At 32.9% G+C, this 72,089-nt stretch overlaps 3 protein-coding genes and 1 long non-coding RNA gene across 6 annotated transcripts; 3 read left to right on the forward strand and 1 right to left on the reverse strand.

Annotated features, from left to right (window-relative positions):
* Positions 1-9,767: 9,767 nt before the first annotated feature.
* Positions 9,768-10,999, forward strand: LOC128216872 (uncharacterized). Its single transcript, XM_052923574.1, has one exon. The coding sequence runs from the start codon at positions 9,864-9,866 to the stop codon at positions 10,707-10,709; it is 846 nt and encodes a 281-aa protein (XP_052779534.1). The 5' UTR covers positions 9,768-9,863; the 3' UTR covers positions 10,710-10,999.
* A 3,494-nt stretch (positions 11,000-14,493) lies between these two features.
* LOC128216871 (carbohydrate sulfotransferase 3-like) lies at positions 14,494-21,934 on the forward strand. Of its 2 annotated transcripts, XM_052923572.1 has the most exons (6): positions 14,494-14,662; positions 14,967-15,082; positions 18,143-18,223; positions 19,426-19,618; positions 19,710-19,819; positions 20,819-21,934. In XM_052923572.1, exons 2-6 carry the CDS (start codon positions 15,016-15,018, stop codon positions 21,454-21,456), a joined length of 1,089 nt encoding a protein of 362 aa, XP_052779532.1. In that variant the 5' UTR covers positions 14,494-14,662; positions 14,967-15,015; the 3' UTR covers positions 21,457-21,934. The 2 variants fall into 2 exon arrangements, with proteins under 2 accessions (XP_052779532.1, XP_052779533.1); XM_052923573.1 differs by lacking the exon at positions 14,494-14,662 and having other exon boundaries at positions 14,840-15,082.
* Positions 21,935-52,425: 30,491 nt separating this feature from the next.
* LOC128216192 (putative nuclease HARBI1) lies at positions 52,426-54,200 on the forward strand. Its single transcript, XM_052922765.1, has 5 exons — positions 52,426-52,864; positions 53,113-53,225; positions 53,390-53,501; positions 53,666-53,774; positions 53,918-54,200. The coding sequence occupies exons 1-5, from the start codon at positions 52,426-52,428 to the stop codon at positions 54,198-54,200; spliced, it is 1,056 nt and encodes a 351-aa protein (XP_052778725.1).
* A 130-nt stretch (positions 54,201-54,330) lies between these two features.
* Positions 54,331-61,075, reverse strand: LOC128218145 (uncharacterized). Of its 2 annotated transcripts, XR_008258331.1 has the most exons (7): positions 59,307-61,075; positions 58,503-58,567; positions 57,784-57,945; positions 56,914-56,973; positions 56,650-56,715; positions 56,154-56,195; positions 54,331-55,993 (listed from the first exon to the last, which is right to left on the reverse strand). It is a non-coding gene; the product is annotated as an uncharacterized LOC128218145 (long non-coding RNA). The 2 variants fall into 2 exon arrangements; XR_008258330.1 differs by lacking the exon at positions 59,307-61,075 and having other exon boundaries at positions 58,503-58,896.
* Positions 61,076-72,089: the final 11,014 nt, after the last annotated feature.

A 72,089-nucleotide genomic window follows, 5' to 3' on the forward strand; every position in this document is an offset into this window, starting at 1 on the left:
CCATCGTAAGAATTGTATTGTGGTTGTTTCCCTTTTTGTACGACAATGCCTCTGATGTGTTACAAAGTACTTATGTACGACAAAGGCTCTGAAGGCTACAAAGGCTTTTTGTACTTGTGATTTTGATCATCTCTAAATGTTCCATTCGGGCTCTTATGTCCGACAGAGGATCGGGTCAGTTAATGTCATATAGTGGCTCCATTGGTAGAATATTGTATCATTGTTTTGCCATACAGTGGCTCTAGTGACCCCAAGTTCCACCATATGTGCTACGAAGGATTTGATGCGCGATAGAGGCTCCAGTCATTTGCGCTATAAAGGCTTCCGTGTACACTAGTTGCTCGAGCGTTTCTGCCTTTTGTCGAACAGAGGCTCTATGCAACTGATTTATACGCCAAACAGTGGCTATGGTTAACACTTACGTATGGCTGCCACTTAACAGTTTGTAGCCAGTTAACAGTTGGCAGCCACTTAACAGCCTGTAGCCAGTTTAAAGTTGGCAGCCAGTTGACAATTGGCAGCCAGTTTATAGTTGGCTGCCACTTTATATTCAGCCATACATGATCTAGCTCGCCTTTCCGCAGCCACCTCATGTATGGCTGTCACTTAACAGTTTGTAGCCAGTTAACAGTTGGCAGCCACTTAATAGCCTGCAGCCAGCTGACAATTGGCAGCCAATTTACAGTTGGCAGCCACTTTATATTTAATTTAATGATGTGAGATTAAAAACACCCACCTAGGTTTAGGTTTTTTTTCGTCATGTTTTAAAATGACATTCCAAAATCATGCAAAAATCACGAATCACTAATAAAAAAGTTTATACTTTAGTATATATATATATATATTTCCTCCAATTATGAAGAGCAAAACGTATTTACAATTGATAAACATATACAATGATATACAATGATATTACTTAATATATGTGTTAAGTACATGTTTGAGCTGTTCAATATTTATATATGCAATTAAATGTAGTTGATAATCATGCAATTCATCCCAACTTATAATCGAAAATACAGTAATGCGTAATTAATATCTGATATGATACATATTACTAACCCTATGTATACGAGAAGTACATTCAAATAAGGCGCTATAGTTTAAGAATAACACCTAGCACATGCAACCATTACATCATAATTAGTTTAATCAATCGTAACTACTTGCCGAAGCAACACTTCCAAACACTATACAAAGATACAGGCCATAACAAAGAAGCTCTCTTTTCTCACCTACAAGATATTGCATCCAGCATTCCCGAGCTTGATGGTAATGCTGATATATCTTTGTTGATAGGTAGAAATTTATTGGAAGTACATCGTGTTCTTGACCAAATATTTGGACCTGGACACTGTCCTAATGCCAAGCCTTTGAGTTTTGATTGGGTCATTATTGGAGAAACCTGTCTTGGAAAGGTATATTTGATTATGCAGTTTCTGTAAGCAAAACAGTTGTGCTGTCTAGTAGTATAACATTTATTTTATGTTAACATTGTAGAAGTTGTTTGCCTTTAGTTGAAAAGATTACTGTAGATGACATTAGCGCTGTTGTATTTGAAAGGAGCTAAGATGATGGTCTTTCAAGTGGAATCCAATGAAACTAGATCACTTTGTTACCTTTATGAAATGTGTTATTGACAGTGGTCATGCTGAGACAGCTCCACCTTTGACAACCTGTGAACATTGGTTCATACCTACGGCGTGTTTCATCCACAGAAACCAAATTAGATTCGTGGGGATTTTGATAGGCAAAATCCCATGGTTTGTCTTTGAATGACGTTCTTATGAAAGGACTCGATTTCACAAATAGTTTGTTAGGTATCCTTTTGCATTTCAGGAAAGAAGCTGTCACATGTGACATCAAGAGTATGTTTTATTGCTTCATGGTTGATGAGAGAGACTATTGAAGTTCTTTTTGTATTAGGTTAACAATCCTGTAAATGTGATGATTGGATACAGGATGTGGGTTCATGTGTTTGGCAATAAGCCATCTCAATCTGTAGCCACTTACGGTCTTAGAAAGACAGTCCAGAATGGTTATCATGATGTTTAGCGTTTTGTCTCTGACAATTTACGAAGATGACGGACTGACGTCATTACTTACTTCAATGACGCCACGAAATCTTTTGTGAACTCTCTAGTCACGACTACTGTAATGTGCTGCTGAATGGCATACCTAAGACCGTGATGAACAAAATGCAAAATGTTCAGAACACAGCAGCCCGTATTATAACGAGGACTTCCTGTTACAACCACATCACTCCCGTGCTCAAAGAACTTCATTGGCTACCTGTGCACTACAAAGTTCAGTAAACAACTCTCTATTACATACATAGCCCTGCATGGCCAATCACTGCAATATATCAAAAACATGTTTGAGCTATATAGACCCCTACGAGAACTAAGATCAAGCAATAACTCTTAAACACTACAAATACCTAGACGTTGGACTGCTATGTATGGTGATAGAAGTTACGTGCCTGCTGCCTCAAAGCTGAGGAATAAGGGATTGTGACACGTATCCTTCTTTTAAAAGAGACCTGAAAACACACTTTTTTAATTTATGGGAACTAATTGTCATTAACACGGTTATTCTTAACTTGTCATTTTTCACGTTTGTTTGTTTTTATATTTTTTATCATTCCGTAGTTATTCTAGTACCATTGATCCGTATGTCCATTTACTGGTTGTGTCAATGTGGCGTTAAGTTTTATTGCACTGGTTTCGTAAGTTGTACACGATCTATCCGATCTATCAGATCAAAACTATTTCTACTTCTTAGATATTTTTAAGATCAGTTGATGATGTTTGTACACTTTATTTAACTCGGCCCTTGTCTTCTAAGTACCGTTTTAGTATCGCTTCACATGTTTTATACTTTTTAATACCTTTTTAAATAGTGGTTGTATGTAGCCGTAGTGTTTACTTTTATCATATTACTTCCTACGGATTCTTTATATATATATTATTTGTATATATACGTATATTTGTTTGTTTAGCACTTTCGAACGTATGTTTTTTTACGACAAAATTGCTATATAATTGGGGTATAATAATAATTATAATAATACTTTAGATGATGCCATTGACCTTTTGTTCAGAACTAGAGATGACCTCTTGAAAAATGGCAATTTCCGCCTTCACAAAATAGCCTATTACAACGCAGATGTCATGAGTTGTTTCCTAGTTGATGACGTAGCAATGAAGCTAAAGGCAGGGTGACATTCTTGTAGATCAATCCAAGCAATTTCTGAGTATTTCTGCCCAACAAGCTGCTGCATTAGCAATCAGCGATTTAGGACTACTATTGGACTTTGACATACTATTATAGTGACCATTTACCTTTACATGAATGTTTTCCTTAATTTATGATATCTGAAACCCTGTTATAGAACTTCTTCCGTCATAAATTTATTGCGAGAGCTGAAATTGATAACATCTGCACATATTCTAGCATATCTTTTCAACTGTGCAATAAAAACACCATATAATGATATACTAGGAACATCTCTATCTAAAGAAGGGTAATTCATTATTTTGAAATTAAATCATCACGTTTATTATAAAGAATGGTGTTTAATTTATCTTCCCTTACTTCGAGTTGCAGATATAAATAGGATGCTTTTAAATTGGATGTATTAGATTTATTAAGTAGCAATTGTGAAGGGTATTTTGATATAATATTAATTGTAAAATCAAGATTATCCAAACTTAGAATATCGTCAATATATCTCAACGTGTTTTTGAATTTTTTAACAAGGGCAAGATCTCCAAACTTAAATATTTTCAACATGTATTAACTTTCATAGCAGTATAAAGGAGGTCTGCAAGTAAAGGTGCTTAGTTAGCACCCATTGAAACGCCTATTTCATATTTACCGAAATTTTGAAAATAATTATTCAGTTCAAAAGTTAATACTTGAATGACATTTGCGCATGTCCAATATATATATTTATCTGAGCAATGAATTGTAAAAAAAGCTTTTTATGTCATTAACTGCCATATAAGTAGTTTCCCCCTAGCAAAAACATTTTCGATAAGAGGAGTCAATTTGTTTGTAACTTAATACTGATGAATAGATGTTGAGACATTATATCGTCTACTTTCAAAATCATTAACTACATTGCTACACTATCTTTTTTCATGCATCTTAATCACAGTTAAGCAGGATGTAAGCAAAATCGAAACCTGTTTAACAGTAGAACAATTCAACACAACTTGAAATTTAACATTAGAATCAATATGATTTTTAATAACACTTTATTCATCGATTTGGCTAGAAACGTGAGGTCTAGAAGATTGTAACTCTTCAATGATAATATTTACATAACATTAACGTCAAACTATGATTACATTATAAGCTGCTTTGTCAGCTGGAACGAATACCAAATCTTTATGTAGGGATTTGATATACATGATCAGCTTTGGAGATATCGCAATATACTTTGGGGGTAGAGCTCATGGCTTATTTGGTTAAAAAATTTAGTTTCTTATCTATTAGGACGATATTTTATTAACCGACGGCATTAAGGTATGTTGAACCCCTTCCCTTTTACACAAGCTTTTACAATATTTAGATAAGGTTTTGGTCAATTCAAATTTATATGTATAGAACTTAGATGAAATCCGGTATTTCGGACCTTTATTTAGAAGTTTCCTAAGGAGATTGTTTTTATAAACATGCAATCTCCAGTAACAATATATCCAATATGGCCGTAAGGCCACACTGAGTAAATACAATCTCATGAAAAAAGGTGTATTTGCAGAAACGTCGGCTTCTGCTACTATTTTATTATAGTTAAATATAAAATTGCGAATAGGCTTTTTTTATATAAAGCATTTTACCGGCATTTTTTTATTCCTAAAGTATTGCGGAATACATTTTTTCTACATTAGTATTCTTGAATGAACCATTTAAATTGAGAAGGTTTATACCCTTGTTGCTAAATCTGTTGAATACGATATCATTTTCGTGTATCAACGATAACTCTTACCATGTGATCTTGTCTTAGGCTTTCTATCTTTAGTTAATAAAATAATATCGATATTTATTCAATTTGATATATTACCTACATTAAATATGTTATCATTGAGTCAAAGCGAATATGGCGTTTGCAAGCGTTTAATGCAGTCTGTTCTGCGATGCATCATGCTTTGAATTTGTAGGAATACTTTATTTATATGTAAATAATATATGCTCTACTTGATGAATGGTTTTATTTTCCAAACTATGTCTGGTCTTATAAAAATGTTGATATAAAGTATTCAAGAGGTTATTATTTTTTTTTTATTTTAAAACAATTTCAATGATCTCCCTGTGTATGCAATTTAAGTCGAACTATGTAAAAAGGGCTATTTTTCATGTCTAGGTCAAGACCAAAATTTAAAACGTGAGCTTTAAGTTTAATTTCATAGTTCATTTACTTTCACAATACGAGTATATATCTACGTAGGTTTTAATCGAAGAGGAAACAAATCGATAAACATTTAAAATGAGTCGAAACATGTCACAAAATATAAATTGGCGATCAAATTTATTAAAGCTACTTCATTCCGATTATAAATTATTGGCTCGGAATTTTTGGTAGTGCCTCTTATGATAAAGAATAAGGTTTTGTGCAAGGATATCATAACTTCAGCGGGTATAGAAATCCACAAATGGGCAGGAAAACCACTGAATATGTCATAGGACATTATACTTTTGACAGATATGAATAAAATTGAGAGTAAACTGACATTAAATAGGGGGAAATATGGGGCGCAGTGTGGCGAGTTTGACCTTCCAGCAGAAATCGAAATATATATGCTTTGGTTTAGACATTTTCTATTTCGATCTAATATTTACAATTAATTAAGTTCAACAAATTTTGAGAATAATCATAATTATTAAAGAACAAATATTTTATGCAAAAAAACATGTAGATTATCCAAAAAACAACAATATTAGTGTAGACAGAATTGAGAAGAAGGCTTTTAAGCTTATGTTTTGCATTTATTCTTGAATGTGTTCAAAGATATGCTTGTTTGTCAGATATGAGACTTCCATCGATCCAAAGTTTAATAGTTGAAGGGACAAATGACCAACGGAGGATAACTGATCAACTAAATAATTTCGTCGCACGTTATATTTTGGACAGGTGACGAAATAGTGGCAGGTATCCTTAATTTCACCGCATTGACAATAATGACTGTTTATTGTTTTAGAATAGCTGTGTAATGAGATTACTACACTGCATATGCAACCTACCATGATTGAAACAATATCTGCGGTCACCTTCCTAGTAGAAATCAAGAACATGTTTTATGTTCTTATTTAGTTTGTATCTGAAAGAAGGCACAGGTGGCGATGCACAAATTTATTCCGGTATGGCTTTCCATACGGATGAAGTTGATGGTAGAAATAAACTCGTTTACAACTGTTATTTATATAAAATGTTAAGGTTAGCTCCATTTCAAAGAGTGTACGAAGAAGTATCGGCAACTCTTGATGGAATCAGTGAAGTTAGATATACTGGTGCTAGTGAGTGGAACATCTTGTAAAATACTTTATATAGTAATAGGTTTATGTTAATGTCGCCTTTCCTTAAAAAAATCGATTCCAGGTTCAACATAAAGATTAGTCAAAGATACTAGTCGCTTTACACTGGCTATAATTCTCGCCGCCTCATGTTGAACTATTTCTAAATCGTCCTACTCTGCTTGCGTCAGACTATCCCAGACTATATCGCTGCCCAGCCGTCCGTTTCACGGATTATATATAATGAACCATGAACAGGTGCTGAATATTAGACGCCGAAAAGTTTGAGTGTAACTTCAGAAATTTGAGTATTATTCATGAATTTTAAGAAGTGCAAATGCCTATTAGAGTTTCTGCGTAGGTCTTTATCGAAGAGGAAACAAATCGATAAACATTTAAAATGAGTCGAAATATGTCACAAAACTTAAATTGGCGATCAAATTTAATAAAGCTGCTTTATTCCGATTATAGATTAGTGATAAATGATATAAGCTATGCAGTAAGGTCACTTGCCACACATAGTGTGTAAAACCGCATTATGTATGCAATACAAAATTTATGAAGTATTTACAAGAATGTCAGTTGACTGACTCAAGTTTCCCCGTGTGTATTTGGCATACCATAGTGAATGTGAAAACACATTATCGAAATTGAATAAAGAATACAATATAGTGAGAAATACGTTGAAACTTTACAAAATGCTAAAAGATATATGAGAGGAAGTCCAAGCGTGAATTATCATTTATTAAATTTTTCAGCACAACTAATCCCACAACTAACAAATACTTAGTTCAAAAGTAAATTAATTGAAAATTGGACACAAATGATACAAATTAATAAAGACACACTGGTGTAAAATAATAAAACTCGTTAAAGGAACAACTTTTATTGAAAATGTTGAACAATGTGTAAAACTCAAAATATATTTTTATGGCAAAATGTAAGGTCTTTTAAAAAATCACAAACTTAGATCTTTTAAAATATCTTAAATCAATTTATGTCAGACAATAACATATTTTTCGAATCTAAGTAAATACCTTACGAGTGGAAATAACACGCTTTGCTTAACAAACAAAAAATATTTGGTGACAAAAAAAGGGTTTTAGTACAGCAATGAAAAAATGAAAACAATCAGACAGTATATATCTGTCCGGATAATAATATTGCAGACATTTAAGTACAAAGTGTAGCAATATTTAAGTGTAATTATCAATTTTAAGTACTCTTTAAGCAGTCGCATACGTTTTCTGTAATTAAATAAATTGAGCCCTAGCAATAGATATAATTTATCAAAAATACCCTCATTTGTTTCATCGGTGACTCTTCTGTAATTTGAAACTATTTGGCGTACATTCAGTTTCAAAGAAAACGTTATTCCTATTGTTAAGGATCGTTTAAATGTGTTTCATCGGTGACCATTCTGTAACTTGAAACTATATGGCGTATATTCTATATCGAAGTAAGAGCTTGAATTACGTAAATTTTAAACCTTAAGAAAATGTTTATACGATATGATCTAACTTTATATATATTCATTAAAAAAAACAACTTTTGGAACATGTATATGACGATTACCATAAACTGCATATGTAAGAGGCTGTTAAGGTTCCTTGTAAAATGTTGTATAGATGTTCAAATTTTAACAGCACTTATACGAACACATCACCCCATAATAATACTTGACTAAATGGACCTTTCAGGAATTGTCCAAAGACAAAACACTAAGAGTTAACACGTGTGAAGTAAGTTTAATTTTACACACACATCATTCGATGACAAATGGCAAATGTCCTTTTGTTTTCGTTGTGTTTATGTCTAAGACAAGACCTATAGTTGACGCTGGTGTACTTAAATAATTCATCGTGTGTAGAAACCAATATCTCTAAGGGAAACAACAAGTCGAGTTGATTTAATTAGTGATATATCGTATGCAATCACACAATTGTCAATTAAATAAAAATAAGCATTTTTGCAGAATCTAATAATTCGCAAAGTGTTTCTACAAAAAGGTAAATATCAACGCATAATTTGAGAAAAAAAGGTATTGTAAAACATCAGGAACATATCGAATTATATCAACAATTCAAATGTCGTATGTATGTTGGTGACGAAACAGCAATGGTGTTTATTGCATCAACCAATACTGTGAAAAAATGGAACAAACCAAAGAAATTGTAACATTAAACTTTTTGCTACTGAGCATGTTTCTGTAGCTTTTTGCATATATATTGAAGACCTTTAAGTATAACGAGTTGCACTTAAAAGCGTTAAAATAAACTTAGTATTCAACGGCCAGTTAAATTCATCTTCTTCAAATGAATTAATTGTGGTTGCGCTAATCCTAAACACAACGATGAAATGTATATGCTCATTTTAACAATAAATGTTCTATTACGTTATGTCATGTTCCGTACCGTTCTCTTCTGTTCGGACAAGTATTAGCATTTGGAGTATGATTCAAATGTAAAAAATAAAAAGTAAAATGGTTGGAAGCGCGAAATTCCCGGGAGATAAAATGAACAAAGATCTCATTCGATTGGACAAGCACTGATCAAGGTCTATTAGAAAGAATGTTGATTTTATTTTTTCAACTGCAATAACGTTTTCTCTATTTAGTCTTAGATTGGTTGAACTTTGGTGTCTTTTTTCAAACATTTTGATCCAACAGTGTGGTAATTAATCTAGGCTATGTATTGCAATATATTTATCGTTGGTTGTACTTTCAGTCAGTCCCGATGGATTAAGGTTAGGGTTTATAAACAAACCTAGGTTATATACATATATATAGATATAATATGAATGCAATGTGCTGTTTGTTGAGTTTTGTGCTGTTTTTCCATGTATCTTGTTTGTGTTTTGTTTTTGTTTTTATGTTCTATTTCTTTTGGCGTTTACCTAGTGTCATTAAACCGGGGTTTATGTTTAAACTTTTCACTCTGAGCTTGTTTCTTTGTTGTTTTTTTGCATAAATATTGATGCCATAAAGACTTTTAATGTTTCATCATCGACATTAACTTTATACAAAGATATGCGATAGTAATCCTCCTATAACTAGCATGTTCATGCTACCCACGATTCTGGACGAAAACTAAAAATATGACCATTTTGCACTTAGTTACTGATTGTAAGTGCGAAGAGTTCAGAAGGTATAATCTGAACCCTTAGCTCTAACCCAAATATCAATGTTCCGTTAAGGATAACATTTTCGTGTCAAACGAGCCGATAACATACCGTGATATCATGTTTCCGTAAACATCAGGCTTTATACTATGCATAGGAACAACTTAGACCTAAAGAACGGGAAAGATTTCTGCATTTAATATGATTTGTGTTAAACATCAGGTATGAAATCTACTGGCAATACGGTTGTCGTCTTTTGTGTTCTCGGTTTACTTATAATTTTAATTCATTTCAAATATAATAACATTTATCATGGACGACTTGGAAAATCCATGTTAACTCAAAGAAGCAATGAAGTTAATGACAATGCAGTGCGCGAATGTCGGTATGTCTTTCTGGATTTGGGTTCAAACAAAGGTGTGCAAGTTCGGAAATTATTTGAACCTAATCTTTATCCAAATGCTTTAATAATCCCTGTATTCGACCGGGTTTTTGGAAATATCTTCGAAAGGCAAATATATGCCTGTGCATTTGGCTTTGAAGCGAACCCGAGACATATGAAGAGACTAAAATTTATTGAAGAGTCGTACAAAAACAAAGGCTTCCAAGTGGATTTTTACAACCTTGCTGTTTCAGATAGGGACAATGCCATAGTAACAATCTTTTCGGAAACAAACTTTAATCTGGATTGGGGAGCAGGAATTTTAGACCAAGCCATCAACAATAAGGCCAATATGACTAGGTATAAGGTACACACAGTGGATATAGTGAAATTCATCGTTGAAACAATAAATCCTTTGAAACCAAAAGCAGTTTTTATGAAGATGGACATTGAAGGCTCGGAGTTTTCGGTAGTGCCTCATATGATAAAGAATAAGGTTTTGTGCAAGGATATCATAACTTCAGCGGGTATCGAAATCCACAAATGGGCAGGAAAACCACTGAATATGTCATTAGACATGAGAGAATTAGAGCATAATTTGAAACAACAAGAATGTGTTCCAACAAGTGTTATTCCGCTTGACGATGAAACATATAACATGGACGTAGCAATTAATCCGGATAGCTGATCAATTAACCACCTATCTGTATTATATGCATACACAATTGAGGGACGGATCCAGCATTTGAAATTAAATAATGGCATTTGTAATTACTTGTAGCCCAACACATGTGATCATTTGTTTATTAATTGTGTATTATTTTTTATACTTTTGATAGAGATGAATAAAATTGAGAGTAAACTGACATTAAATAGGGGGGAATATGGGGCGCATTGTGGCGAGTTTGACCTTCCAGCAGAAATCAAAATATATATGCTTTGGTTTAGACAGTTTCTATTTCGATCTAACATTTGCAATTAATTCAGTTCAACATATTTTGAACATGATCATAATTATTAAAGAACAAATATGATTGACACAAGATTTGCGGTCACCTTCCTAGTTGAAATCAAGAACATGTTTTATGTTCTTATTTAGTTTGTATCTGAAAGAAGGCACAGGTGGCGATGCACAAATTTATTCCGGTATGGCTTTCCATACGGATGAAGTTGATGGTAGAAATAAACTCGTTTACAACTGTTATTTATATAAAATGTTACGGTTAGCTCCATTTCAATGAGTGTACGAAGAATCGGCAACTCTTGATGGAATCAGTGAAGTTAGATACGCTGGTGCTAGTGAGTGGAACATCTTGTAAATTACTTAATATAGTAATAGGTTTATGTTAATGTCGCCTTTCCTTAAGTAATTCGATTCCAGGTTCAACATAAAGATTAGTCAAAGATACTAGTCGCTTTCCACCGGCTATAATTTTCGCCGCCTCATGTTGAACTATTTCTAAATCGTCCTAATCTGCTTGCGTCAGACTATCCCAGACTATATCGGTATATTTCAACATAGCTTAAGAAATGTAAAATACATAACTTCATGCAACGTACAAAGAACGTATTGGAATGATCGCGTGTGGTAAATTCGCTGCCAAGCCGTCCGTTTCACGGATTATATATAATCTTGCCATTAACAGGTGCTGAAGATTAGACACCGAAAAGTTTGAGTGTATTTTCAGAAATTTGAGTATTATTCATGAATTTTAAGAAGTGCAAATGCCTATTAGAGTTTTTACAGAATTAGCCTTGAGGGTCTCCAGCTTGTATTGAACTTGTATAGAAAAGTTAAGATTATAAAATATTAGTTTAAAATCATGAATTGTTGCAATACAAACTATATATTATACACTGTATTTAGCGCTTTATTACTTAAATGCAACCAGGGCAAACGTAACTGGACCTCAGATGTAAAGAATATGTTACAATTGACAGGTTTTGGTGATGTGTGGACATTTAGAGACTCTGTAATCAATGTTCCTTCTTTCATTGAACAATTCAAACTGAGATTAAAGAATCTTTACTTTACACACTGGCGTGGGGGCTTTCAAACATTGTCTGCATTGTCACTGTTTTATGCGCTCAAGACTAACTTTGACATGTCACATAGACTATTTGTGGAACAAGGACGGTACTAAAACATTCCAAGAAGTGACCGCGAATGTACAATTTGTGGAAATAATGACATAGAAGATGAATTCCACTTTCTGTTAATTTGTCCTTCATATAGGGATTTACGGGAACACTATATACCAAAGTGTACTGGGGAAGACCAAGAATGTTTAAATTTGTAAAACTCTTAAATACGACAAAAAACAATTATTACATAAAATAGCTATTTATGTGATTATAGCAAATAAAGTGAGAAATTCTTTAATCAACATTCCTGTGTGATATATATATATATATATATATATATATATATATATATATATATATATATATATATATTGTATAGTTATGTATTTACGCACTCCCGCGTTTATTGCGGTTTACCATTTTGTATGCTATGATCGTATTATTGTTATACATTCCATTTACATGCATGTTTGTAATAATAAATTGTATGCGATAATTAGCTGTATATGCTTACATCGAAAATAAACCCCATGTTTGTATGTATGATCACCATTCTGACCAATATGATAAACTTTGAATGGCGGCATCCAATCAAAATCTAGTAACATTTCCATTTGTTTCCAATTTATTGCACCATCAGTGATTTACACCATCCGTGATTTATGGCTTATTAACTTGTAATGGTTTAGTAGCAAGTGCATATAACTTATGCTAAATCATGTATTAAGAGCTAAGAATTATAAAGTCTTAGCTATGTGAAAGAAAAATAATACCAAAATATTTTTGTAGTAACTCATTCTTTTGCATTTGATGAGGTCAGACATTTTAAGATATATAATATACAGCGAATATGTGTTGATCAAATACTTTATAACATGCCACAAATCAGAATATTTATTAGCTATTTTTTTTTACTTCAGACCCTTGGGCAAGTTCGGAAAGTCATACAGAATGTCTACAGGACTTGAGAAATCAGGGCCTATTTTAATAAGTGTTGGGAATCATTATCAATTACTTTATTTTTTATGGAGTTATTTTTACCGCCTGTGCTTTGCAAATTGGGAAAAAGTTGACATTGGGAAACACACAAAATCAGGCCAAACTATCTAATTTAATGGCAAAAATATATGCATGTTTTAATTTATTTATATGCCTTCATTATTTTGTCAAATAGTAAGTCTTGTTAAGATTTTTTATTCATTAACGTTATGAAATCTGCATTTATCAAATTGGAAAAACATTATAAAATTTAGGGGAAAATGGACCGTTTTTCTCAAGGGGAAACAGCCTTTAGAAGGCAGTAAATTTCACCCAAAACACTGTATATGTTGTTGTTGCTTTAGTCATATTGTAAATGATTATAACTGAACAAAATTGACAAAAAGAAAGAAGAAAAACTGATTTCAGGAACTAGCAATTATTTTTTCATTACAATCGATCATCAGAACATCACTAAAATGTATAGTCTAAACTTAATTAAACCTCAAAACAAAGCATAAGCATAAGTTTTCAGTTTTGGATAAAATTCACAAAATAAGAATTGCATACCTTCCTGTGCACATCTGTTTAATAAAATGAATTCATTTCCTTTAACATGAAGTAAAACAGTTCATTTTAGAAGTACACTTAAAGGATAACATTTTGAGCGGTACTAACTAATTGCATTACCATACTCAAATGTTGACACTTTTCGTGGGAACGACCCCTTTAAAAGAATAACCAATTATAATTTCCGGTGATCTTCAAATGTAAAAGATCTACACAATTCTTCAAAAATGGAAATATTTCATACTTGACTGAGTTCCTATTGAAAAATTGTCCTGAGGAAAAACGCTATTATTAAAACATGTGCTAACAATATTCCCAAATAATTTGGAATGGTATAACAAACAATTAAACTCACGAATAACTGTTTCTGTGTCTGTATTAAATCCATATTTTGAAAAAAAGGTAAAAAGGTGTTATTGTTTATCTTTCAAACTAAGTTCAATTTACACCGCCAAGGCTATTGCTGCCTTATGCACCAGTCAATTGTAACCACGACCTCCCCAGGTCCGGGGAATAGTGGGGACTTTGATTTTAGGTCCAGATAACCCCAGGAAAAACAGAAAATAAAAAAGGGTAGCCAAAATGGTCAATCTGTGAGAGAGCAGCTATTTTGTTTTTAAAAATCAATACTAAACGCTTACTATTTCTCTTTATGTACGTTTTATACTATGATAGTTACCATTTAGATCATAGTAAAATAGTCAGGAGTTGAATTTACAACGACCATATTCCATCCAATATTCGTTACTTCGATGAAAGAGTTAGAGAGCAAGTCTAAATTTTTATGTAATTCGATTCGTTAACCAAACTATTTTTACCAGGACACTCTGTGATTTGAGTCTTCGATGTGAAGATGTTGACTTTTTAAAAGATAAGTTTCGGTTCAACAAAACTATATACACGTTTGTCAATTTGCTTTTGAATGTGAAACATGTTTTGTTTAAACTTTACTCTTTATTGAAGTGGTAAACAAAAGAGCAGACGTTTAAGAAAGTTAACACCGTTAATGTAAGAAAATTCAGACATAAGAAATAATGATTTAATATGTAATTGATAAAGATCATTTGATGTGGCGCAGTCGCATAACGATTTATTTTGTGAAAGTAGATACTAACAATATATTAGTTTTTAATGTTCTACATTAATTGTGCAAATTAATTGTTAACGGTTGACAACTGATTTTCTGAAATAAATGTATTGGTAAACTTTGATTAGGGTTATTTGACTAAAGGTTAATTAAGATTAACTATATTTGTAGTAATTGAGTTATAAATGGCAATTTGAATTTAACAAGGATTTTTATCATACCTAGATCGACTAATTGCCTATTAGATTCGGCGAATGCTACTTCATGAACAGTAATGGGAAGAAAGAAAATCCGGCTGTGCTTTACAAGTATAATAGTAACAGCAGGTTTGGTTATCTTTGGTAAGTACAGTTGTGAATAATGCATTCAGGGAGAAAAAAACGTTATTTGGTTAGATACCAGCATTGAGTGAGAAAAATATTCGGTTGCAAACAGAATGGCGGATTTATAAGAAATAGTACAGCATCTTTTAAACCTTCGGCTGGTAAGTGGACTTTTTGTGTATATTTTGAAAAAAAAGTATACATGTACGTCCAGTATGTGGCGAAAGTCATATTCTTCAATCATTGAAGAATGTGCTTTCAGATTCAATTGGCTGCAAATAAACGTGTTGATTGTATCCACAATTTTACATAATTTCTTGGCCTTTATGGCATATATGTTGATTTTGAAGCTATGTGTGTTCTATTTTCCAAACCTGATGGCTATCACTCAACTGTACATGTTTTCTGGCAGATTTTCATTGGTCATTCGTGCCTACTCCACCCCTCTACGCTCCCACACCATTGTTAGTTGTGAGCATATCACGCACTTCTTTGTGAGACTGCAAACAAACGTGTCCAACCGTCCATGCATTACGGCTCAAATTAACTGTGTTCGACTGATTAACAAGGGTTTATGCGTTGATATACCATAGTAAAAAGATAATAAAGCTGACATCATTTTAGAATACTGTACATCACTTGCATTTGCAACATCTAAAAAAAAACTCCACTTACAAGACAAATGTTTTTAGTTTTCTTATAAATCCGCCATATTGTTTGCAATCGAACATTTTCCTCACTTTTATATCAAACCAAATCAATTTTTCGCTCTGATTAAGATCAATGCCACTTCTCACTTGTCTTCAGATTTAAAGATTAAATTCATTGATCATTGTTCGTGAAATTCATATATAATTATATGAACGTTAATAAAACTGAGTACACGTTAGGTTGTTGCTGTTTTTGACAACTTTTCCTCAGACAGAAGGGTATCTAGCGAGATTATCTACTTGTATATATAAAAGAAATAAGTATAACAATATTGTATACTCTACAAGTATTTCATTTGGTCATTTACATCGCTATCATTTAGGACTGTTTGCTATGAGTTTATAATTTGATAGATTATGCATAAAGACCATCGCCCATGAGCATACATCAATATAATTCATAATATATATAATTATACACATTTCTGCCAAACGATCGTTGGTCACAACATATATAAATACATGTATACTTATTAATGATAACAAGGTACTAACGAAACACAAAGTGTACATTGAAATGGTATATGAAGCTCATCAATCAATATCTAAATTTCATTATCTACGAACCTTTCGTTGAAATACAAGTTATCTTTATCAGGTTCATCAAAAACACAGAGTTTGGATCATTTATAGCTTAAAAATATAACATAAAGTCAGTATCTATTAGCTTTGATGAGGAAGATTTTGTTATACATTTCCTTTTACATTATCCAATATGTTATTGTCACTTACCGTTAACAGCCCATGTGTAGCATTGGCATCAGATTAAGTACAAACAAACACAGTTTTCTTTTTGAGAATTCCAAACATATATATAATGACCTTCTTTTAAATTGTCATCATACATAGTACATAACAATGCATGCCTTTGGCCGAATACCATCATTATAATATATACATAGATGGACACTCAAAATAAATGTCGGTGTAAATTAACCATTTACTGCAATGATGAAATGTTCGGGTCAGTTTATTTCTGAAAAAAAAACGCATTTCAAAGGTCTTTTGTGTTTATTTTAACATACAATAAAACAAAACTCCAATTCAAAATGATTTCAATTTAGATCACTTAAATAATACCCTTTTAATATACAATTTGTGTTCAGGCTCATGCCTCCACCAATGGGATCGCCAGACATATATGGATACTAAGTAAAGGTATTATATTCAAACGGCATAGTTCTATGTCCAATCGACTAAAGATATATAACCATGCCGATTGAACACATTCCAAGTACATTAGACATAATTACATGTCAATTGGAGTTCACGTATCAATCAGACATGCCATGACAGACATCATAGAATATCGATTAGATATAACATTTTTTAACCTTATAAGACGAAAATTGACAATATGTCGGTTGGACAGAATTAAACGTCACTTTGAAATAATGACATATCAGTTAGACATAATAACATGTTAGGTAGACATAATAGCATGTCGGTCCGACATAAAAGCATGTTAGGTATACATAATAACATGTCATTTAGACATAATCACATGTATGTTAAACATAAAAACATTTCGTTCAGAAATAATAACATGTTAGGATTGTTGGGATAAGAGTGAGGTTTGTGCACTTAAACTGGTTTAAAACCCCAGTAAAATTACACTTTACTGACAGTCCCAAGGCGGTACCTAACAATCCTTGATAAACATATCTAGTCTTTTTTATATATATAGTATGTATGCAATGTGCTGTTTGTGGAATTTTGTGCTATTCTTCCATGTTTCTTGTTTGTGATTTTTTGTGTTTATGTTCTATGTCTTTGGCGATAACACAGTGCCATTACACCGGGTTTATGTTTAAACCTTTTTCTACTGAGCTTGTTTCTGTTTTTATTTTGCATAAAATTGACATAAAAGCATATTAGTTAAACGTAATAGCATAATATGTCACAACATAAGTCAGTTGCGGCGGTTCATAGTATATTGTTTACTTATACATTTGCGTAAGACAGAGTGATGTTTAAAGGCAAATTATTTTTGAATTGGCTATGCTTAATATCATTTTTTCAGAAACTCCTGATTATATCAAACGTAATGTTCAGTTTTTAAATAAAAATAAATAAAGCCTATAAGTGTGATATTATTCAACGTCAATATATATATAAAAAAAAAACTGTTCGAACACTATAGTGGCTATTATCTATATGGCGAGTTCCGATTCTTCCTTGTATAAAGCAATACACCGTGATAATATTTATATTCAGTTTTATTTCGTTCAAGTGATGAATAGTTTTATGCAAATGAGAAAAGCATAAGAATAATAATTGGAAAACGCGGATACAACAAATAAACGAAAAAATAAGAACAAAGATATCGTAAATTGTAAACTCTTTACTGACACTGCTTCTTTTGCAGGTCAGCTGATTGGAAACTCCAGAACTACAGAGAAGAAGAATTTTAATTTGTCACTGCCGGATTACAAAGCTCAACTGAATGGTAAGTTTTATATAGTACTATTTATAAAGCAACACAATATGTCTGTTCTTGTACGTCAGATCCATCAGACATTTTAAGTAATCAAATAAACCCTCGAACGATAATACGGAGACAAATTGCACCCAAAAAGAACTCATTTCTATTTTAAAACTACATGTATATATAAATAAAAGGTATGAAGGGTCTTAAAGAATTTTTTTTACTGTACTTTTGTAAAATATATAGAGGGTACTTGTTGATTTTAAGATCGTATTTCAATTTACGAGTGTCTTAGTAAAAATGAAATTTCACAAAAATGAATTTTCTGTGATCACAAGTGAATTAAAATACGATCTTACACCGATATTAAATGTTCTGTTTCTTTTATGCTTAATATCGGAGTTATAATGTTATTGTAAGTCATTTTTCAAAATTTCCCTAAAATGAGTGATTCAACGCAAAACGTTGGAAACTTCCACACGCAGTGTTTTGACAGCTGTTAACATAACTGTCAAATCTATTACAGGACTCGTGTTTAGTGCAAACATTTTTAACACAGTCTTCAATGATTTTTGTTAATCTTTTTATCCTCCATACAAATTGCAAATAATGCAGGAAAGTAATTTTGAATTAAACAAGGCGTGAATACATGACCAAAATAATACTGCTCGTCATTTACTGTATGAAAATTCTGAAAGGTCGAACTTGTTAATTAAACAAAGGTGAATGAACATTGGATCCAAAACGGTTTACCAAGTTTGAGAGTTTGTTTAATAAAACAAGGATACTCAATTTCCACTCACTGCCAGATTTAAGTCTGATTCGCCAGTGAAGACCAGGCTAATTATAATTTGTTAATTGTTAAAAAAAAGGTTGTGTGAATTTTCCACTTAGTTCTTACTTCAAAGTTATACAGTTTAAAAAATATTCAATAGATGATATAACATCGAATATGTTCGAGCTGTTGTTTTCGTCTGTTATTTGTTTTGTATGAAAGCAAATGTTCAAGCATCCAAAAAGATCTTTATCCAAACATATGGAACCTTTTTTAATATATAACTAGATGTATTAACATTTAATGGCCTAAAAGTGATGCTTGTCGTTTTGATCAAGGGAAATTTACCACCCTCGATTAAAAAGTGTTCTTTAAGTTGGTATTTGCATTCCATAGTTTTCAATACAAAAATAAAAAATATATAATTCATAATCACATACCATTCCAGTGGAATCACAAACCGCGCCCAGACAGCGCGGAGCATCCAAGGTACTAATCCTTACATACATGCGGTCGGGCTCGAGTCTCACGGGTGAAATACTACAGCAAAGCATCGGGGCCTTCTATGTGTACGAACCCATCCATAGCATCAGGTGGCAAGACAGAACAGAGAACTGGACATACCCTGATGCTCCTACCAAGTACGTAAATGATAAAAAGCTTCATTTTGTTATAGTATAGAGTTAACATTGTATTGCTGAAACAGTGATTATTTTGTTTGTTTTATTTTAGACTCGTTACACCTGCAACTGTTCACAGGGAGCGAGTGGACGTGCTATACCGGCTGCTTACTTGCGATCTCAAGAACGTTCCAGACAGGGTCCTGCAGAGCGGTTTCCTAGGTAAGGAGTGAGCTTGTTCCTGTAGTTTTCATTGTATTTTTCCGAAGTATGCATTATGATGACCTAAATTAGAGATAATTAATGCTAATTCACTATAGTTAATTATTTGAGTACGGTATTTATTATAAAGTTATACTTTTACATGCATGCCAATGTAAATCAAACAAGAGAAAAATCAGAACTACTAAAATGATTTAAAATAGATCAATTTTGCTTCGAAATGAAAATATGATTCATATAGTCTGCTTCATATGCACAGCGATGTTTTATCCTCAAAAAAATAGGTCAACAAACTATACTAGTCCATTATAAATGAAGGGCCTTCCACACTGCAAAATTCGTTTAAAGAACCAAAACATAGAAGGTTTTAAACAAATCATATTTGTTTTTGGTTCTTAATTCTTAATTTAACAATCATAATACATGTATTCGTTGTGACATGTGTAGCTGTAATTAAGAGTTGAGCAATGTTTTCGAAGGAAGTTTCCTAAAAAATGCAATGCATTTTACGGAAATGTCATTATACAAAATGTGGTTGTATTGAAATAGTCAGAACTACCCCACCAACACTGTCTCAAGGCTTTGTGGTGATTGCAGCTATTATAATAAAACATATTTGCCTTTTTATAACCAGGGAATATATTTAAATCCATTATGTTTTCATTATTTTGTTGAATATCTTTCTCATTTGCAAATATAAAAGAACAACAACTCTCAAGACATTGTTAATAAGGTAGACTGTGGCATTTTTACATAAACAAACAGTTATATTGTTGACAGACTTTTCCGAAAGGATTCAAATACTTTTTGGTCCAAAATTTAAAAAAAAAATGTTATCTCCTTAGTACCCCAAAACATGTCACACAGGAGACATTTCCATAAAAATATTGTCCCTAATAAAACATGATTGTTTGAAACGCTTCAATTATTTGCCTTCACCACCGATGTTTGCACTGTGAAAGGCCATCAATTGTTATGTATATTCTATCAAATGTTTAGGTAGAGGTATGTTAACAAAGAAACTGAAACCTTGTGTGGAGGCTTCAAAAAACACACACAACAAGACGGAAGGTACTATGGCTTGCATACTGAACCTTCAAAAAGCATGTCAAGGCTCGCCTCTACGTGTGCTGAAAACTATTAGGTTTGATATGGAACAGGCGAGAAACCTGTCCGTGCTGATACCGGATCTGAAAATCATACACCTTGTTCGTGACCCGAGGGCAACGCTTAAATCACAAGACTATCTAGGGGAGTGTAAGGGGTTTACAAGACAGCAGTGTGTAGAGAGATTCTGTGCAATGGTTGAAGACAATATTGTTAGAGCTGATTCGATGTCAAAGTCCAACCGAAATAGAATATTTACTCTTAGATATGAAAATTTAGCAAAAAACCCTATGCTGGTATCTAAAGAACTTTATAAATTTGTCGATGGATCATTAACCAAGCAGATAGAGGACTATATATTTAATATAACGTCAGCAGGTCGCAAAGATGACTGCAATATTTGCACCACAAGGGGAAATTCTACAAAACATGTTGACAAGTGGAAGAAGACAATGAATAAAATTTTTGTCAAAGTAATTCAAAACAGATGTAACTACCTATTAAAAAGATTCGGTTATGACATCATGTAATTATGGGTTTATATCATTTTAAATGTGATGTTTGTGGAGTTTTGTGCTGCTCTTCTATGTTTCTTGTCTGTGATTTTGTGTTCTATGTCCTTGGCGTTTGGCCAGTACCACAAAACTGGGTTTATGTTTAAACTTTTTGCTACTGAGCTTGTTTCTGTAGCTTTTTGCATCAATATATTTATATCATTGTATGTATAATATTTCCTCCGTTTATATTAATCATCATCATCATCATCATCATCATCATCATCATCATCATCATCATCATCATCATCATCTCACTTGCAAACACTCAACACAAGTAAATTCCAAATAAGTCAACTTCTCCAACGATAAACACACTATATAATTACATCTACTTCGTTTGATTTAATGTGCCAACCCTTTTACACTTACATAATTACGGTGCTTAACCTTTACATTTGCCTATTTGGAACACACTTAAAAGCGGGTTTGTCTGCCTTTATATTTTCTGAATAAAAGAGCATAATTAGGTTTTTAATTCCATATTTAAAAAAAGTGATATCATGTAAGTTCCGAACTATGATGATAATCAAGAACATGATTCCTTTAAGGTAATTCACGATAACATGCCACAGTCTTGTTTAAGATTATTGAAATCTGGCAATATTGGTTCCGGGAAAACTTAAACGCTTCTTCGCCTGCCATTTAAACCACTGATTTATTATGATAATATTTATTTGGATGCAAAGATTTTGAAGCAGTCAAAATATAAACACTTAATTAATAAAACAGACAAGATTGCAGGAAATAACAAAATAGTGCTAGACTATATATTTCACACATCAAGCAATGAAATATTACCTATTACAGAAATGAATTGTGATCAGCAGAATGAAATTTAATATTTGATGATTTTGTTTGAAAAAATCGAAACGACACAATTGATTTCTTTATTTAGTGTAGGGATAAACAACTGTGGCGTTTGTTATCTTTCTCAATCACAAGACACGAAAAGACTAAGTCAAATTGTTCCCATTAAATATGTTTTCGAGTCCCCATCGCACCGAGAGATAAAATAGTATATGTTCTGAAAAAAATATTGATAAGTTTCTTTTCAATTCTGCATTTAAGGTACCTTTTGATTTTATTTATTTAGACGAACCACGGAAGTTAGTTATAAGAGACTTTCATAGAACAATATATTATAATGGGGTTTTAATTGGCATTTCTGGGGAATCACAAAGCAACCAGACACGTTCACAATATATTTTAGACACGACATTGTGCTATGTTACAAAGAAGCATTTAGATAGCTACCTTCACAAGAGAACAGGCCAGGTGAATAGTTTACAAAGTGATATTTACATGCATAATAATACAATCTTGGGGATCCTGAGGAACAGCATGATTGTGTAAACAAACGCTATGGCTATGTGTTTACGAAAATTCGCAAATCCTTAAACGATTGTGATATTTAGAAGTGACCAGGCATGATTGCGATTTTAACACAACGGACAAATGGTGATACTACACAACTTTAAACAAATATACAGTCTAACAAGATGATCATTCAGAAAACACATGCGAGTGTAAACAAACAAATAAATGGGCAGTTAAAGCACTCATCAATGCTGAAAAATCTGACAAAGCTTTTGAAAAGGAGTTATTTAAAGAAGTTTACAAAATTCACTGGGATTTTAGATTTAAGAAAATATTTTCAAAAACTGACGGACGACCTAATTGACCCAGATCAGTAACAAACATAATTAAACAAAATTTCAAGCCAACATCGTACTCAGAAAGATGCTTAATATGATGCCTTAGACATAAAAGCAAATGTTGATGATTCTAAAATACAGGATGTGAGAGACTTGATTAGTAATGAGGACGAACAATAACAAAAGCTTCGTAAAATTGTTAGGAAACAGACGAATGCTTAATGCTTTAGATTAATTTATTTTAGTTAAAGCCAATATATTATCAACTGCAAATGCTGCCGATGTTTTATTGTTGGAAAGGGAAATTATAAATATTATTGAACAGATAAATTTGAAAATTGATGACGGAGTACGCTTATCGATTAGGTCGGACAAGTAGAAACTAAATAACAGTCACTACAAACAATTAAGCAGGAAAATACTGAGTTAAAACAACAACTCAATGGTTTGACGTCCCTGCTTGGAAACCCATCTTTACTTATAAAGTATGAAATAGATGACAGAACAATTATAAAAATAGTGAAATTAGTTATTCATTGTGGTCAGCTGGAAAACCAAAAGGTTAACTTAATTATGAGCTGGTGGTTATTTTTACACGCACAATTAACATATATCTCAAAACTGTTTAACAGAGTTGTTGGTTTAAATTAGTAGAGCCAACAACTCTTACGTTATAATTTAAGCTTTTAACCACCCCTATCACACTTATGGGGCTGTATTTGTTATACACTGGATTATTATTTTTGTCGACCATTTCATAGATTTACCTTTTCACACACATATACACAAGACAATACTCTTGCAAGATCATTTGAACCTGGAATATATTATTTGAACCTTAAACGTTTAATTAAGTACAATAAAGTTTACTTGAAAGTAGCCATTATACCAATCGAAATTTGTGATTCTGTCTTTCAGTGTAAAAGTATAACCACTCTTCATTTATCTTGCGCCATTGATTGCTTGAGTAAGTGGCGTTTGTAGTTGAATTGGTATATGTTTATAACGAAAGCAGTATTCAACACTTTGAAATATAATATGAATTATATATTTTTATTTAAATAATTTATTTATAAGTTTACCATTCTTAATTTCTTTTAACCTCCTTTGCCAGGAACCAGAAAAAAGTTGTTTTATTCTTATATTCATGTCTGTTATAGTAGGTTTACCTGCAATATGAGAGATTTTCAATTCATCCAGACACAAAGCAAATTGTTTTACGGTACAGACTAAATAGTGTACCGGGAGCAGATTACAAATTGTTTGTAATATGAATATGAACGTTAATATTGATGCAGTTGGAAACGAACTTGTCATAGTTTAAACAAATATATATTAATAAAATGACCTACAATATATATATATTCAATGCAATTAGCGGATGGACAAAACAATTTTCAGCAAAAGCATATAACCAGAAAAGTCCAAACACCCTTAGATTAAGACATGAACAGTTGACCGGAAATGTTCCACTTATATTAGTAGAAAAACACTCAAAAATAACATAAATAAATTAAAAGCAAATAGAACTGGGATGGACATAATGATACGAAATACACAAATTAGTGCTCAATCAAAGACTTATGGTTTTCGAGGTGGGGAGGGGCTCTAGCAGGCCTAAAGGCAAAAACAATACTTCAAATAGCAAAGATTGCTCCAAAAATGTTGGTTCCATCTGCTACGGGCGCAATAAGTGGCTAGGCATGTACCTGAATAAGTAAACTTTTTGGCTTCTATTAATAAAGAGAACATACATTTTTAGCGAATGCTACTCCATATCTTACAAAGGGAAAACTTGGTGCGCTTACTAAATCAAACAGGAACGGTAAAATTCCACATAGATTGACAAAATCTCACCATCAAAATTGGGGGGTTTCTTCCAATCCATTTTTGGGCATTAGCGGCACCATTACTTGAAAGAATATCTCGTAACGGTTAACAAGCAGATCATGGACAAGGACTACAAGTTGATTCCGAATAAGACCAATCGGAATAGTTTCCCGGATAAAAAAATATATGTATAAATAGGTCTTCATTGTATCGATTTTAAAGTCGAACAACTTAATCGTCAATACCAAACGTTAACACGCATCTATTACGTTGTTGGGCATTACTAAATGGTTGACCCAGAAACTCGATTAAAACAACAAAGTTCATGATACATCGCGTAAAAATTTAATTGAAAGTTATAAAGTGACAAATTAGATGTTCCTGTTGGGCGTACCCGTATTACAGCACGAACTTATTGTTATGTCCAATATAGTCGATAGTATATAAATTGAAAGTCATAAAGTGACAAATTATGACATGACACTTTATATTTATTGTATCTACATCAATACGAACATTAAGCACATGTATGTTGATTCGCCTCAAATAGTGCGTAAAATCCAATAACATTACATTGGTCGTTATACCTGTACGAACAAAATGGAAAACAATTACAAAATGTTTGCATAATGCGGTGTTGTTGTCAGGATTTTGGTCAAAATCAAATGTTAACAAGTATTTTTTTATTTGGCATACTTAGTATGTTGATACTACAATTCGATAACTTAAGTCTTTATTGAAGCACGAAAAAGGTGGAAATATATATTTAAAATATATAAAAATCTCAAAATATGTACCTAAAGACAATAGAGCAAGACAAATGAACACGGGAATGTTAAATTTGGGATATATGATATATGTGATATCCCTTGAGCTGAAACCACAGCACTACAATAAACATATCGAACTAGAAAAAAGCACATCCAGAAATGTACAATAATTCGTAAGTATTAATATATGGTTGAGAATAGTGACTGTTTTTAACCATTCTGTTCACCTTACGGTTGAATAAGTATCGTGTTTGTGTTGACATTGCATTGTTATTCATCCAAATAAAACTTTAAGTACGGTCATAATAGCCCCATTTCTGATAACCGACCTGTTAGAAGAATTAACGTTTACAGAAACAACGAAAACACATTATCATACCGGTGTCGCGAACATCGCGAAATAACAGACTTTTATTCTAATATGAATGAGTTAAATAAACAATATTTTTGAGATTGATTCTTATGTTACACAGATGTTATATGGTTATCATATGTTTTAACATTAATTTGGATTATCTTAAGCTTTTAACAATATTACAGTTTAATCGTTTAAGTATAACATTTTTTTTATTTGGACCGTTGAACTTGTAACTAATCGCTATGAGTCTACCGGTGTTATTCAACGGTGTCATTGCTCCGGTGGAGTCGCACGAATAACACATGAATTCGTGCTACTCACAATACTCGTGCACTTCATGTTGGTTTTGGCGGTAAATAATAGTATAAAAGGCTTTTCTTGGGCGTTTAGGAGATGGTTAGAAAAGTTAGAATTAAAAAGAGTTAAAAAAGTAAATTGAAAGGAGTTAGAATTAAACAGAGTTAAAAGAGATTTAAAAGGAGTTAAATAAAAAGAATTTAAAAAGGTTTATAACATCGGACTATCAATTATAAATTGGATTATTTGAAAAATTGTTGGATTATAATAGTTAGAAAGTGTTAACATCTGGAAATAAATTCATCACTTAATATTCACTATTTAGGACATTTACTGTGAATTGTTATTGGAATTAAAATTGTTAAAACTGTATAAATAAAGAAAGAAACAGTGAACAATTGTGTTTGTGGTCTTTCATAAAGTTAAGACCTAAAATCTAATGTGGCTAAAATAAAAACACCGCCACATTTAATTGTGCCGGAACCCGGGAATATTACGGGAAATAATAAAACAAAAACACTAAGAAGAAATTAAAAATAAATTAAAGAAGTGAAAAAGTGTTGTTAGTTATCAAAGTGTTTGAAAATAAAAATGTGTAGAAATCAGCAAAAGAAAATGGCCGCGACAAACGTTGTATACTTGAAGGGAGTACGAACACGGTACTTTCATGCTCTGGAAAAAGAGGTTAGTAATGCATCAGTGTTGTTAGATCCTGACATAACAACAATTGACAAAAATGTTTTGTCTGAAATTGATGTTTCTATGGGAATATTACAATCCAGTATTGGTAAACTTGAGGCTCAATCTGAAAAATTGGCAACCGCTGTCGGAGATAGTGACCTTGATTTAATTAATAAAATTGTTGAAGATGATTCACAATAATTAAATATTACTGAGAACCTGCTTGTGCGTTTAAAGAATTTAGAAAAGAAATTAAAAAGTGCCATTAAGGAAGAAAAACAAGCAAAAGAAGAACAAATCAGCGTAACTAAAAATGAAAAGGCAAGTGTTGAAATGCAGAAAATGTTTGAAGCTCAAATGCAATTACAGCCGGAATTTTTAGAAGCCCAATGTGACACAAAGAAAAAGCAACATGTGCAATCGGTTAAGTTACCGAAACTGGAGATATTTCTTTTCAATGGTGATACAATTAAATGGATTGAATTTTGGGACAGTTTTGAAAGCTCAGTGCACAAAAGTGAAACGTTATCAAATATTGATAAATTCAATTACGTAAGGAGTAAACTTAGAGGTGAAGCTCGTAGTGCTGTAGCGGGCTTATCGCTTTCAAACGATAATTGCAGGCTGGCAGTCAACATTCTCATTGACCTCCACTACAACAAGCTTATAAACATCAGGCCAGCTGGCGATTATGTCGAAAGCTTGTGGAAATTCCTAGATACCATGGATAAACATCTAAGAAGCCTGGAAGTACTTGGACAAAATATTGATCAAGATGTGTTCATTGCTGTTGTTAAATCGAAACTACCGAGCAACGTTATTCGACATCTTGGAATCAATAAAGAAGCTTCGAGATATACTCTGTGAATACATTGTGGCTAGTGAAAAAGCAGAAAAGGTGCAAAAATCAGAAACAGTTAAACCTAAAACAAACAGGTTTAATAATTACACGAAACCGGAGTCAAACGTACAATTATTTGGTCAAAGAAAAGTGTACAGCCAGCCAGTAAGTTCATCAGCAGCGTTATCTGCTGGCTCTATTGAAAACAGGAATAAAAACTGTCGCTATTGTTCAAAATGACATTGGAGCGATGAATGTGTTAAGCACAAGACCATTGATGAAAGAAAATTATGTTTAAAAGGCAGTTGCTAAAAGTGCTTGAGGGAAGGGCATTCGTCGCGTGACTGCAAAAGCAACAAAGTCTTTGTACATTATGGTCAGCAGAATGTGCATCATCGCAGCTTATGTCCAAAGAAATTTAAAAGTAAAAGTGTGAATGAAAATGTAGCTGTATCTGAAGAAGTGAGTGTAACGTTCGAGAATAATACACTTCTCAATGAAAATGCTCTCTTGTCCACAGGTGAAATAGTTCTAATGCAAACAGCGCGAACAAATGTCAGAAATCCTGACAGTCAGTTTGAAAGGAAAGCTCATGTTTTACTTGATTTAGGGTCTCAAAGAACCTACATTACTGACAGCTTGGCAAGTGCACTTAATCTCAAAAAAGCTGAAACGCAAGAAATTCGTTTGGTAACGTTTGGCAGTACTAAAAATAAAGTAATCAAAAAAGAAAAGACAAATTTGAAGGTAAAGCTGACTGACGGAAGTGATATGATGATTACTGCAAACGTTGTTCCAAATATAACCGGAAATATTGAAAGGAAACCTGCTAACATCTATAAAAGGGATGATTTAAAAAACCTGACTCGCAATCTGAGATTAGCAGATACTGTACCATGCGAAACTGAATCAGGTCCTATCGACATATTGATTGGGAATGATTTTTATTTGGACATTATTCAACCTGACAGAATAGAGGTTCAACCAGGACTTTATTTGCTATCATCTTAACTTGGATGGTTACTCTCAGGAAGAACAAACGAAGTTGACGATAGTGTGAAGATATCAATATGCTCATTCTAACGCATGGAAAAGTTGTTACAGAATCGAATTTGTTCACGGATGTTGATAAGTCTCTTCCTACAAAACCAGACCTTGAGGACTTCTGGAATGTCGAAACGATCGGCATAACAAATCCAATAGACCAGTTAGATGATCAAACAGCAATGGAAAACTTCAAGAACTCATTTAAACGTTCAGATGGCAGATATCAGGTAACTTGGCCATGGCGTGACGAATACCAAGAATTGCATGAAAACCGTGGCTTGGCATTCGGAAGATTAAAATCTTTAGCAAACAAAATACAAAGAAATCCAGAGCTTATGAAAAGGTACAATGAGACAATTAATAATTAGTAAGACAATAGCATTATTGAAAAGGTAGACAGAGAAAACTGTGATGGGCGCAAGCATTACATTCCACCTCACGTAGTCATCACAGCATAGAAAACAACCACAAAACTAAGAATCGTGTATGATGCGTCTGCAAAAACAAGGAAAGAATACAAAAGTCTGAATGATTGTCTCTGCATGGGACCGGTATTACTCAATGACCTGTGTGGAATAATGTTGCGGTTTAGAATTCATAAGATCGGAATAGTCGCAGATATTGAAAAGGCTTTTCACCAAGTTGGACTACAACCATCGGACAGGGATGTGACACGATTTTTGTGGTTTAAGGATTTGAGTGAACCAATGATGGATCAAAACAACATTCAGGAATACGGATTTTGTAGAATTCCCATTCGGTATGTATCCAGTCCATTCTTACTGAGTGCTACTATCGAGCATCATTTAGATACGTACTCTCAAAAGTGGCTAAAAAGCTCAAAAGTGATATCTACATGGACAATTTGGTTACAGGAACTGATTCTGTTGATGATGCAAAAGATCTGTATCGTGATTGAAAAGTTATGTTTAATGAAGCACAAATGAACCTTCGAGAGTGGAATACAAATAGTGTTGAATTGAAAAGTGTGATTGAAAGCAAAGATTTAGCTGACGAACAAGTGACAAAAGTTTTAGGTCATACGTGGGATATACAAAATGATACCATAGCATTAAATCAAGTGAAGAATCTTTATGAGAATGACAAGGCAATTACGTAGAGAAATGTGCTTAAACAGATTGCGTCGGTATTCGATCCGATGGGATTATTATCTCCTGTTACCTTAAAAGGAAAGTGTTTGCTTCAAACCCTATGAAAAAAGAACATAGGATGGGATGATCGTCTTGGAAGTCAGGACGAAAAAGAATGGCTGGAGATAAAAGAAGATTTGCAAGATATAGAAAATTGTAGAGTGAACCGTTGTGTAGCTTTTTCGGAGCAATCTGAAGATGTTACATATATTCTTGTGTGTTTCTGTGACGCTTCCAGCCTGGCGTACGCCTCATTGATTTATATGTTACAAGAAAGCAAATGCAGCAAAAAGTGTGATTTGATCTTTGCTAAGAGTAGACTTGCACCAGTAAAAGAAATGACAATACCAAAACTTGAATTGATGGCAGTATGAATTGGTGTTAGAAGTGCACACTTTGTGGAAAAGCAATTAAAGATAAAGTTGAAAGCAAAAATAGTAATGTCAGATTCACAGTGTGTTTTACATTGGATACACTCACAGAAAACGTTGCCAGTGTTTATTGAAAACCGGATAAAAGAAATAAGAACTCATTCTGATATTAGTTTTCAATACGTTAACACCAAGGATAACCCAGCAGACATATTAAGTCGTGGATGTTCCATTGGTGAAATTCAAAGGTCCAATTTGTGATGGAATGGGCCGAAATGGCTGTTGGACCCCAAGGAACAATGTTCTATAAATAGGAGTACTGATCCTAACAATGAAACAGTTGTGTGACAAGTGAAGTTAAACCAAAACGTGGTCAGATTCAAAAAGAAGAAAATATTCTAGTAGAAAAAGAAAATTCACGTGATATCAAACCACCCTTCGAAATTGACATTGAAAAGTACTCCTCTTTGACAAAAAGTGTTTCGAATAACGGCATGGTGTAACCGATTTGTGAATCGACTCAAAGATAAAGGTGTGTTAATCTTGAAAGTGAAGAGATAGAAAATGCTGAAAAAATGTGGATACTACACACACAGAAAATACATTTCTCAGATATGTTAACATCACTAGGTGCAAAGAAACCAAACAATTTGACCAAACAGCTAGGTCTTTACATTAAAGATAGTGGTATGCTTAGGTGCCATGGAAGACTTGGTCAAGTAGAGCTTAGTGAAGCAGAAAGACATCCTATTTTACTACCTAGCAAGTCCAGATTTACGGACTTAGTGATTGAAAGTATCACTCACGAATGATGCATACAGGCGTGTCCCAAACATTAAGTGAGATAAGACATAAGTTTTGGATACCCCATGGAAGGGCAACTGTGAGAAGGGTATTGAAATTGTGTTAAGTTTGCCGTCGTGTAGAGGGCGGTCCATACCAATTACCACCGATGGCTCCGTTACCGCGTGCAAGGATTACGGAAAGTGCACCCTTCTCCAAAACAGGGCTGGATTACTTGGGACCTTTGTATTCAAAGGATTCTAGCGGTTTCAAAAAGTATGGGTATGTCTTTATACGTGCATGGTTACACGAGCAGTGCACTTGGAAATGGTTCATGACATGTCTGCAAGTTCATTCCTTATGTGTTTAAGGCGATTTATAGCCATACGGGGAACACCATCCGAAATAATTAGTGACAATGCTAAACAATTCAAATTATCAAGTGATACAATCAAGCTAGTGTGGTCGAATGTACTTAAATGCAAAGACGTGCACAATTTCTCATCAAATGAATGAATAAAATGGATTTTCATGGTTGAGAGGGCACCATGGATTGGAGGTTTCTATGAGCGATTAGTTGGGCTGGTAAAAAGAGCTCTGAGGAAGTCGGTTGGTAGAAAAATATTGACAGAAGATCAACTACAAACCATGTTAAAAGAGGCCGAAGTTATAGTTAATTCCCGTCTGTTGACGTACATAGGAGATGACCTAAATTCCTCAGTGACAATAACTCCAAGACATTTCCTATGTTTGAACCCCAAATCTGGGATACCAGAAAGTGATATCTTAAGTGATGACCCTGATTATAAAGTTCATTACACTCATAAGGACAAGTTGTTAGAGTTGTGGAAAAAGGGTGAACAACTTCTTAACGCATTTTGGAATATTTGGAGAAATTAATACCTCTTAAGTTTAAGAGAAAGGATCCAAAACAAGTTAAAGTGTCAAAGAGTGCAATCCCATCAGTCTCCAAATGTTGGAGACATAGTACTAATAAAGGAAGATTGACCGCGAGGACAGTGGAAACTTGGAAAAATATTGCAGTTTCATTTAAGCCGTGATGGGTTGGTTCGTTCAGGTGCGCTTCGTACGTCCACCGGAAGTGTTATGAACAGACCTATCAACTTGCTGTTTCCGGTTGAATATTCTAGTAGCCAGGGTATCAGTGCCAAATGCGCAACCTTGTCTGGAGATAAAGACTTAAGTGCTCATCAATCTACTCGTCAACAACGTCCTGTACGTGAATCATCAAAAACGGCCAGGGAAAAAATCAAACAATGTGTTAACTTTAATCAGAGACGTACAGAAAAACTTTGATAAGGGGAAGGTCGCCTTCGCGAAGATTCTTGATTTTTGAAAAATAAAAAAATAAATAAAAAAATATGTTGAAATATGAACTGTATTCGTATTAATTTTCATTGTAAATATTATTGATACGCCTTGTTAACAGTGTAACTTATTACTTGTTATTTGTTTAATTGTCATAAAAATGCATTCATGGTTAATAATTCCATGCCAAAGTTAACTAATTTGTGTGTGTATAAAATATTAATTATTGTTGCGCCGGGAGTGTCGTGAACATCACGAAAAAAACAGACTTTTATTCTAATATGAATTAGTTAAATAAACAATACTTTTGAGATTGATTCTTATGTTATACAGATGTTATATGGTTATCATATGTTTTAACTTTAATTTGTATTATCTTAAGCATATAACAATATTACAGTTTATAACATTTTTTCCTTTGCACCGTTGACCTTGTAACTAATCGCTATGAGTCTACCGGTGTTATTCAACGGTGTCATTGCTCCGGTGGAGTCGCACGAATAACACATGAATTCGTGCTACTCACAATACTTGTGCACTTAATGTTGGTTTTGGCGGTAAATAATATTATAAAAGGCCTTTCTTGGGCGTTAAGGAGAGAGTTAGAAAAGTTAGAATTAAAGAGTTAAACAAATAAATTGAAAGGAGTTAGAATTAAAAAGAGTTAAAAGTGATTTAAAAGGAGTTAAATAAAAAGAATTTAAAAAGGTTTATAACATCGGACTATCAATTATAAATTGGATTATTTGACAAATTGTTGGATTATAATAGTGAGAAAGTGTTAACATCTGGAAATAAATTCATCACTTAATATTCACTATTTAGGACATTTACTGTGAATTGTTATTGGAATTAAAATTGTTAAAACTGTATAAATAAAGAAAGAAACAGTGAACAATTGTGTTTGTGGTCTTTCATAAAGTTAAGACCTAAAATCTAATGTGGCTAAAATAAAAACACCGCCACAACCGGATACGCGTATAAAGATTGATCACATTTCTATCAATTTATATTTTCAGGTATTCAAGACGATAAGCTATAATTGATTTCAAACGTGGATGTGCTTGTGTAATAACCTTGCAGGGGATTTATATGCAGCGTTTAGGATCGGTGAGCACTCATTACTATTGTTGTTGGAAACCGTAACGTAAAGCCGAGGATGTGCATCAATGCTAGCTTTTCGCACTTATTTTTAAGGGAATAAACTGATTTCAACGAGTTTTTCTATCAACAAAAAGTGTGCAGTTATTTAAAACGGAGGCATACAGTAATGTTTATATTGTATGTATACAGTGATTATTGTTCATTCACTTTTGCCTGAAGTAAGAGTTTTTAACAAGAAAAACAACAACAACACCCCCAACCTTGCAATTAATCTAAGTCTATATTTAACACAAAAGATCTTGTTCGTTTCATTATGAAAACGATATATCCGATTCAATTCATAATAAAAAAAAGATTTTTCTTTTAAAGATTTGAGTCAAATAAACACATATCTTTGTTATTATATGACCATTTCGCATTGGGATTGGTATTGTATAGTTTGTCTTATATGACTATGTTAGAGTTTAGCGTTCCCCTCTTTTTTCAAGACAGTACAAGGCAAATCTTTAGATTATCGGTAACTAATCTCAAGGAGTATTGTAACTAGTATCCTTTTTGTTCTTGTACTCCAAATACTAGTGAAACGGAATGTAAGAAAGCAGGACGGTTTTCGATCTTAACAAAGTAAAAACATGTCAAATATATTATACATTTGTATTTGCCAACGATGAGCAGTATAACGGTTCATATGAGTATACATATTATGATCTACTTGAATGATGAACACTGCAGTTTTGTTTAAAGTAACAATTCTGCTTGCAATATTTATAATGGTAATTCTTATTCCACTTGTTGATAACATGGCTTTACTCATGTCGCACTTTTCTATGCTAGATTATGGCAAGAGCCAAATTTCCTCTAACGGTGTCTTCAATCAGCATGTTTGATGCGTGCTTGAGCATTGTTTAGTCCCTGGCATCATACAATACTGACATTTTTCTAAAGCGGTTGCCGTGAAGATATGTTTCGCACAAGTTACCCTGATGAAAAACTGATTAACTTAGAATGATAATTCTTTCCTTGATGTAGACTGATCTTTAATTTTTATTCTATATCGTGTCCAAATAGAATCAGTGAACTTTGGTAAAACAATATTAGTGATTTTTATTAAAACATTTCTAAAATCTTTTTGAACTTTGAATTTAGAACGTTTTCACTGAATTACAATTGAATATTTCAAAATCGAGCAAACAATCTACGCTCTATTTTGGAAAAGAAATTAATCCTAGGCTAGCTTTAACCATATTTTGATCACTACGAATTGTATAATAGGTATCATTTTGAAAGAACAAACAACGATGCCAAAATTAAATGTCGGAAAAGAAACATCACGCACTGTGACGTTTGAATAATGTATATGCATGTTTATGTAAATGACGAATAGAAACCTTGGCTTTCATGTCACTTTGTGCTTGACGTAGAAAAAAATAACGCAAAATTAAGCAAATCGTGAGTTCATTGGCTGCAGCGACTATAGTTTAAGCTTAATTCATTTAGCAAACAAAACAGTACTCTCTTGTGAACGGAATTACTCGTAAAGATGTATGTTTGTGTAGGTTTAATGGCGTCCTTCTTTGCGCTTAAAATCAAAGTTTAATGAAACCTAAAGGGTGGTTGACAAGCGTGTTTTTTGTGGATAACTGCATAATATACATACCGTGCGAAGGTAAGGAACATATATCAATAAATATTGTCACCAATTGCCAGTTATGGGTTGTACTGAAATAATATAACCAAGGAAGTTGTTTTTAATTCCATTATATGTACGAATATTGTCATTCATTCCAGGGTCTGGTGCATAAATGAACTACCCAAAAAGGCCAATAGTGAGTAATCGTTTCTTAAAACATACAGATAAAGACTTGATAGAATAATTAACTTCACAACAGTTGTACTGGTCAGCACTGAGAGTAAACAGTTATGCACATTGACTCGAGTAAGTCATTGCCATTATTGACTTAAATACTTAAATGGCGATACTTATCTTCTTGATGACACAGCAGTAACTGATGTCAGCATTGAGAGTAAACAGTTATGCACATTGACTCGAATAAGTAATTGCCATTATTGACTTAAAAACTTAAATGGCGATACTTATTTTCTTGATGACACAGCAGTAACTGATGTCATTTGGTGACAAGATATACAAATATACTTAAGACGAGACGAGAAACAAACATTCCTATCATATCAATAAATGCCGTCGTTGTGCAAGGAAATTCTCTAAAATATTTATATCTTACTCTGCTAGCTCTTTGTAGGAAATATGCCGTCATATGCCCTCGCTTGACTATCCCTAGTGTTGTAAAAATTATACATCTAGTAGGTCAGCGTTTTCCATGTTTAAAGCAAATTCTCAGTTGACGTGCATTGTAAGTTTTCATCGGTTTGTTCTTAACGAAGTTGTAAGAAATATAATTTCAATGTATTAAGTTATATTACAGTGTATAAATGAATTATTCAGAAATATACATTGTTAGACTTTGAAAAAGATCATTTCAAACTGAAATCTGAATTTAAATAATAACGTCTAAATGTATGTGAACACAATATTTATGCGAAAAACGATGATCGACATTCCCAACATTTATGCGAAAAGCTACAGAAATAAGCTCAGTTGCAAAAAGTTTAAACATAAACCCGGTTTAATGGCACTGGGTTAACGCCAAACACATAGAACATAAAATCACAAACAAGAAACATGGAAGAACAGCAAAAAACAGTAAAAAAGCAGCACAGTGCATACATACTATATATAACAAAAATAGGTATGTTTATCAAGGATTGTTGGGTACCGCCTTGGAACGGTCAGTAAAATGTAAATTTACTTGGGGTTTAAACCAGTTTAAGTCCACAAACCTCACTCTTATTCCAACAATACATGTTTGAAATAATTTATTTTAAGGATTGGACAATGGCAGTCATTTTACGATTGATTTGTTCGATAATAAAAAAAAATGAACAAGGAAGCACATTGAAAAAAATATAATATCATCTCGTGATACGCATCACATTTAAACATTCAAATAGTTGACGTTTGGCACCTTTAATTGTTTTGATGAATGTATTGTTTTCTTTGATCCGACCTTACTCTCCATAACATGTTTTATCTCGCCATCAGCACATAACATTTGACATGTGGTATGCAGTAAATTCCATAGCAGATCACAGTCTGTTTAAACTATAAATGCTGTTAGAATGCAGAGTTATGTTATTCACATCACACCTAGAACAGCTTTGTATCCTAATTTAAGTTTAAAGTACCATCTATTTCCTTTACAATGTCTTTATCCATCATTATTATGGTTTCGATGGTGTCTGAATTATTTCTTTTTCTGTCATGCTTTTCTGATTTTACTGCATGTGTTCCAAACAGAAACAGTTTACGTTGGCTCAAGTTTTCATTGATTTTATTTAGAACTTCGTTGCGAAGCTTTGTTGCTGTTTTTGTTTATTTTTTCCTAATGTTTTTCATATTATGTAGGTTTGTCATGGCGGTTCGCGGTTTGTAAATATACACCATATTGTTCCCAAGAAAGAACTTGACGAAACAGTCATAAGAAAACTGACGTCTAACCGTCTGACGTCCTGAACAATTGTCCGTGTTATATTACAAAGATAAGTAATAGGAACTATGGCTTACACATCATCCTTCGCTGAAAAAAGAAAAAAATGTATTAATGAAACAATCTTGTTATTAATGGTAACATTGACAACCATCATACGCTTTTAGCCTTAAACTAACAAAACACTACTTTCTTGTCAGCGGGACTGCAAGGAATATGTGTATGTTTAATTGATGTGTCTTAAGTTTGCACCAAAGATTGAGAACAGCATGATAAAACACGTTTGGTTCGTTTAGGATTTTAGTATAATGACGCGTAAATGGCATTCGATGATCAAGGCTTTTTATGCATCTGCAATCCAATCATATTGTATGATATTCTGCCTCCAACATGAATGACGTAACTTCATTGGAGCAATTTATAAGTTACGGGGCAAGAAGTGATCCGTGCTATGGGACTAAGGGGAGCAGAAAACTATATTTTGTTTCGAGATTCTCTCTCAACCGATATAGATTCTTTGCCCCGTATATCCAATATCGGGCCACCTTCTTAATACTTTATTTATAAAAAACATACCTTACGGGGTGAAGATGCATTTACAAACAATTATTGTTATAAAGTATCAGTTATCGGTTGTATTAGACACATGCATTGTACACAAATGATATAACCGGTATTGGTTTCCATAATATCTTTCAAACGCGTGAAGTTACGACCTTGAAATTTTGCCTACTTTATACCGCGTGTATTTCAAACCGGTTTCTGAGTTTTGATAGTCGTCTGCGCTCTAACAATGGAGATACACTACCGGCGACGTTTTTCACGTGCGCCCTCATGTATACAGAATTGTGACCAATTGGGTAAAAAGATTTACCTTATCCTCTTGTCTAACGATATCCAGATCGGAAGACATCAGAATATTTGAAGAAAATATTGATTTTCATTATAAAATGAAGCTTTCAAATGAGCAGCGTGCGCGCTATAGGCCAACTTGAGGCTGGTGCAACTGCCGCACATGTAGCCCGTCTTTTCGGGAAAACCATTCGTCGATTACGTACAAAATTCGCAAGGCATGGCACCGTGGCAGATCTCCCACGTTCCGGACGGCCAAGTGAAACGACGTTACGTCAGGATAGGCATATTCAGCTTACACACTTACGTCATCGTTTTAACGCTCCAAATGACACGGCACGAAACACACCTGCTCGTCATCGACCTCGCATAAGTGCCAGAACGGTACGGCGACGTCTCAAGGCAGTCGGGTTACGTTGCCGACGGCCATATCGTGGAGCAAGATTAACACCCAATCACAGGCGTCTGCGGGTAGCATGGGCGTTACGTCATCGAAGATGGCCCTTGAATCAATGGCAAACCGTTCTGTTTACGAATGAAATGTAAATTTAACGTTGATTCAAACGACCGACGTCAACATGTATATCAACGCTCTGGTGAGAGGTTTACGGACGCCTGTGTCATTGAGAATGACCGCTGGGGTGGGCCGAGCGTTATGGTTTGGGCAGGGTTTACACACCATCATAAAACCCAACTTGTATTCCTCGAATATGGTCGAGGACGCGGCAATGGCTTAACTGCACAACGTTACGTAGACCAGGTGTTGCAGCCGATTGTTCTCCCATTCCTTACTGCCCATCCAGGTACTGTCCTACAGCAGGACAACGCCCGGCCCCATGCTGCAAGGCTGACTCGAAACTTCCTGGCGGCAAACAATGTCCAAACGTTACCATGGCCGGCGTTATCGCCGGATATGAATCCAATCGAACACGTTTGGGACTACCGGCTAGATTCCTGCACAGATTTGTAGCGTCAATACGTAAAAAGTGCACTGAACTCACTCGGGTTAATGGGGGTCATACACACTATTGAAAACGCCGTTGAATTTAAAACACACTCAACGCAATCATTTGTGCCTTGCAAATCCTCAATGTCAATTTTCATCACATTACTGAACCGGCAGTACTGGCTCAAATTCCAAAATTCATTTTTCATGGAATGCATATTAAAGTCCTCTTTCCATCGATACCAAATTTATGAGCGTGCGATATAAAACAATACAGATATTGTAGTTTTTGTAGACCGGACAAGACTTTTGGCCATAAGTATATATGCATAAGGCTACAGAAACATGCTCAGTAGCAAAAAGTTCAAACATAAACCCGTGTCGATTATTGATATTATGTTTACACATATTTGAGGGTTGATGCTAAAGTGAACTACCAAACCAAACATCAGTATTGAGTTATCTTTTCCATAAAACTGATGGTAATATGTGATCGATATTGTTCTCTTTAGGTGTATTGGGATACTAATCGTTCTGGCTAATGTTTTCAATCAAACTCGAAGTGTAATAATGCAGCAAAACAAACTTTATATGTAATCATAATATAATAAAATATACAAATACAGTTTTGAGAGCAAACAAATGTCCACGTTGGTTAAAGCAATTCATTGTCATTATGGACTGAACTATTTCATGACCACAATGTTTATAACTTGTATTTAACACAAACCGGCAATACTAAAATATCTTGTGATAAAACAGTATCCGATATAATAAGGTTGCAAGATTTACAAATCTGAATAGATTCTGCTGTTCTAAGTTTTGTACAAGTTATTCGTTTATTTAGGTCAGCCTATGTTCTGGGTTCGAAACCGATTTTAAGGTGAAGTGCTTTGTAAGCAACCAACACTATTTTTGTGACAAACATGTAACATTTTTAAATGAGTTTATACTATGAAATGTCGAGAAAATGGTAGACATATTAAGGTATTAGCCATGTAATACAACTCGGGGAACATCGGGTAACCTAGACATATATCGCCACTCGCCGTAACAGATCGCGACGAACATCGGACTTATATTCGGCCTGTTCCGGATGTTGCTACTTTTTGAAACAGAAGGTATTTCCCCGCTTTTCATAGGTCAATAATGGAAATATAATGTAATAAATGAATAATCACTTTAAGGGTACGTTTACAGCTGAATACTATACATCTAACAATTTAATTTATTGGAGTAAAACATAGATTATTAGTGAATTATACGCGTAGGAGAAAATTATCTGTCAAAAAAACACAAACAAACTGTCAACAATCAGCATCGAACTGGAATATTCAGATTTTGTGTCAAAGGGTTATGAATGTAAGTAGTCATTGAGCATTGTTGTACGTTTATGTGTTCATAAACGTTTGTGTTTTACTTTACCTTTGGAATTTTTAAATCATTTTTATTAGCAAAATGTTTAGAAAGCATGCTCATATTTTACTTGTACTTATGTACATGTTACTTATTTTACATGTTAAATATTTTTACATGTACTTATGTACATGATTTATGTATATGAGTATGTAATCTTTATTGTGATTATTTTAGAAAATAAAGATTTAAAATTTTGTTTAAAATCATTTTAAGTGTTTTGTATGTGACTTTTTTAACATACCATCATACATGTACATTTCCGTTATTTGTTTACAAAATGCATACTTTCAAAGTAAACCTGCGGGAAAGTTTTGCTAGGTTTGGGGCTTGAACCCACGAACGCTAGTCGTGAAATATTAAACTGTTTATATTTTTTTCGTATATATATATGCAAGTATATTTATCTATACTTATTTGTTTGTGAAAAAAATTCTAAATGCTAGAATACTAATGACAAAATAAAAAATATAGACATCAAATTACATACAGAGGTTGTTGACATGTTATACGTTATAGCATTAGCTGAGATCTTTCACTTTGAAATTCTTGGAGGGGCATTTCCGCCCACTAAGTGTTCTTGTTTCTTCACATATTTTAGTTTAAATTTTAAAACTCTGCATTCTGAGTTAATATATAAGTAAAATGCATTAATTTGAAATAAAAGTGCACAATTTATGAATACGTCCAATTAAGCTTAATTTTTTTTACAAGATTAAGGTTGATTTTTAAGCATTTTATAAGCTATAAAGTTATATGGTTACATGACATTATGTATATTTTCTTCAAAACTGGACGGTAAACTATCATAAATTGTCTTTTAAATTGTTTAACAGACATCGTAGAAAATATCTGAAATGATTTAAGATCAATCAAAACATTTGTGGTTTTTTTTCCATTTCTATCGATATTGTGTTCGTTTGAGCTTTAGTTTTCTGTGAATTGAAGTAAATTCTACCAGAAACTATTGTTACTTGTGTGAAAAACTACAGAAACAAGCGCAGTAGCGAAAAGTTTAAAGATAAACCCGGTTTGGCACTGGGTAAACGCCATAGTAGACATTGAACACAAAAAAGAAAAATCACAAACAAGAAACATGGAGGAACAGCTCAAAACTCCACTAAAAACACAATGCATACACACTATATCTTAAAAAACTATGTATGTTTATCATGCATTGTACACAAATAATATATCATGTATTGTACACAAGTAATATAAACTAACAAATTATTTTTAATTCCGATAGTTAGTCGACTATAATTGATAATGTTATAATTAAAATACATTTTGTAAGGGTTTGATGTCGAATTCAAATATCCAAAAAAATACGTGGTGAAACATATATCAACTATTTGATCGATATTATTGTTTATAATTTATATATTTGAAATAATTCAGTTTAGATTTTTATTTAGATAAAGCAGAAATATTGTGTTTCTTTATATAAATAAATATATATAAGCGTTTACTTTTTAAAAGAATACATTATGATTTCTACTATCGTCGATTTAGCTTATAATTCATTTGGTTCGCTGAATTGCTGTTTTAGATGTCAATTTCGTTTTTTTTCTTATTCATCGGACACTTGGGTTAAGACTTTAAGACGGCAGATGGCAATCATTAGATCCACAACGTGAAGGTATGTTGAACGAAGCTGGATCAATATCTTTGTTCCAAATTAACGTATTTTTAACTTTATTTGTTGATCTCATTGTGTATTATTGAAACTAGCACTTCTTTTCTTGCGTTCTTATATATTTCATTATATGTGTAAATTCTGGTGAATCATACTTGACAAGTGAGTTGTTTATGTGGTATTAAACACTTCGTTTTATTTGTTTGTATTACTTGACCAAATTAACCTGAACTCTGTTAGCTGACATTCACAAATTAATTATTTTCCCACTATATTATAGGATTATTACGCACCGGTCAATCTTATTCAATACGTGGTAAAATCATAACATGGTGATTTATGTATACTTAATCGTTTACCACCTATCAGCTGTTTCAATAGATAAATGGGTAAAACACTTGTATATTGATATTTAAAAATTGATTTTGATGCTTCTAGCCTGTGAGTTAGAGCTCCACGTTAATAGAACATGTTTTCATAATTAGTGTTTATCTGATGATTTAAAATATGTCTTATAGCCATGGTTGGATTTAGCTCTTTGTATCTGTTTTTTCTGTTTAAAATTATCTGAAATATTCGTCAACAAGCCTTTTTAAGCTATTTTGTTTCTGTATTTTTTGTATAAATATTTCAACATACAGTCAAACAACATATAAAGTGTGCATGTTTACTAAGTGTTGTTACATGAATATGTATTTAAAATTAAATACTTTGTCAGTGCTGAATCAAATCTTTATGGCTTCTACTTAATAATTTAGTTTCATTTGCATGCCGAACCAGATTTAAAAAAAAAGTTTGGTTTCCCCTCCATTTTTCACCAATTTTCACTCATCTCTTAGTGTTGTTTTTCTCTACAACACACACGAGAGGTTGCAAATGTTATTTGTTATGTTTTAAAACTAGTATAGTATAAAACTTAACTTATTCAAAAACCGACACAATCGAATATCTGAGATCAAAAGAAATCAGCGATCGATTAAGACTTTTCCAAACACTCGAAAATCACTTAGAAGATAAGCTGAATCTAAAACAACGTATATTTCTATAGTGTATGCATTTTATACAATACACTGTTATGTCAGTATCTGGTGTGACCTACCAACATTCTTTAATGAACATCATGCAGTTACTTGACTTTAAAATACATTTTTTGCAGAGCACACGTTGAGTAAGTAAATGGCACTCATTAGTTTAAAATGTATCGCTTTAGCCCTCAATGATTGTACTTAATTTCGCACATGCAAATACGAATACGAGTTTTAAGCTAAACATTTCATTGGATCAAAAAACATGTATAAAGAACTTGACATTTTACGAGAGAAAATATTTAATAATTTGAGCAAAAAGGGCAATTTTATTCATTTGTTCATGCTTAAATAACAATAAAAGCAATCTCTGTAAGTTAAATGCCAAGCGTGTTTAAGCACGTCTGATTTCCCTTGACGCGACAAGGATGATGTACTATTTTCGACCAGTTTTGGTATAATGTAATTAAGATTTGTATAATTTTGGGAACGACCTCAATATCTAGTGTAACAAGTTCACACAATATATCAGTTGTTAAGTTAAAATGATCTAAAACATGCTAAATAAAATAAACACTTAATAAATGCGGCAATGCCATTCTGAAAATTGTTACTTATAAAATGGGTTCTGAGAATTAAACTTACCGGTATATCGTGATGCGGATTTCAAAAATCACGAATTAATCGGCATCTTGACGAGTAACGACTGCGTTAAATTTAAAAGGTAAATGCTCTTCGAAATCTATAAGCATTCTAATCAATTCGGCACGTATAATTCTATTTGTTTTGTCAAAATGCAACCACTAATGCAACTACCCAATGAATGTTTTTATTTTTTAAATTATTTCTATAACGTGAATATTTGTCCTGAAACTGCTTCGCCTACCTTTCTTGATAACAAACAAAACCTTGACTATGCAAACTGCGAAATCGACGTGGGAAGACTAAGTTGGAAGGTAGTTGGTAGTTATTAGTTGGGCATTGGAATATTCAAGTACCTACCAGTTGCCAGTTGGGGATTCGAATATTCAACTACTTGCAAGTTGCCAGTTGGGTATTCGAAAAATCAGAGTTAGATGTTGATGTTCATATTAAGCTTCTCGACTATTTCAAGTTGGTAGTTGGGAATTCAGATTATGTCTATATATATGGTTTAAAAGGACTCATATGGAAAATCAATCGTCAAATGTTTGTTTATCCATGTACACATATATATCTTTGCGACAAATACTGTTTGAAATCACTATTATTCGTATATTCGCAAGTCGGATATGCGACCATTTCCAGTCGATTATTCGCAAATGTTCAACTACTAACCAGTCAGTAGTTGGGGATTTAGAATTTGTCTATGTATACGGTTTTAAAGGTCACATATGGAAAAATCAAACGCCAAATGTTTCTTTATGCATGTTCACATATGTAATTTTCCAAAAATACTGTTTTAAATCATTTTTATTCGTATATTCGCCAGTCAGATATTCGACCATTTCCTGTCGATTATTCGCGAATATTCAACTACTAACCAGTCAGTAGTTTGGAATTCAGATTATGTCTTTATATAAGATTTTAGAGGTCACAAATGGAAAATTCGAACGCCAAGTGTTTCTTTATGCATGTACACATATGTATTTTTGCGACAAACACTGTTTTAAATTACTTTAATTTGTATATTCGCCAGTCGATTATTCGCGGATATTTAACTACTAACCAGTCAGTTGTTGGGGATTCAGATTATGTCTATACATATGGTTTTATAGGTTAGATATAGAAATTCGACCGCAAAGTGTTTTTTATGCATGTTCACATATGTTTCTTTTCGTCAAACACTGTTTTAAATCACTTTTAGTCGTATATTCGCCAGTCGGATATTCGACCATTTTCAATCGATTATTCGTGAATGTTCAACTACTAACCAGTTAGTAGTTGGGAATTCAGATTATGTCTATATATCCTGTTTTAAAGGTCACATATGAAAAATTTGATCGCCAAATGTTTCTTTATGCATGTTCACATATGTATATTTGCGACAAACACTGTTTTAAATCAATTTTATTTGTATATTCGCCAGTCAGATATTCGACCATTTCAAGTCGATTATTCGCGAATATTCAAGTAGTAAACGGTCAGTAATTGGGGATTCTGATTATGTCTCTATTTTGTTTGTAAAGGTCACACATGGTAAAATCAAACGCCAAATGTTTCTTTATGCATGCACACTTGACACCGCCATTGTGTTTTCCTGTTGACAAAGCGTCTCGAACATAAATATCAGGAATGAAAGTTTATTTTCAGGATCACAGAGGATCCGGGACCAGAGACAGAAAAACAACGAACATAACGACGATATATCTTATTTTTGAACTTAAACCTTTATGTCTGAAAAAAGGTTAGGGTGGGCGAGGAAAAAATAGGGTCGATCGGGTTACCGAAAACACAGGGTTTGTTGACATTAGGTTATGGACTGTATCAAAATTCAGACTGCCATAAGTCCTTTTAATTGTTTCTAAACAAGGTTTACAAAAGTTTCAGGCACGTTTTAAACATAAATATATGTGCAAGTTGGATGCAAACGGATATATCATTCGAGTATAAAGAAAATATTAACAATAACATGAATATACACAATAGGAAGTTTTCTGGCCTTCAAATTGAAATTAGGATAAACAGTTAATGTCATTTTGCAATTAAAGACAGTACAAATTTGTATTTAGAAAACAAATCTTTTACAATAATAAACAAAAAATGACACGGTCATTATGTTTTAATATCCTATTTGAACATTCTAGATATTGTTGATAGTTGAACTGTTTAATACAAGAGCACTGCCCATATTTCATATCTGCCAACAATTCAATTTGTTCCATCTGTGTGTGACCACATGCATGTTGTGATGTTTTAAACCATATGACACTACTCAGAATGCTGTTCTTTGAAAATACACAATACTACGTAAGCAGTAATCAGTACAGACATGAAAGTGAGTTCTCAAGTATCCATTTCTCAGTACAAATCACAAGATCTGACCATCAGTATTAAATAATGTACAACTTCCTTATAATGTCACATGACATTTTATAAAATTGCTAATCTATATCTACTTTATTTAACGTTAAGTTACACTCGTGTCTTAGATTTATGTTAAATTTTAGTGTCAATAAGATTTTTACAGCAGTATGAGGAAGACGAGCTTCCCGACAAATTCTTTCTCTCTGTGATGGCATGTGCCGGCTGTTGCCGCACACATTCCAGCGTGGAATATCTATTCCAGGCCCGTGTCCACCACCTCCAGGTTGGTTGCCTCAAGGGGCTTTGGTTGCTAAAAATCAGCATGAACCCTGGCTGCATCTCGATTGCCCTCGTAATTGTTGTCTGAAGTTGCGGCTTTGTCAGCTAGGTCACTTATTTCTAAAGATGATTTAACAAATATTACAAGTAAATATTGCAACTAAAAATAGCTACTGGCTGACTTGCATAATTGCCCAGTTTATTTAAATTTATTCTAAAATAATGCTTACATGTTCATATTTTAATCGCAAATTCGAACTCTCTTGACCTATGTGGAGAAGAACAAACACTAAACAATTTCAATTTTGTTGAAAGGAGCAAGCAGGTTATGAATAATATTTATCAAGTGAAAATAACATACTGTCACCCTTCTTTCTGTTTCGCTAGAACTTTCCCGCTGTCCTTTCCTATCGCTGACGTTTTGGACCGGCGAGTACCAGTAGCTCTTCATTTTCCTTTGTAGCAGCTCTTCCGGAACTTTAAGGGATAAAGCAAAGATAAGTGTCAGTTGCTAGCACTGTAACTTCAGGTCTTACCTCGGAATCATTTTCTGGACTAAACAAGGGAAAAAACTCCTTTAACCGGTCCTGTAAAACATTTTTGCAGCTGGTCAGGGTTTGAACCTCTACTGCCAACGTCAGCTGGGGTTTCAGAGGAACAAATATAACTCCACTGTTGTGGTGAACTGGAATGTCTAATTCTCTGAACTCTGTTGCTAACATATGTATGGAAGCGTCTCGATTGGTTGTTAATATAGCCAAGTACTATACGGCTGTCTGTATTGAATATTGCTGAAGAAATTGGGATGCCAATATTTCTCAACACAACATCTGCAATCTCAACTGCCAATACAGCGGCACACAATTCCAAGCGTGGAATACTATGGCTACTGAGTGGTGCTACCTTCGTATTTTCCAACACAAAACCAACTTGTTTGGTTTAAGGCATAATTCCAACTACATATGCCATCGCCGAAATAGCTAACTCTGATGCATCTGTATAAATGTGAAGTTCTACACATAACAATCTCAACTGAAATGTTACAGTAACATCTTGGAACCTGAATCTTGCAGGGAATCTCTCCAAGATGTGAACTTATTTTCAATCTCTTGGGGAACTGGTTCGTCCCAGCTCAATTGCCATAACCTCTCTTAAGATTATTTTACTACCAATAGTAACAGGTGCCACATATCATATTGGGTCAAACAAACTGTTCACTGCACCCAAAATCCCACGCCTAGTAAGAGGGCAAACTGGATGTTCTACCTTGAAGTTGAAACTTTCTGAGCTTAAGGACCAAGCTATACCTAAACTGCGCTGAACAGGGAGAGCCTGTTTTATATATAGAATCCGACAATAAACAAATATTGACTTGACTTGACTTGAGGGCATCATTCTCAAAGTCAAGACGCCTTATGTCTTTTGCTAGATCAGCAACATCAAAGGCTTTCATAACATCTACACTACTAGATGCAATATTATGAAGACGGAGACCACATGCAGCTAGATCTTTCTGCGTTCTCCTTATTAAACTAACAACTTCGTCCGAAGTTTCATTAGAAATTAATGACATCATCAACATAAAAAATCGAGATACATAATCTCTCACATCTGCTTCAGAATCTGAAACAGATTTCGTAAGCCGTAAGTAGCAACAGCTTGTGGAGGACTATTGCCAAACATTTGAACACACAATCGATATTCTATCAGTTTTTCATCAGGATTATTTCCCTTGTACCTCCAAAATTCCAGAAAATTACCATGTTTCGAATCAACTTTGAAAATGTAAAACATCTGCTTTATGTCGGCTGTAACAGAACTCGTTCATTCCTAAACCTCACTAGAACACCTAGCAAACTGTTTGTCAAAACTGGTCCAGATAAGAGAACTGAGATGAGGGAAATGCCTCGATACTAAGCGGAGGAATCAAAAACTTCTTGGACATGATCTGATATTGGGGAATTGATCACACCAAACACAGGTAGATACCAGCAATCCTCTTCATGGGACAGAGGTAGGGCTATTTCAGCATGGCCTTTGTCAATTATTTTAGACATGAAATCTACCAATTGCTGTTTTTCACAGGGTTCTTAGACAAGCTAGAGTGTAAGGTATGGGCTCGCTTCAAAGCCATCTCCCGGCTATTTGGAAGTTTCTCCCTCGGTTTCCTGAAAGGCAATGGGGCAACTCAATGGCCGCCGTCATTTTTCTGCATTCTTTCATCCATGATATGCATGAAATCATGATCATCAACAGACAAAGAACGCTGATTGTCATCAACCTTTCTCACGAAATCAGTGTCATAGCTATATTAGTTTTCAACAGCTGCGTGAACGGAATCGCATGGCTTAAACAAAGATGGCCGACTACTTGACAATAAATGAATCTTGTTCACATTAACCATGTTGTTGGCAGGAAAGTGACCTACACAAAGCTCATTAATTACAACCCAGAATAATCTCCAGCGTTGAGCAAATGGTGCCCCTGGTGGACCTTCTATTGTATCTAAAACATGATGAGCATCTATAACATCTCTGCCTAACAAAAGTAATATTTGCGCATGTTCATCGGGCTGAGGCAATCTATCAACAATTTCATACAAATGTGCAAAATCTCTAACCTTGTCAGGTGTACAAAATTCATGTGTGTTACATGGAATATTAGCTTATTCTATGATAGTTGGCAAATGGTAACATACAGAACCATCGAACGACATAACATTACAGTTGCCAGCTCGTCTTCCCCTAGTAACAGTAGTACCTGCACATGAATTCATAGAATACTCATGTTCAAAACCGTTAATACCTAACATGCAACTTAGGCCACTTTATCAACAAGTCTATCTCATCTGAAGGAGATGCTTCAATCTCCTGAATGACTGAACTAAAGGTCGATTTCCGGGATTGAAAATTTACGGGCTGCTCATTAAATGTTGCTAATCTTGAGATTAAGATGTCTTTTCGCAAAAGGAATTAAGTGAAGTCGCTGTTACACGTAGTTTTTCCTGTAGAGGCAGAAGCAGGCTCAGATTTCAAAGGCTGACCGTTTTCACCAGTTTTCTGGACGTGTTCGCCTGTTCTAACCAATACATCAGCATTTGGAATGTCTGCCAGTTCAGAGCTGACGGAGCTATCATGTTCAGCTTCCGCGATAGCGACCTCCTTTTTCTCTTCAAGTAGTCTAGTCTCATACTAATCTCGATCTCTGTTTTCTTACTAGCAGCACCAGCAGCGCTAAATTGATGTTGTAATGAGACGTATTAAATAATGTAATTGTCGATTGAATTTCGCTACAGTATCTTCAAAGTTTGCCATGGCTTTGGTTGATAAAATTCTGCTTGTCCGGAGACTTTCTCGGTACATCTGTGTACGACTAAGACGTGAAGTATTCTTTGCCAGTTACGTATTGTTTTTTTACTGTTCTGCCCTAGCGCAGACAGCAAACCAAGTAAACAACACTTTCCAAGTTTAACTTTTTTGGTGTTGAGTACGTATGTGGTAAAAACTGAAAATTCACAAGTACAGAAATATACCACGTGGGCTACATTTTGAGCAAAACATTATATTTTTATAATATGTAGTTCAAAAATTATTTAAACAAAAAGATAAAACATTGACTAATTTGAGTTAATATCAACTTTGTTCTGTACGCATGGTATTTGACACTGAAATACTTAAAATCTTGGTGTGAACAAATTGGGTACGAAATCAGAAATCAGTCTTATCAGATTTTACTTAAAATACAGAAGAATTCTTAATAAAACACATAATCTGATGGTAGCTTGATAGTAAAGAAACAAGAATACATACACCAATGTGAACGTCAGGCTTTAAATACTGTCTAAACGTCAAAAAAGTCAGAAGAGAAAGGGCATGATCGCCGTCCACAACACTATTAGTGTCACGATGGAAAGATCGTTATCATCAAAGTTACAATCCACTAATTTTCGTTAGCGGAGACGGGGGAGCAACACAATCATTTATAGTGACATTGTAGAGGCAAAATCGAAATTGTGACCTCTTAACATTAGATTTAATTAATCAAAAACGCTATTGAAAACAAGAAATAAATTATGTTTCACCGCGAACCATTCTGTTATATATGGCGTGGCATACATTTAATATCAAAGAAAGAGCTTGAATTACGTGCAATTTGATACTTTATGCAATACAATATACAATATGATATTTTTGCTTCTCGCACTATGTTTATAAAAGTTAAAAGCTTTTGGAACATGTATAGGGCGATTTAAGTTCTCATTATTCATTTTTGTTGTAAAATGACGTGTTGGTATTCACTTTAAATAACACTGATACGAACACATCAAACAATTACGGTACTTGACCAGATGAAAAGTTAGAAATTGCTACAAAAACCTTTGCAAAAAGCAAGAATGTATTTTTTCAACTGAATGTCGTTAATAAAGTTGTATATAAATCGATACTATAAAATAGAAAGTAAAAATGGAAGGAAACGTAATAGTTCTCAAGAGATAAAATAAACGAAGCTTATAGTCGTATGAGCAGGTACTGATAAGTTTGATTATATATAAGTATAGTGGTTATTTGTAATTTATTAGTGCAATATAGTTTACTTCATAAGTAGCAATAACAGCATGACGCCGTATTTAACGCTTCTATATTCTGCACAAATGCTAATACGACCCCTCACTCAAAATAACTCCCGCAAACATTTATACCAAGTGCCGAAAATGGTACCAAAATCATCATGAATAATTTATCTATCAACTGAAGTAAGGGTTTAATTTCATTCTATGAGACAATGTAAAACGAGTAAAAAGTTTCAAAAGTATTTTTTTTTAATTTGCCGTTTGACGGTCTTGGGACGTTTTGACTGACATTTTGTTCTTCCGTTGTTTTTTTCCAGCTATTTTAAGAATTGTTTTGAATGTGAATGAATAACTTTACCAGGATACATTGATGTCTCCTGCATCAATGGGTATAACTTTTAAAAACTATTATGGAGTTTTTCTGTTTTTATTTTTACAAAAACTAAAATACGGGATCAAACATGTTGATTTATACCTCAAACTCGAAGGAGAAAACCAATGCATCATCGAATTTCTGAAAATTTATTCATTTATCTACAAAGTGATAGCATCTGTTTGATTCAGTAATCTATCGCATTTTCCGCAACGGCTATTTATAAACTCATCGTTTCTGAGAGTGGCCAAAAGCAAGAACAATTTGATGACTCATTAGGCATGCAACCTTACAAGCCGGGAGTATCCGAATTAACAAGAAGGTATTTTTTTGTTTACTTAATATGCCAACCTCTGTTAATGTAAATTATATTGAGTAAAAATTGAGGTAGGTTTATGCATATCATTGTTTTATTAGGTTTAGATTGCTTTTTATTAGGTGTTGTCAGTCCTTGTTTTAGTCAAATGTTTTATAACTTAGTACATTAGTCAATTGCAATTGCTTTTATTTTGGATATTGTGATCGGTTTTAAAGAAATCAACAGACCGGATTCTTTAGCTATCTGGTCACTTTCAGTTTAAAAACAAGCTCCTGCTTCAATTTCAAAGAATAATAAGGCATGTCATGATGAATAGTGCACAATAATATCTTTTTACAATTTTAGTAAAACAATCAGGTGACTGCGCAAATGTTTTTTTTTATGTTAGACAGGATGTGTTCTTGAATGCTTAAATACTAATTGATTACTAAATGGCAATTTGGCAGTCATATTTATTTGAGCCATTCTAAAAAATAGATAACAGTCTATCCAGTTATAGTTAAATTGTTCAGTTCCATGCCACCTTTAATGATCTGAATGCCAGGCCCCATTATCACGAAAGAACTTAAGACAACGTTCTGACTCAATCTCAAAGAATGAACTCAAAACAGGACTCATTTTAAGTCAAAACTCATTTCGTTGTTCACAAAAACACTCAGTCTCAAACTCAAGAAATCAAGCTTAACATTTGAGACGGCCTTGTAGCACTCTCAATTTTTGTCTCAAACTCAAAAATGGCTGACAACTATGTAGATATATTCCAGCGTTTGCAGAGATTCGCTATGTATGGTCAACAGCGGATTCCAAGAGTGTTAAAAGACAGGGCCAAACCGTTGGAAAGTTTATCAGGAGTGGAAGTTCGGGAGAGATACCGTTTTTATCCTGAAACAATCGTAATGATAGTGGGTGTTGTTTTTAATGAACTTGATGCTGCAACAAGACGAAGCTTGCGACTACCACCTCTGCTCTCTGTGCTTGTAACACTTCAATTTTTCGCCACGGGAGCTCACCATTTGTTAATTGCCGAGATTCATGGAATTTCCCGTCCATCTGTGGGGCGTGCCATAGACAGGATTACCAACGCACTGTGCAGGCACATCAACAAGTTTATAAGCATGCCTGTTAATGATGCAGAGAGAAGAATAGAGAAGAAGGAATTTTACAGCATCGCTGGTATTAAACTTTTATATTTATTAGCGTTTTGATTGGTAGTTAATGTAATTAATGTAAACTTCCGGAAATGCCGTTACCTAGTGAAGGTTAAGTTCAACTCTCTTAATGCTGCATGCTAGTTTCGACAGTTACGCCCCTTGCCTTAAATAACTTAAGGAATCATAACATTGCTTTATTGTTCATTTAAAACCACACGTTTGCAATACTTGTTTACTGTTAATTGCATTTTGCGCTATCTTACTTTTCAGGATTCCCGAACGTGCTGGGGTGCATAGACCTCACACATGTCCGCATCAGAGCCCCAACACATAACGAAGCAGATTTCGTAAATCGAAAAGGGTTCCATTCAGTGAACATTCAGGTTTAATAGTTTTCATTACCATATGACAAAAAAACCTAATTCAATAAATGAATCATCAAATTAAAATGTTATCATCCCCATCATATAGGTTGTCCGAATAGGTATGTTGGTGGTGTTGATTGAAAAGGTTACTTTCTAATTTTCATATTGTTTTCATGTGACAGATGGTATGCGATGCTCGCTTAATCATCATGGATGTTGTAGCCAAGTGGCCCGGGAGCGTACAAGACAGTCGTTTATTTAGGGAAAGCAGATTATTTGGAGTGTTGGAGAATGGTATTGAGGCCAATTTATATATGAAAAGCGTTTTATTGTTTCAATTATAAATGACGTACAACACACCAATTGTACTTCAAGCAAGGCACTGTCCCGTACTTATTTTGCGACAACAATCAATGTACTGCACTACACACTTTTTGAAAGGGAACTGACTTTTGCAGGAATGGATGGAGTGTTGCTAGGAGATAGTGGCTATGCATGTAAGAAATACTTGATGACGCCATACCTAAACCCCCAGACTTCAGGCACAGGAGAGGTATTGCCGGTCATGTTCAGTCGTGTTAGTTTTAATGATATAATTCCGACATGACATAATTATGGAACTTTCTAGTCAAAGATAGTATAATTGTTATTTTAAATAAAGATTTATGTTAAAAATAAATTCTTATCAACCAAATTCTGAATGATTTCAGATTTAACAGATCACTGTGTAAAACTAGAGTCATCATCGAACAAACGTTTGGTGTTTTAAAAGGAAGGTTTGCTGTTATGTCGTACGGGATAAGGACATCCGAGATGAAGACTTGCAGGACGACAATGGCGTGTGCCATCCTGCACAACATCGGGATTAAGCCGGGAGACTCATTTGGACGCTTTGTGGTCGAGTCCGACAATCACCCAGATGCACCGAACCAACCGGTTGATGTTGCAGGAAATGCCTTTAGGGACTTTGTCAGCACGACATATTTTTCGTAAAGTGTACTGAATCAGTAGAAGAGCAGTATATCTGCTTTAATTGATTATAACTTCAAGATGGCTGTATTAGTAAGAGGATAGTAAGTGGTAAATATACAATGAACCAGTTTTCTTTCGAACGGTACTTGCGTTTTTATTTATTTTTCAAACTTTAACGACGGAAAATACAGTCTAATGACATTATTTACAAATTTATTTTAATTTAGCAGGAGAATAACCAATATTAAAACATCGATGATACAATAATATAACTACGTTTAACTCAATCAATTTAGATAAATATAAGCATATCACATTTGTTACATCAAACTTTTTCGAATCAGAATAGGTATTTTTTGGAGTGTTTTGTTTACTTGTATATGCTTATACTTGACAATGACAGTTCGGTATGACTATTGAACATGCACTAATTCATATGGAAATAGGGTTTACAATTGTCACAAACATCAATTTCATCAAGTTTCTCAAAATGTACATGAAATAAGTGCACAATATACATGAATAGTATGAGCCCATAACCATTAAAATATCAGTTTTGAGGTACTTATAATAAACAATAAAAGCTAATTGATTTACTTCAATGCCATTGATTTTCACAGTATCTCACAATACTGTCAGAAGTCAAGCATGAAGATGCTTAGCACTACTTTGGATGTTTTCTCTGTGATTATATGACATTAAAATATAACAGCATTTACTTTAACAATCACAATTTAAGTTATGGCAAAACAGTGATTGGTCTCCATGGTAACATTTCTTAACAAAATTTCAAGTTAATAATTGCTTATCTGAACAAATATCATTTGCAGCATAAAACACTATTTCAGAATCATATCAATGGAGCAGTCAAGACTACACAAAAAAATGACAATCTGTACAAATGAATTCACATGAAATACTGCATTTACAACTTAATATTTTCCTGGAATACAAAAAAGAAATATCAATTCTGACATTCAGTCTTGACATGTATAACTGCTCCACATATGGTTTATATAACATTGTTTGACAACACATGTTCAGTACAACAGACCGAGATGTGGTGTACTATCCTATTCGAAGAAATGCATATCTTGTTCTCAATAGCTTAACTACAAAAAAGTAACTTAATCGAAAATGGTTGCAATTGTGTCATCAACAATCCAAACGATAACAGTAGCCATACACATATTTCGATAGGCATGATAAGGTAGTCATCTCTGAAACTTGAAAATAATCATTGATGCTAATAAAGTTGTATTTGCTGCTTGTGAAAGGACTATATATATAGGGCATAAGACAAAGTCTGAACAGTATCAAAGAATTAAATGAAAATACCATTCTAGCTACTTGTTTAACTGTTTCTAAAGTGTACACTATTATAGCTTTTCATTTCACTGTTCACATGTTATAGATAACATAAAGTTCTTAACATTATTTTGTGTTGAACATCATGTTCAGAAAAGTAATACAAGATGAATTCTCGAATCTATGAACACAACTATATACAAAGAACTAATGACATATTGCAAATATTTTTGTTTAAAAAAGAGATTTTCACAAATTCAGTAGACTTTTCAATTTTTAATTGTTTTAACAGAAAATTGAAGAAATAAAGGGTTTACAATTCATTGAATGGTATGATAGAACTATTGCTAAACACTTGTTCAAGGTTTGTTTCAAGTATTGCTTTTTTCAGTTCAAATAACTCATTCTCATTGGCGACTCGGTTCTCGGCCAACTTCAGTTCTACTCTGGCTCTCTTTTTTTCCAGCTCATACAGTTCGTCCACCTCACCTGATCGTTTCAAAAGCCTGATAAACATAATAAATGCAAACAACCATGGTAAAAAAAGGATAGATAGAGTCAGTTATATAGTTTCAGCACATAATGAAGTGAATGAGACTCATGAAATTTACTAGACTGTGGTTTTCTTCCTATAATTAAATACAAACTTTGCCCAAAATAACATACATTTTCTCTGCATTTTCTCTGCAAATACACATGGAACTTCATCTGAAAAATAAATAAACAACCTAATAAACGTAATAAACTGAAGAATAGGCATGAACATTTAAATTTGTTTTCATATTGTTATCCTATTCTTAATACCAGTAATTTTCATATATTGCTTTAATAGAAAAAATGTCTTTAAAATATCAGATTATAAGATTATGCATGTTTAAATACTGAACTCATTTTGAAAAAAAATAGGGTTTTTAATATTAGCAATTATAGCCTATTAACTTTATGTATCAGTTAGGTAAATGCAGAAGACTAAAGTAATTGGGCAGACGCTTTTCTATATTTTATAGTTACAGTGATCTTGAACTTGAACCAAACACAATCAAAAGCAATACCTAGCTAGTTTTCACTTATAAGCTACTAACATACCAATTTTCATTACTTTCCATCAATGCTACCTGACATTGTCGTGCCGAAACCAATCCCTAACAATGACATCACATACCTGTTGACAAAGACATCAAAGCACTGCCACTTGCACAGGTACTTGTAGTCTGTATATATTCTACAGCTGAAAAACATTACGAAAGTTAGGAATAATATACTTTTTTTTCAAGTATATATTCAAGCAAAATAATGAAACAACATTGGACCAGACCTCCTTTATATTTTGCTTGTACTGATAAAACCGGAACAAGAACTGTCCTTGTATCATTTCATAACTTTTGCCAACCTGAATTTATACATGTTTAAATTGAATAACACTTACATGTATGGTTTTCATTGTTCCTGCTACATGCACCAGTTTCAGGTTGAGAGCTGTCATGATCTACAACAAAGTAGAAACAAGAAATCATAACAAGTATCATGCATGAGTGAAATATTGTGTCCAAAACAATGGACAGAACACCAAAGTGAATTTGTGTCAATTTCCAGAACAATATTTCACTAGTAAAATACCAAATTGCTGACACTTGTCAATTATTAACAAGCCATTAAAGCTGCACTCTCACAGATTGAATGTTTTGAAATCTTCTTTTATTTTTTGTCTTGGAACTAGCAAATTTTAGCGAATACATGGAAACCAAATTTAAAGGACTGGTGACAAAAATTTAGATTGCAGATTTTCATATTAAAGTTCAAAATTTGATGCATTTTTCTTAAACCGTTAAGAACTATTAAGCCTTAAACCATTTATTTTCGAACGGAAATATGAAAGTCTACAATCTGATTTTTTGTCAGCAATTTTATATAAATGGCTTGAAGATATTTATGCAAAAAGTTTGCTCCTTCCAAGACAAAAAATAAAACGTTGTAAAAATGGTATAACTATGAGAGTGCTGCTTTAAATAGAGAAGCAATTATTAAACTGATTTTTTTTCCAATTTGCAAGATAAACATACTTCACATGAACATTGGATTGGATACATCACGTATTCCTCAATATTGTGATAATTAACTTATTTATAAAATGATATGGTGTTCCTTTATTAATATTTGTGTGAATACAGGTTCTGTTATTGTTTAAGTATACAAACTTAACATAACATGTTATAATCAAAATAATATAGTCATGTAAATGTAAAATTGATTAATCATATAAGTCAAACTTTTAATTTATACAAAAACAGTTATATACCGTTCTCAATGATGAATGAGTAGGACCCACTCTCAACCCCGCCAGCAATGCCAGTCAGTACATGTGTGTCCTTTAGTTTGTCTAGAAGCAAATTATCGCATGCTGAAAACTGCTCTCCAGGTCAACTCCCAGTCTTCTGGCTGCGAAAGAATTTATCCTTTGCTGAAAAAGTATGAAAATTTTCAATCAATTCAATTTAAATATCCCCGGCAAATTATGCACAATTCAAAGCAAATAAATTATTAATTTCACCTTGCAATGATAAAATGGGAATCCAAGCACCACAAAGAAACTAAAATCAACAAACTATTTCTAGAAGGAGACCCCCAAACCCATTTTCAATTACAGATGTTTGGGTTTAAACTGTGGGATCACATGTCCCACATAGATGCCAATTTATATGGCTACACATGCAGGACCAACAGTATATAGAACAAGCTAATTTCTGCATAACAGGTTATTTATTCCTTCACATATTACACCTTTAAAATTGGGAAGTTTTAAAATTGAGAAAAGTACATCATCATGCAAAAAAATAGACCTGATATAGTTTGTTTTTTTTAAACTGTATTTTTCAACTTTATTATTATATCCATAAACTTTACTGCATAATAGAGGATTTTATACAGGTTTTACTGTTTTCAAGAACTAAATTCATATAACATTTTATCATAGAAAATGGCCTAAAGCTACATTGTTCTGTTAAATTTTTGATTTACCTCGTTGCTTTGAGCTCTGATACATCTTCCGGACCTCTTCCACAGTTCTGCGTGTACCACCACAGCTGAAGTAGGAGTACAACATCATATACAAAAAATGCAACACATACTGAAAATCACATTATACAAATGTAGACCATTTAACACAATAATGTCCGGCATGCACTTTAGTTGTCACAAAATAGTGTGTAGTGAAATTAGACACAAATTTATATATCGTCCCGGGATACTGCTCTTGAATCTTAAAAGTTGCACTAATTTCAAGGAATACAACAGCAAATACTGTGAACATAAAATATTTCAAAAGCATCAGAAAATATTAAAGCTGAACTCTCACAGATTGAAGGTATTTACAACCCTTTAATTGTTTGTCTTGGAACGAGCCAATTTTTTTGCCAAAATCCATGGAAAGCAGTTATATAAGACTGCTGACAAAAATTAGATCGCAGATTATTATATTTAAGTTCAAATTGATGTGTTATGCATTTTTCCTAAACCAACAGTAACGGTTTAGCCCATAAAACATTAATTTTCGAACGGAAATATAAAATTCTACGATCTGAATTTTTGTCAGCAGTCTTATTAGACTTATATAATTGGTTTGCAGATATTTACGCAAAAATTTGCCCTTTCTAAGACAAAAAAAATGAAAAGTTGTAAAAATGGTCAATCTGTGAGAGTGCAGCTTTAAGCAATGGTACCACATCCTAGTTTTATATATTAAACGCATTAATACTAGGGAAAGTTTAACTTAGAAACAAAGTGAAAATAAACACCATGAATCATTTGACACTTAAGACTTACGAATTTATTTCCATTACGATCTCATCCCATTTGGCCTCCTTGGCCTTATTTCCGAGAGTGGCCCCTTTGAACTTTCCAAAAAGTGAATCATGTTGATTCAGTATTGTTGACAGAGCGGAGTGCCGCTCTGAATTAGTCCAATTGTTCGAGCGCTTCTTTAACTCGTTCATTTTTGCCACTGACAGACGACCCCGATGATGACATAAGCTCGCGGTTCATCTTCCAGTTGAAGAGTATTTAGCGAAATATAACCGCTTACGCGAATGCAGATCGATAAAGTTGAGACTGAGTTTAAAACTCGGCTGAGAACGGTCTCAAATTATTTTGTGATCACCAAATTGAGTCGGATCTCAACTGAGTCAAAACAAATCTCAAGTCAAACTTTGAGTTTAAGTTTTAGGTTGAGTTCATTCGTGATACTGAGGCCAGGACTTAAATGTGCTTGAACTGCTAAAAAGTAAACTTAAGACTTGATGGAGATGTGGCGGGTTTTTTCTGTTAAAACCATTCCAAATAGTTAATTAAAAATAGTCAATCTGAAGTTCTTTAGTGTTTATGCGCATGCTTCTGCAAATTGGATTGGCCGACCAATCCATATTTAATACTTTAAAAGAGCCAGACAACCATAAATCATTTAAGCAAATGACTACGCCAAGTTTCAAATAAGTGTTTTATTGGTTATATCAATTAAGTGGGTTAATATGAAAAATACAGGCTGGCTTATATATATATATATATATTATATATACATTTAAAGTAAAAAAGTAAGCATATTTTGAATCTTCGAAACAGTAAATTGGATGCCTACAAATTTTAATTGGTTAAAGATAAGAATTTATCACAAAGTAACTTATACTTAAATAATGATAAGAAAGTTGCAAATCTCAAAATATCAATGTTTAACATGTTACTTTCAGGAAACATGTGTATGTTCTGTATACTTTCAATCTAAAATCACTCTGTGTAAAAATTATTCAACTTTTCAAAGATTTTCACTCTTTACAAATTGATTGGATTTCCTGTTATGATATAAGTTCAATTGCTGTCATTACTTTTTAACTCTGCTGTCATTACTTTTCAACTCCCTTCCTTTTTATTTCATCTTTTCTTCCTTTTAGATATAAAGCCATATTATACATTCATGTCATTTCAATTCAGCCACTGAGAGAGATGGAAAGGATTGCAGAGCTGAGATAATAAAGATGCATATTAACCATAGAAAATCTTATTGTAAATTATTGGGAACTCTTCATAAACTTTGACATAAATTTTGTAAAATGACACATTTTACTATTTGTAAAATACATGCTTTTCAATTGACATTTTGTTCCGAGCTGTGAAGTTGAATTGATTCTTAAATTGATTCTGATAAGTAGTCGACATGTATCAAACATAAACAGTAACACACTTGTTTGTACTTTTATCAAATTGTTTTTGTTCTGTTAAAAATATAATAGGGACTTTTATGAGGAATAAGTTGGAAAGGAAAAATAAATTATAAAAAATCAGTAATTTGCTAAACAAAAAATGGACAAAAATGTTGAACAGAATGAAGTTTTAAATTAGAAAATATTTATTTATCTCTGAATGTTTGTCAACTTTATTATGATCATATGTGGTATCATGATGTTTTTAATTTTACACTGTATGTTTACATTTGTATATGTATGTTGCCGTATACACTGAATGCATGTAGTTCATTTTGTTTACATGTGTATTAGAATCAACATATTATTTTGTTATATTTTCAGGCTTATGATGGTTTCTGAAAAAAAGGCCAAACAGTTCTAACATTGAGCCTTAAAAAATCAACTTGGTGTAATTTGACAATATTCCTCAGAATTGACGGTGGTTGTATCATCCAGCAATCATACTATGAAGTTTCTCAAAGATTTTCATTCTAAAATATGCAATATTAGAGTACAGTTTAGCGCAAAGAGTATTAATCTTCTGACGATTAGATGTAACTGTACTTCAAAATACAGCATGATCAGTTCCTGCATTTTTGAGTGATTACAGAGTGAATATGTTTCCATATTAAATGTTGCCTTTCCATGCGTAAAATTTCACATGTAATGAATGGTTACAAATACATGTATACACTTTTTGATTCAAAATATAAGCACATTTTTTCCAACAATTAAACACTTAAGTATTTTAAATTTGGTTTGAAACAGAAATATTGCCCTGATGTGTTTTTTTTTCTAAAGAATTAATAGAATGTATTCGCGTTTAAAGTTACAATGTCAAATTAGAAAATAAGTCATTTTTTAAACAGCTACCATAGAAGCCTGAGTCTAGTGGTCTAGGGAAACCGTCATTGTTGTCTCAATGTATAAGTATTTTCAATGTGATACCTTTTGGGCATGTCGGCTTCAGACAATAAAATGTTCCTGTTAATATTTGTTCATTTGGTAATACTGTGTATACAATTATATTTATGATTTACCCTTAAAATTTGCTGACAATGGCATACTTATATTAAACTGTTTAGAATTGTATGTTGGTGGTAGGTTCATCTTTTTAACAATTCTTATGCAAATCAACGCAAGCTATTCTTACGGAATCCTCCAAAGTGTTATATTTTATATTTTAGCATTTTTTCATCCTTTTTATTGAAAAGTAACCATAGCAACTAAATTTTTGTTTGCCTTTAATCTTCCTATTTATGATACTATTCATTGTGAAAATGCTACAATTCATCAGTGAATGTAAGAAAATAAATGTTCTGTACTTTTTACCCTAATGCTATCTCATACTTCAGAATATACGGCATTTTAAAAATTCATAAAAAATAACGTTTTTTCATCAATTTTTTATCCTGATATATTCTGCTTAAAACATTATTTTAGCAATGATATTCAGAAATGTGTATACAATTAATAGAAAATGAAGAAAATGTGTTTTTACATTATTCATTTCATTAAAATATAGGTTTTGAATTTGACCTATTTTAACAGAATAAAATATAAAAATGTAAAACTAAAAGGGCCATTCTCCTTTGTAACATTGGTGGATTAAAAAAAAATGCATATCTTAGTTTGAAATGACGTAAACTTTAACATGATATATCACTTGACTTTACCACACGAAATTATTATTTAGGCAGTACATAACAATCCTTGATAAATATACCGAGTTTTTATATAGTATGTTTGCACTGTGCTGTTTGTGGTGTTTTGTGCTGTTCTTCCATATTTCTTGTTTATGAGTTTTTGTTTTTGTGATCTATTCTTTGGCGTTTTCCCAGTGCATTTAAACCTGGTTTATGTTTAAACTTGCTTCTGAGCTTTTTTTTCTGTAGTTTTTCACACAAGTATTGTGATTGCTATCATAAGGTTATATAGTGAATAAAATTTGGTAATGTTTTCCTATACTTCGAACTAACGATGCAGAATGACTTCAATGCAACAAACAGGTTACCTATCGCAATGTGTTATCTGTGACTTATTAAGAATCTATTTAATCAATAACAAAATGGTTGAACTTTCGGAGAGCCTTAAAATAAATGCCTATTTTAAAAAAATAATACTTTAATAATGTCCCATAGACTTTAGAACGTCAGTTTATATTATTTATTTCCTTTTCCAGATCTTTTGGTTAACTAAACTTATGGGTTTGGAGTCATTGTCATTTTGAGTGTTAATTTGTTACTTGCAACGCATTGCGTTTAAACCAAAATGAAATGATGAAAAAAGCACTAAATTGCAATGCGGAAAACGTGGGAAAAACACAAAAAATATGATTAAGTCACAAAAAATCATTGTCTTTCATTTTTATCGTATTTTGGTCAGTACCAATATTGAACACATTTGTAGTTAGTACGTTAGACAGTACGTAAAACCACATAATTTGATAAAACACATATCTGTATTTCAGGGCGAAACACATTGTAAATAATCCCAACAATTGCACGGTAGTGATAAAAAATGGGCTGATTTGCGTGTTTTGGTCAAAATAAAAATGAGCACTTGCTTGATAAGATAGCTTGCATATGTAGTATGTTACAACTAAAGATTTAATTATAGATAGCTCTATCGAAACGTCGTAAATATGAATAAATATCACAAAACGGTGTCCAAAGACAAAATACTAAAAGTAAATTCGTGTATAGTAAGTTTCCGTTTTGTTTTCGCAATGCTTGTAGCTAAGATTTTAATTGTAGCTCGAACATTGTGAAATGCAGCCACAAACAAATCGAGTTAAGTTAATTATTCGTATATAATGTGGAAAAGAAAGAGCCTTTTTCAGAACCTTAAAATTTGTGGAAGATTTCCACAAACAAGGACATATCAACACATAATTCAAGGGAAAAAAAATATTTTTAAACATAAGGAGCATATTGAAATCTGTTATTACACAATTTCTGTATTAATTTATGTCAAAATCAAAAGTCAACATAAGTTAAATATGTTTATTGGTAAGTATAATTTACAATACGACAACCTTCAGTGATAAAACAGCAATATTTTTAATTGCAGCAATTTACAATGTAAAGACAATAATGAACAGAATATAATTGTCAAAATAATCGACATAAGGTCTTTAAAGTATAAAGATTAACACCTTATACACGTTAAGTAAACTTATAGTATTCAACGACCAGTTGCATTTATCTTCTGTAAATTAATGAAATAAGCCTGGGCTCATTTAAAACAGCCGACAACCCTCCGTATGATCCCGTGCCGGATATGCCGCAACACCAAACCAGAAGTCAGAAGTTTAATTAGAGATGTCCGCGCTGGGACGAACCAGCTCCGGACCTCGTCACCGTCCTTCTGCGAGTAGTTAGGACAACACCAAGGAGCAGCTATTTTTATTTACTCTGGAATGTTTATGGACTTGTAAATAAACTAGTGATCATGATTCTTTGAACTTTACAAATAGCTTTGATCTATTATTGTTATTTGAAACATGGCATTCCAGAAATGTTAACATTATTTAGAAAATATTGAAAAAAAAATCTTGTCCGTGACCAAAACGTAATACGAAAGCTAAGCGCTCGAGCGGCGGTCTTGTAATATATTATAACAAAAAGTTTTCGATCATATTGAACTTGTGGACGCGAATGAATCGGGGTGTATTTGCAAGTTAAATCAATCTTTTACAGTTACAGACAATGATCTATATCTTATTCATTGCTATAATCCTCCAGAGGATTCAAATATGTTTATAATCAGAAACTCGCCAATATTTGAATTCTATTTCTTTGAACATATTTCTATTCTTATATGAAGATATTGTCAAGTCGGGGGTGTCATTGTGACCGGTGACCTTAACGCCCGAGTTGGTCAAAGATCAGACCTTGTTCAGAATATTGATTTACAACGTTTTGTAAATCTACCGTTTGATGATTTTGATATAAATAATTTACCGAAACGTATTTCATGTGATAACAACACTTATGCATTCGGTAATAAATTGTTGACCTTGAGCAAAAAATGTAGTGTATGTATTGCAAATTGGCGTATTGAGCCAGGCCTCTTCACTTCATTATTATGTATATTCTGAGTTAGACACTATACTTGTTCATGATAAGACAGTTGTCCTATTAAATTTAAAATGACTTTTAACAAACAATCTTGCATAGGTGATATATTAGATATTATTTATGATATTTTTAACAAATAACATGGCAAAACATTTACTGCCAAGAAAAAAAAAACAGCCAGCATGAAAAAAATCAAGCTGGTTTAACAGTGAGTGTAAAATAGCCAAAGATAGTTTTTATCGCTATAAGAGAACATTTTCTTCTGACCAAAATGATGTTATTCGGTTTTTATTTTTAAAGCTAGAAACAAATATTGCACTACAAAACGTAAAGCTAAATATACCTACTATAATAAAGAAAGAAATTCTTTACGCTCCATATGCAAATCAAACTCACACAAGTTTTGGAATTTTATTGAGAAGTATAAAAAATGAAACCTAAAGTTATCATTGTAGATATAAATGCATTTTAGATCATTCTAAGAACATGGCTTCTACGCCGAACAATATTAGTTTCCGAGATCATGTTAACAAAGGTTCAGCCGATGGTGTTCATACTGATTGTTTAGATTGTGTGATTACTGTTGATGAAATAATTAAAACAATGTCTTTTATGTCAAGACATAAGATTTCATTTTGCCATATCTTGCAATTATTTTTAACTATTTTTTTGACAGAAAGGTCTATCCCGATTCATGGACTAAGGGCGCAATTGTTCCAATTAATAAAAAAGGGGATACACGTCATCCCTATGATAACCGAGGAATAACACTAGTTAACATTATGGCCAAAATATTCTCCTTAACATTACGTGATCGAATAAATAGTTGATGTGATAGTGAAAATAAATTTAACGATGCGCAGTTTGGATTAAGAGACAATTGTAGTACAGTTGATTGTATATTTATTCTACATTCGGTCATACAAAATGTGTTACCAAATAAAATGAAGCTTTATTATTATCGATTTTGAAAAGGTGTTTGACACGGTCATTCACGATGGATTAAATAAGTTTAATCGGGCATAAGTAGCAAAATGTTGGTTATGTTCAAACCTATTTACCGAAATGATTAATCGTGTGTAAACGATTTAGACAAAATGTCATATTCGACCTTCTTTAACATATCACTAGGGGTGAAACAAGGACGATCACTTTCCCCATTGTTGTTTATTCTTTTTATCAACGATATAAGAGATTGTTTAGATTTTAACAACCTCACTAATAATGATATTGAAAGGCTGTCTTTATATATGTTACGATTTGCTGATGACATAGCCCTATTCACTACGGATCCACAAAGCTTACAGTCTCAGCTCAGCTTGTATAAACAATTATACCCGCAAATGGGGTTTGAAAATCAATGTAAATAAAACTAAAATTTGTATTTTCCAGAAAAGGAAGTCAAGAGTAGATTTTGTATGGTCATTTAATAGTGACAACATAGAAATAGTTGACCGATTTACGTACTTAGGAATTAATTTCACCTACAATGGTACTCTCAATAATGCTGTGTAAACACTAAATGAACAAGCATTAAAAGCTTTTAACAATCTTTAACTTTATTTAGCAGAGTAAAATTGGATGTTAATACTAAATTGCTATTGTTTGACTCTTTAGTTGTGCCTATTATAACATATGGATCTGAAGTGTGGGGAATTTGTAATCTGAGAGAAGTTGACAAGTTACATCACAAGTTTTGTAAATACATTTTAGGCGTCCGCCAGCAGACATCGAATGACGCTGTTCTGGGGGAACTTGGTCGCTTTCCACTATCTGTTTTTTTGTTAAGAGAGAGCTCTAAAGTTTTGGTGTAAAGTTATGACTTCCCCCCCCAAAAAAAATAAATAAATAAATTGTACCGGTTTATTATAATTCTGTTCGAGACAACTCCTTTGTAACTGTAAATGTTAAACAGAATTGGGCAAAGCGGTGAAAGCTTTTCTCGATGGATTAGGTTTTAGTAATATTTGGTTAAACTATAAAAATGAAACAAGCTGTTTCCCAAGGCTTAAACAAAGATTAAGCATTCAGTATGTTCAACAATGGTTTGATATAGTTAATTCACAAAGTAAATTAGAATATTACGTAAAATTTAAAAAGGAGTTTGTATTTGAAAAATATATTGATACCATTGATAACGAGTGTCATCGAACTGTCAAGATTTAGATTGAGTGCACATTCATTGGAAATAGAAAATGGTAGATACAACAATATTGTTAGAGGGAACAGAACATTTAAAATATGTAATACTAATACGGTTGAATAGGGTACCACTTTTGGTGTATTTGTCCTCTATATAGTGACATGAGAACTAAATTTTAAACTGAATAGATCTTTTAATACTATAAATAAATTTGTAACCATTATGACAAGTAATAACAGTCGGATTATTTGGAATCTTTCAAAGTTTATATTTAATGCTATGAAAAACGTACTGAAGCTCTCGCTATTGTTTGCTTTTTGATATGTTGCAATGTATTGCTTTATTTATTGATATCCATATATGTTGTAGATACTCGTCAGATATAAATATGTTTAATTGTTCTTCTGTGTGGCCATTTGTGTATATATGATACTGTTTGTGTTTGGCCAAAGGCATGTATTTGCTGATATTGCCAATAAAATGAAACTGAAACTGAAACTGTTGTAACAACGATGAACTGTATATATGAAACTAAAAATGGGGTGTTCTATTCTGATTTATATTTTTAAAAATAGCATGAGCAAAAATGGCATGTAAAAATACATTTAAGCAACACTCTCTAGGACAGTCACTTCTTCTTTCTACCTTTTCGTAGTATATAAATGCTTCTTTTATTTATTTAATTTTGGTTTAAACATTTCCTTTTGATTATTTTGTCTTTTTCATCTTTTTATCTATTTCTTTATCAAAATGAAAATCTCTATTTCTATGCATGGCCACCACTCACACTTCTTAAAATAAGCATTACATGATAAACGCCATATGTTGTGTATATAATTTATTGTGTTGTGAAATGTGGAATATTAAATAATAATAAAAAAGTATTTAAAATAATTTTCATCGTTGACCCTTCTGTAACCTTAAACTATATGGCATCCATTTAATATCAATGGAAAAGCTTAAATACGTGAAATTTGACACCGTAGGCAAATGTTCGTAAAATATTATGTCTGTTTGTTAATAACAAAGGTTTTATTATCATTTTTAGCAGAACATTTTGTAAAGAGAGTGTAGGTTCGGACTTATTAGGCCCTATATTATTTAAATATTTATAAGATTAAAAACTCTATAATGTGGAATATTAAATAATAATAAAAAAGTATTTAAAACTGTTTTCATCGTTGACCCTTCTGTAACCTTAAACAAAATGGCATCCATTTAATATCAATGGAAGAGCTTAAATACGTGACATTTGACACCGTAGACAAATGTGTTTGTAAAATAGTTTGTCTGTTTGTTAATGGTAAAGGTTTTATTATCATTTTTAGCAGAACATTTTGTAAAGAGAGAACCATATAAAGATGTCTGTATCCTACGAAACATTCTTGGCATAACAAAGTGTTAATATGCATTAAACAAAAGTGAATGACATTTCACTTGTTAGTTTTTCACAAAAGTATTTGTAAAAATGTTCGCTGGGCCAATAAATTAGATCGATACTTATGTTCATTTGTAAACTTGTGATATACATATATGATGTTTTTCGAAGTATGTGTAATAACATTTATTAATGACCACGGTATTTTTGTCATAATTTTGACAATGGTTATGAAATACATGCTTACAAACATTCATATTTTTGCCCGTACCAGTTCCATAGGGAAGTAGCAATAATTTTTAACAAAATCAAAATCGTTGTTACCTATTGGTGAACAAAACAACAATGTTCACCAAATTGTTTTAATTGTTTACATTCATATGCAAATTAATAGGCAAATGTGCACAACACTTGATTTATATTTCTAACTCTTTGATAACAAATTAAAACCTCCTGTAATATATTACGAATAACGCATATACATCACAAGTAATGGACATTCTTAGATTGTTTATACAAAAAATATATTGTGTGATATTGATAAATTTCAATACAAACATATCATTCCACACTGGTTTTTCATTTTATCAGATAACATTTTAAGTCACTAATACATATATTGAAAGTAAGGATTTATTTCAAACAGTCGTTTTTAATAAATAGAAAAAAATCAAACCTAAAAAGAATAATGGACGGAAGCGCCTTAACAATCCAGGGATATGATATAATCGAAGCTAATAATCAGTTGGACAGATACTAATATTTCTTATGACAAAGTATATTTGACATTTATTATTTATCAATGCAATTCATTTTTCTCTATTCAGTCTAAGATTTTATTAAAATTGGTATCATTTTTTTTTGTAATTTGCACAAACAGTTAAAATATTAATCAAGGTTTTGCATCGTAATGTTTTTTCGTGACTGTCTATTTCGAGGCTATTATCTGATGATAATGTTCATTTTGCTTCGTTGAAAACAGAACTTGTATTGAGAATGTTCAAAAATTGATAAAGTTAAAAAATATTAGTGGACAAAAGTTCTAATTTCTTTTTAAAACATTACACATGAAACAATGTCACAAAATTGCGTATTGATCGAATCTAAGTTAATGCACAAAGCCAACGTTGGATAAACAATTGGATTTTGCACGTATAGCTTGACAAACCAGAAATATCGGTTACAAAATAAAAAAGGTGATATGGTTGCAGCAATGAAAAATGTTAAAGCAATCAAAAACAGTATAATATTTTCGCGAAAATACTTTCGAAGACTTAGAAGTGTACAAAAGTGTACAAAATTTAAAAATATAATCCATTTAAGTACTTACTCATCAGTCGCAGACATTTTCTGCAAAAAAAAAAGAATTAGCCCGAAAAACCGACTAAATTAATCCAAAATACCCGTGATAACGATAGAGTAAACATGTTTAAACGACAACCGTTCCTTAAACTATATGGCGTACATTCAGTATCCTAGAAAAAGCTTAAATAACATGAAATTTGATACCTTAAGCGAATGTTTACACATTTAAATCTCTTTGCTTCTGTCACCATATTTGTATGAATCAAAATACCTTTGGAACTTGTATATAACTATCAAAGCATGATCTTCATACGTTAGAGGCTGTTTTTGTTCTCATTATTTAATTTTTTTTTGTAAAATGATGAATTGGTATTAGTACAGCAAGTTTGATTGTAATGCTGACACCATACCGGTCTGTATCTGTAAACACAGGTTTCTATATATCAAAAGAAAGGCTTAGTCTGTAGTTTATGAAAATGCATGTTGTAGTTGTGAAAACAGTGGTTCAACATCGCGTTCAAAGATGGTGTCCAAAATGGCCGCTTAAACGTATGCGAAGGTTCAACTATTGCCTACCTATTCATAATGACTATAAAATGCAATTAATAATCAGATTGGTTTATCTATACAAATGAAAACGGAAAACATGTTTGTGTTAAGATTATAAAATTCTACCCATTATAGCTAAAAATTTTGTAGAAATAGGTTCAACGTAATGTCTAATCAAGTTAATAGGCCTGAAAGATTTCAATTTAAGCTGCAATATAGCATAAATAACTGAGATTTATTATATAAACTCCTTTTAGAGAAGAATACAAATTAAAAAAGGGTAATCTATGCATGCAATTACGCTAACTGCCTTAGTATTCTGAATATGACCAGACTATCAAGGGAGTTGGAAGATGGATTTCTACCAGGCTTATTTACAGCAAAAGTCGAGAGGCAAATTTAACGATGTCTGGCTGGACTAAACTCAAGAGGCTACAGGAAATAAAGTTCTAAAGAACATAGGCTTTAATAATGAAAGAAGGTGCTTTGGCAGGATGGTTACTCTCAGGATAATATCCAGATACTCAATTATGTGCCACAATAATGTCTATCATCAAATTGAAAAGAATGAAACACATCATTCAGCCATCAAAGCGAAAAAACTAAAATAGAAATGTGAACACAATTGTACCAATGTTTGACTGTTCGTTTGTTGAGCCAATTAATACCAAGAAGGCACCTGAAAAACTTGTTATCTTCGCAAAATGTCAGCAATTCGACAGATAAAATTGAACTTAATATGATGAGCTTCATCGATAAGGGACAGGATATGTTACAGGCATTTGTATCGGAAAAAACTGATCCAACAAGCCTGTTTAGCGAAGATGGTACAAGGCTAAACAATCAGACTTTATGACTATGATAGAGGATATTCTACCAAATAAGATAACTAACATATGCAAAACAGACACATTGATATTCGATGGAATGGCTTTTGTTCAATCTCTTTTGCCAAATTCTGAACATCATATCATTCGAAACATAGGAAAACTATTCACGGTCTTTACAAAAGCTAGTAACATAACAAATGTGAAAACCTTTAAGGTTTTTGACAGATACAGTAACATCAGTTTGAAGACACAAACAAGAAGTGTGCGTGGTGATTGTAAAACAAAAACGCATTGCATATTCACAGAGATTTGGCCATACCAAAAGATCGGAAAACCTTTCTACCAGTAGGCAAGAACAAGAAGTGACTCATTGCATTATACACTGACTATATTGTTGAGCATTCTGCGCATGAACTGAAAGGAAGTAAATCTGTATTTATCAGTGGAGGTGCAGAGGATAAATATTTCCTTTTTACATATGATTTATAAAGCAACCATGTAGAGGCAGACACAAGAATAATCATCCATCAACATATGCAAAAAAAGGCACTGACCGCATAGTAGTCTATAGTCCAGAGACTTATGTTCTAGTGTAACTTATACAACATCTCGAGGCCATATAATTGGGTAAAATGTATATGTGTACTGGATGGACTGATATTCATACCACCTCGAAATGCTATGTTCCAGTTCACAACTTATGTATCATCTGAAGACCAAATCAGTGTTATGATATCACTATAATGCTTATATGGCTGTTAAACAACAGGTTCCGTTTATGCAAAAGGAAAACAAAGAAAGCGTCCAAGCTATCAATGCATCATTCATCAAAATATTACCGCTTTAAGTATGTAGTTCTCATGATTTTAAGAGTTTCGTCTCTGACAATGTGTTTGTAGATGCCCGACTGGTGTCATTACCTACTCAAGCTGATGCCTTAGACCTTATGAGCAGAACTAGAGAATGACTTCATGAAAATTGGAAATATCCACCTTCAGCGCAGATGTCATGAGTAGTTTCCAAGTTCTGTGACTAAGCAAATAACCAAAGACAGGTTGACTTTCTAGTAGATGACTTACCTTTTCTG

Source organism: Mya arenaria, chromosome 14 (assembly GCF_026914265.1).
Source record: "Mya arenaria isolate MELC-2E11 chromosome 14, ASM2691426v1".
In the NCBI taxonomy this organism is placed as follows: Eukaryota; Metazoa; Mollusca; class Bivalvia; order Myida; family Myidae; genus Mya; species Mya arenaria.

Excerpts from the sequence above, each read along its gene's own strand:
- LOC128216871 (XM_052923572.1), top strand. The coding sequence starts at position 15,016 with ATGGGAAGAAAGAAAATCCGGCTGTGCTTTACAAGTATAATAGTAACA. Across the intron at positions 18,224-19,425 it reads TTACAAAGCTCAACTGAATG|TGGAATCACAAACCGCGCCC; the intron begins GTAAGTTTTATA and ends ATACCATTCCAG. Across the intron at positions 19,619-19,709 it reads TACCCTGATGCTCCTACCAA|ACTCGTTACACCTGCAACTG; the intron begins GTACGTAAATGA and ends GTTTTATTTTAG.
- LOC128216192 (XM_052922765.1), top strand. The coding sequence starts at position 52,426 with ATGGCTGACAACTATGTAGATATATTCCAGCGTTTGCAGAGATTCGCT. Across the intron at positions 53,502-53,665 it reads ATTTGGAGTGTTGGAGAATG|GAATGGATGGAGTGTTGCTA; the intron begins GTATTGAGGCCA and ends TGACTTTTGCAG. Across the intron at positions 53,775-53,917 it reads GGAGAGGTATTGCCGGTCAT|ATTTAACAGATCACTGTGTA; the intron begins GTTCAGTCGTGT and ends GAATGATTTCAG.
- LOC128216872 (XM_052923574.1), top strand. The coding sequence starts at position 9,864 with ATGAAATCTACTGGCAATACGGTTGTCGTCTTTTGTGTTCTCGGTTTA.